We start from the raw sequence: 72,089 nt of genomic DNA, 5'->3' as shown, positions 1-72,089 counted from the left end.
GCAGCGATTAGATACAAAGATGGGAGGAGAAGCAATGTGTGAGGAGGACACCAAAAATCTGCAAAAGGACATAGACAGGCTAAGTGAGTGGGCAAAAATTTGGCAGGTGGAGTATAATGTTGGAAAGTGTGAGGTCATAGAAACATAGAAACATAGAAAATAGGTGCAGGAGTAGGCCATTCGGCCCTTCTAGCCTGCACCGCCATTCAATGAGTTCATGGCTGAACATTCAACTTCAGTATCCCATTCCTGCTTTCTCGCCATACCCCTTGATCCCCCTAGTAGTAAGGACCTCATCTAACTCCTTTTTGAATATATTTAGTGAATTGGCCTCAACAACTTTCTGTGGTAGAGAATTCCACAGGTTCACCACTCTCTGGGTGAAGAAGTTCCTCCGCATCTCGGTCCTAAATGGCTTACCCCTTATCCTTAGGCTGTGACCTCTGGTTCTGGACTTCCCCAACATTGGCAGAAAAAAAATCAAAGAGCAAGTTATTATTTAAATGGAGAAAGATTGCAAAGTGCCGCAGTACAGCGGGACCTGGGGGTACTTGTGCATGAAATACCAAAAATTAGTAAGCAGGTACAGCAAGTGATCAAGAAGGCCAATGGAATCTTGGCCTTTATTCCAAAGGGGATGGAGTCTAAAAGCAGGGAAGTCTTGCTCCAGTTGTACAGGGTTTTGGTGAGGCCACACCTGGAATACTGCGTGCAGTTTTGGTTTCCATATTTACGAAAGGATATACTTGTTTTGGAGGCAGTTCAGAGAAGGTTCACTAGGTTGATTCCGGAGATGAAGGGGGTTGACTTATGAGGAAAGGTTGAGTAGGTTGGGCCTCTACTCAATGGAATTCAGAAGAATGAGAGGTGATCTTATTGAAACGTATAAGATTATGAGGGGGCTTGACAAGGTGGATGCAGAGAGGATGTTTCCGCTGATGGAGGAGACTAGAACTAGGGGGCATAATCTTAGAATAAGGGGCCGTCCATTTAAAACTGAGATGAGGAGAAATTTCTTCTCTCAGAGGTTTGTAAATGTGTGGAATTTGCTGCCACAGAGAGCTATGGAAGCTGGGACATTGAATATATTTAAGACAGAAATAGACAGTTTCTTAACTGATAAGGGATAAGGGGTTATGGGGAGCGGGCAGGGAAGTGGAGCTGAGTCCATGGTCGGATCAGCTATGATTGTATTAAATGGCGGAGCAGGCTCGAGGGGCCATATGGCCTACTCCTGCTCCTATTTCTTATGTTCTTATTAAGGGTCTTGTAAATGTTTTTGGAATGTTTTTTGGACCGGCCCTCCCAAGGCCTCTCTCGCAGCACTCCTGGCCCGGGACTAAAGTTGGTGAGGATATGGTGCATCGGTAAAGAGGAATGTTCCACAAGCATTCGCGGCACAAAACGCTTTGTGCCGCGAATGCTTGTGGAACATTCCTCTTTACCGATGCACCCCTGGCACAGACGTAAAGGCCGAAAGTTTGGCCTAAAAACAGTAGCACAGCGAAAATGGTAAATTTCATGTATCGCTACTATTTTCACCGAAAAGCCCCGAAAGCAGAAAATCTGGTCCAACGCATCCCACATTGTAAAAGCAGAAAGCCACTTTTCAATTTGAACTGCGTGATATATTCTTACTACCTCACGAACAAACACATTCTACCAGACGGCTCCAACAGAGAAAACCTGTCATCATGTAACTTTGGCACATGACCCTTTATTGTATTTACATTAGTAGTTGCATTACATCGGTTGTCCACTAGGTGGAGCAGTAGTCCACTAGGGGGAGCTCCATTACAAACAGTACCATATCTGTCCATCTTATTCCATTCTCCTAACTGAGACTGTGCATCAGACAATGCCCCCACGTTTCGTCCAGTATCACTTTGTTGATGTTCCATGTGACGGGAATTATAATGGGATGTTTCATTTGGCTGTCCGTTTGACGGCCTCCTGATTATGCTGAGTGGAGAAATGAGGTGCCTCCTGCAAGAGATCTCAGTGGGCAGGTTGGTGTGACATGCTGCTTGGTCTGAGACTCATGGCCACAGGGCTGTCCCTCACCTTCCACTTGTGGAGCAGGTGGCCAGATCGTCCATGCCCTGTGTGGATTGGGTTGAGCGCTGCCCATTGTCTGCCAGGAAGGTCGAAGCCAGGGACCTCTGCAACGGTATCACTTATAGCCTGCTACTTGAGCATGCAGGAGAGTGCCCAGGGTGACTTCATCCCTGAGTTTTCCCTTTCTCCTTTTGGTCCGCACAATGCATTTCCCTTTGGTAGTCAAGTCGAGAATGGGCTTCCTTGGAGATGGTCATCGGGGGGCACCCATCAGCAACCAATGTGGCGTAGTCACTGTTGTAACGTAGGAAACTATAATGAATTATAGCAAAGGGATATGGGGACAGTGCAGGAAAGTGGAGTTGAGGTCGATGATCAGCCATGATCTTATTGAATGGCGGAGCAGGCTCGAAGGGCCGAATGGCCGACTCCTGCTCCTATTTCTTATTTTTCTTATGTTATCTAAGTTGCTCCCAGGATTCCTGCAGTTCAGTTTGGGACCAAGCCATGGCCTCCAAATGACGCCGCCCCAAAGGTCAGATCAGTAGTGAGTAAGACTGCAGTCATAAACGGATGTCCCTAAACCTCTCCGCCTCTCTATCTCTCTTTTCTCCTTTTAACACACTCCTTAAAATCTATCTCTTTGACCAAACTTTTGGTTGGTCGTCTGCCCGAACATCTCTTTATGCGGCTCGGTGTCAAATTCTGTTTGATGATGTTATGTATGTATGTAAACCGCACCAAAATGTAAGACTTGCCACCAGGGGGCACACCTGTGGGAGGCCCAAGGGTCACCTGTGCATCATGGGTTCTCCTACTGGTGTGCCCCCCTAGTGGCAAGTCTTACATTTTGGTGAGGTTTACATACATACATAATAGATGACACTCCTGTGAAGCGCCTTGGGACGGTTTACTACGTTAACGGCGCTATATAAATGCAAGTTGTTGTTGTTGATAACAACTGCATCAATGCTTGAATGCGCTTTGCGACTGCATAGATTATTGCAGCTTATCCTACAGGACATCAATAACCAGCAAACTTGTCAAAATTCAAATATAGAATTACCAGAGTGGCAGAAATACAAATTCAGTGGGTCACTTTGCCTAATCTGCTTTAATGGAATCTAGTGTACATTTTGCACCCATCTTTGCACCGCTTCTTATGCAGGGCTACCAAGATATTTTAGTTTACCTTGCTCTGTGGGCAGACTGCTGATTTACAAGCTTCCATTGACAGTGAAATAAAGCTATATAAAGCACCATTATGAATGCAAGCTGCGTACAGTTCCTTTCACGTGACACATCACCTCACCATCTATGATCTGCGTAAGTCACTGACAATAGACCATCTGGGCCTTCAGCAGATATGTTGAAAGTTATTGGGAAAGTGTAGACACACATTGTCAAATCTGTATAGACCACTCTTATCTGACCAAGGCAAGAAGCAGAGGTTAATGGTCGATGGGTGTTTTTGTGACTGGAAGATGTTTCCAGTAGGGTTCCATGGGGCTAGGTCCCTTGCTTTTTGTGGTATACATCAATGATCTAGACTTGAACATAAGGATTATGATTAAGAAGATTGCAGATGATACTAAAATCAGCTGTGTGGTTGATAATGAAGAAGAAAGCTGCGGACTGCAGGAAGATATCAATCAACTGGACAGGTGAGCAGAACAGTGGCAAATGGAATTTATCCAGAGAAGTGTGAGGTAATGTATTTGGGGAGGGCTAACAAGGAAACATAGAAACATAGAAAATAGGTGCAGAAGTAGGCCATTCGGCCCTTCGAGCCTGCACTGCCATTCAATGAGTTCATGGCTGAACATGCAACTTCAGTACCCTATTCCTACTTTCTTGCCATACCCCTTGATCCCCCTAGTAGTAAGGACTACATCTAACTCCTTTTTGAATATATTTAGTGAATTGGCCTCAACAACTTACTGTGGTAGAGAATTCCACAGGTTCACCACTCTCTGGGTGAAGAAGTTTCTCCTCATCTCGGTCCTAAATGGCTTACCCCTTATCCTTAGACTATGACCCCTGGTTCTGGACTTCCCCAACATTCGGAACATTCTTCCTGCATCTAACCTGTCTAAACCCATCAGAATTTTAAACGTTTCTATGAGATCCCCTCTCATTCTTCTGAACTCCAGTGAATACAAACCCAGTTGATACAATCTTTCTTGATATGTCAGTCCCGGCATCCCGGGAATCAGTCTGGTGAACCTTCGCTGCACTCCCTCAATAGCAAGAATGTCCTTCCTCAGGTTAGGAGACCAGAACTGTACACAATACTCCAGGTGTGGCCTCACCAAGGCCCTGTACAACTGTAGTAACACCTCCCTGCCCCTGTACTCAAATCCCCTCACTATGAAGGCCAACATGCCATTTGCTTTCTTAACCGCCTGCTGTACCTGCATGCCAACTTTCAATGACTGATGTACAATGACACCCAGGTCTTGTTGTACCTCCCCTTTTCCTAATCTGTCACCATTCAGATAATAGTCTGTCTCTCTGTTTTTACCACCAAAGTGGATAACCTCACATTTATCCACATTATACTTCATCTGCCATGCATTTGTCCACTCATCTAACCTATCCAAGTCACTCTGCAGCCTCATAGCATCATCCTCGCAGCTCACACAACCACCCAACTTAGTGTCATCCGCAAATTTGGAGATATTACATTTAATCCCCTCGTCTAAATCATTAATGTACATGTAAACAGCTGGGGCCCCAGCACAGAACCTTGCGGTACCCCACTAGTCACTGCCTGCCATTCTGAAAAGTACCCATTTACTCCTACTCTTTGCTTCCTGTCCGCCAACCAGTTCTCAATCCACCTCAGCACACTACCCCCAATCCCATGTGCTTTAACTTTGCACAATAATCTCTTGTGTGGGACCTTGTCGAAAGCCTTCTGAAAGTCCAAATACACCACATCAACTGATTCTCCCTTGTCCACTCTACTGGAAACCCCTCAAAAAATTCCAGAAGATTTGTCAAGCATGATTTCCCTTTCACAAATCCATGCTGACTTGGACCTATCATGTCACCTCTTTCCAAATGCGCTGCTATGACATCCTTGAAGGAAAAGGAATACACATTAATTGGAGGACATTGAGAAGTGTAGAGGATCAAAGGGACCTTGGAGTGCATGTCCACAGATCCCTGAAGGTAGTAGGCCAGGTAGATAAGGTGGTTAAGAAAGCATACAGAAAGCTTGCCTTTATTAGCTGAGGCATAGAATACAAGAGATGGGGAGTTATGCTTGAACTGTGTAAAACACTAGTTAGGCCACAACTAGAGTCCTGCATGCTGTTCTGGTCACCGCAATTACAGGAAGGACGTGATTGCACTGGAGAGGGTACTGAGGAGATTTACGAGGATGTTGCCGGGAGTGGAGAATCTTAGCAATGAGGAAAGATTGGATAGGTTGGGTTTATTTTTCTTGGAACAAAGAATGCTGAGGGGGAGATCTCATTGAGGTGTATAAAATTATAAGAGGCCGAGATATAGTGGATAGAAAGGGCCTATCTCCCTTAGCAAAGGGTTCAACAACCAAGGGGCATAAATTTAAAGTAATTGGAAAAAGGTTTAGATGGTATTTGAAGGGAAATTTCTTTACCAAGAGGGTTGTTGGGGTATATAACTCACTGCCTGAAAGGGTGGTAGAGGCAGAAACCCTCACCATATTTAAAAAGTAGTTGGATGTGCACTTGAAGTGCTGTAACCTGAATATAACAATAGGGAAGTCTTACCTGAAGTGTACAGGGTGTAGGTGAGATCACACCTAGAGTACTGCGTTCAGTTTTGGCCTCCTTATTTAAGGAGGCTGTTCAGAGAAGGTTAACTAGGTTGATTCCTGAGATGAAGGGGTTGTCCTATGAGGAAAGATTGAGCAGATTGGGCCTATACTCATTGGAGTTTAGAAGAATGAGAGGTGATCTTAGTGAAACATATAAGATTCTGAGGGGGCTTGACAGGGTAGCTGCAGAGAGGATGTTTCCCCTCGTGGGGGAATCTAGAACTTGGGGGCATAGTTTCAGAATAAGGGGTCACCCATTTAAGGCGGAGATGAGGAATTTCTTCTCTCCGGGGGTCATGAATCTTTGGAATTCTTTGCCCCAGAGAGCTGTGAAGGCTGGGTCAATGAATATATTTAAGGTGGAGATAGATAGATTCTTGAACTTTAGGGAATTCAAGGGTTGTGGGAAACAGGCAGGGAAATGGAGTTGAGGCCAAGATCAGGTCAGCCATGATCCTATTGAATGGAGGAGCAGGCTCGAGCGGCCAAATGATCTACTCCTGCTCCAATTTCTTATGAAGATGCTATATAAATGCAAGTTGCTGTTAGAAGAATATGGGGCCGAAATTCAGGCCCGCCAGAAATCTGGCGCACTAACGATTTTTTTTTTTTTTTTTTAAGTGTTTCTACTGCTGTCTCGGAAGAGGTCGACTCTTGATCCATATGCAGGACTTTGTCGGGTTTTTTTTTGTTGAGAAGACCGGAAGTTGGTCATAATGGGGGCGGAAGTGCGGCGTTAATTGCTGTGAGGAGCGGAAGTTGCGGCTCTGCCGCTGTCAGTCAGCGGCGGAGCGGTGGTGACATCAGTGCGCGTGTGCATCACCATGTCTCCCCCCCCCCCTCATTTAAAAGGGGAGAGGCAACATTGAATTTTTAGGTTCGCCCACAGGGTCACCAGGGAAGGCTTCGGCCGGGCCCAGCGGCCTGGCACCCAAGAGGGGGTGCCAGGCTGCCTGTTGGCGGCCCGGCCGAATCCGTGGCCATAACTGTCCGGCCGATCGGGAAGTCGGCCGGGGAGAAAAAAAAAGATATGGCGGCTGCGGCAGTGTGCCCTCCCCTTGAAGGGCTGCCATGGCTCACACACAAAAAAAACAAGGGGCATCGAGAGAAAAAGCTGTCGGGGGCACCGCGCGGTGGATCAACGATTTTCTTTTCAGGTAAATTTCGCACGGATTGGGACGGAGATGGGGGATCCCAGCGGTGTGCACTTTGAAGATGCGTTTGGCAGCAGCGCGGCGGAAGTGGAGAGCACCCGAAAAATCCCCGAGTGAAATTTGGATGGCGGCAGCCAATCAACAGTGCGGCGGCCGTTCGATTGCGCCGCATGGCCACTGCACAACGGCGGTAACTGGCCTTATCCGGACCCTGAATTTTGGCCCCTATGTGCTCAGCGTCTGGAGTGGTTAAACTCGCAACCTTCTGACTCAGAAGGAAGAGTGCTACCAGTGAGCGAAGTTGGCACTCAGTACAGGGTGAGGCAAGTTAGGAAGCATTCATTAGCCGACATCATGATTGAAATTTAAATGCACGAGGACTGCATTTAACAAGGTTTTGTGGTCCTGGGAATGAATGAATCAGAGCAGGAATCTGCAGTATTGATTTCAACACGGAAGCTAAAAAAGATCAAAACAGGACGATACTAAATTCTTCCCGAAATCATAGACGGGGGCTTGTAAAGAGGAGAACACTTTAGCCCCTTGAACACAGAATTAAGGCCGTGGAAGTGGAAGTGACATTCCATTTGAATCCAAAAGCGGCATCAGTTCCTCACCTTTAATTTCCCATTGCAACGAGCAAATGCTACAGTCGCCCGCCACCTTTACCCGAGAGGAACGTGTGTCCATAGGATTACATGGGATATACGGCACAGAAACAGGCCATTTGGTCCAACCAGTCCATGCCAGAGTTTATGCTCCAATCAAATCAACTCCCATCCTTTCTCATCTATCAGCATAACCCTCTATTCCCTTGTCCCTCATGTACCTATGTACATATGATGGTGTATTCGGAATTCAGTCGGAACAAGGTGGCCGGGGGTGGGGGGGGGGAGGGGGGAGAAGACTTATAGAAATGAATCTGCCTGTGACACCTGGTTTGCTGATACATATATAATGATACATTTCAGTGAGATGCAAAAAGCTTATTTTTGAATTCATTTTTATTGATTTTGTACACAGCATGATCTGTATTTGGGGGAGGAGCAATGTCTCCCATTTAGCTTATATGACAGGATCAAGAAATAAGAATGAGCCCCCCAGTCAGGGAGAATGAGGCTAATTATAATGTTCCACGACATTTTCAGAACAAACTTCTCCCAAGAAGCTTTTAATACAAACATGCGTAAAATGAAATGAAAAGAAACAAATCCAAAATAAATTAACTAGTCGTTTGTCTGAAATGCCATAACCTGTCTGACTTATCGCAATAATACTGTCTTTCTATATTTGTGCAAAGTGTCCAACAATACTGTCTGTATTACAATTCATAAAATACAACCGGATTGTCAAATCACGACCACTGTAGCATATTTGGTGAAATGATTAGATTATCCTTCCAGTTCTGCAGGACCAGTTATTAAACATGTCTGCTGATTAAAGTCCATCGGGCTCTATACCGGACATTTTACTTTATATTCTTAGGGACAGAGATCAAATTGAAAAATTGAACAATTTTATAATTGGTTCATGGGACACGACGCTGGCCAGGGATTATTTATTGCTGATATCTACTTACCCTAAAGGTACAACGTGCCAATCATGTAGTATGGGACTGGAGTCACGTGGAGCCAGGCTTGAGCAGGGCTAACTGGCTACCTTGCCTGAAGGATAGTACTGAATCATTTGAGCTCGAATAACAATCTGGCAGATTTCGTGGTCATTGTTCAGCCCTATAAATGACCAAGATTTGCTGCGTTCAGTTTCATTTGAATTTGCAGGGCTACGGGGAAAGAGCGGAGGGCAGGGCGGGGAGTGGGAATAATCGGATCGCTCTTTCAAAGAGCCAGCACAGGCATGATGGGCCGAATGGCCCTCCTCCTGTATTGTACGATTCTATGAACTCGACCTTTGGGGTTATTAGGCACTAGTATCATTGTTACTAGGCTACTATACCCAGATATGTAGGTGAATTATTCCCCTCTCATCATACTTTAAGTAATTGGTAAGAGGTTTAGAGGGGATTGGAGGGGAAATGTCTTCACCCAAGGGTAGTAGGGGTCTGGAACTCACTGCCTGAAAGGGTGGTAGAGGCAGAAACCCTCACCATTTTAAAAACGTACTTGCATGTGCACTTGAAGTGCCATAATGTACACGGCTATGGACCAAGAGCTGGAAAGTGGGATTAGGCTGGATAGCTCTTTGTTGGTCGGCACGGACACGATGGGCTGAAATGGCCTCCTTCCGTGCTGTAAATTTCTATGATTCTAATTAACATGTTCATCACTCATCAAACTGCATTATCCACATCTTGCAGAAATTAATAGAAACTCAATGTCACTAGGTATACAAAATAAAATCAACTGGAAGAGATTATACTTCGGCCTATATGGAGCAAAATACAAAATTAACACTAATAAAATGATATATTTATGCAAAGAACAGTTTGTTTGAGCAATGTAGTGGTAAATACTAAGGAGGTATTTAACAATGAACTCCTTTGGGTATAGGCAACATACTATGTAATCAGCGCTGTCTGGAACAAGTTCAGCCTTACTGACGCGTAGATATACTTGTTAAAAAAAAATCAATGTTTCACATTACCCTCCGTCAGGCAGGTAAAGCCCAAGGCCGCAATGCTCCAAAATGATCAGTACTTACAATTACAATGAACCATGGAAACAATTTTAAATCATTCTTTAGCATCCAATTATTTAATCAATGTAATCATTCATCCCAAACTGCAAATATCTGAATTGCATTGAAAAGCGTAAAAAGTAAATTCAGTTCCTCCAACTATTTGTTTACCAAATTGCAGTTTCAGAGCAGATTATACTTCAGCCTATATGGAGCAAAATACTAAATTAACACTAATAAAATGATAAATTTATAATAAATTTATGCAAAGAACAGTTTGAGCAATGTACATTGAGCAATGTAGTGGTAAATACTAAGGAGGTATTTAACAATGAACTCCTTTGGGTTCCATTTCACCATTTGTTAAAGCTCTTAGGTGGCAATGAAAAAGAAAAAGACTTGCATTTATAAAGGTGGCTTTTCACGACCACCGGACGTCCCAAAACGCTTTACAGCCAAATGAAGCACTTTTTTTTGGGAAGGGAAGTTACTATTGTAATGTGGGAAACACGGCAGCCAATTTACCAATAGCAAGCTCCCAAAAACAGCGATATAATAATGACCAGATAATCCTTTTTTTAGGGAATGAGTTTACAACATGTTGAAGTCAGTAACCGTGTCGTGATTAACCAACACGTGGTGGCGGGGGGTGTAGAAAATGGATCTGTAGTTTATTACCACAAGTGAGTAACCCAATCGTGAGGTACGATGTCGTCCCTACAGGTGGACTTCATACACGTTGTGAGAATTGAAGAATAATACATCGTTTTAAAATGGAGGCGGCTGCACTGCTAGAATGGTTCCATTGATGTACGAATTTTTATTTTAAACAGAACCTCTTTCACAATGTTGCCTGTGCACAACAGGAACTATTGCACAGGTGCCACATCAATTACGTGCTATAAATTTGATGCCATGCTCGTGTCAAACTGCGGTACTCTTCAGCGATACATCCTCTATCCATACAGGCGCAAAATTCTTAAATCATCTCAATCTTCTTACTATTCTCTAGCTACCATGGTCATGCTTAGGCCATAAACAGTTTGTTGTCAAACATAGCTAAGAATTAACAACACATCAGATCCAGCTTTTTTTTTTGATTCATGGGGTTAATAAAATCAGACCCCAGCAGTGTGATTCATCTTTCATAGGAACCACATAAAGCTTGGGCAATGGCTGAACACCAGAGATAACTGAGCTACTGGCAGTGTTCAAGTAAAAGCCTTGGTCTCCCTCAGGCATCAATTAACCCTGCTCCAATATAGGTGCTGTCAATCACGGAGAAGTAAACCAGGAACCCTGCAGCGCTGAACCGCCCCCCAGTGGCCAAATGATAAATGAGCGAGCAACCTTGAAAAGACAGAGGAAGCATTTCCAAGTTGGCGCGTAATGAATCTTCAAGAAGATCTACAATGGCGGCTCCCAAGGTACCAGTACAGACGGCATTGCCTCGAGAACATCTCTGCGAACATATTTCTTTTATAGCCTCTCCTTCCTGCTTGTTCCACCTTCCTTCCAGAGAAGAATAATATAAAAAGCCAGATGCATAGTTTTCTCTGGCAAGGGACACCATCAAGCAGCACATTTCAGGACTGGTAACTCTTGAAGTTACACTGTGTGAATATTAACTCCCCAAATGCTTAACATCTGTAATATATGAAAAAATCTTGCGTCTGCATCTACTTCTCGTTAACTTTTCCGCCTACATTACAAATTCCTATGCCCACATTTAAACTGGAAATGTACCAGCGTGACGAGTTTACATAGGTATTCTATTATAAATGCAGAATTTATATTGAAAAATAAAAATAAGGACAGTGTAATGTATGCACCTGTAAGGATGCTCACAGGTTTGTAGAGCTGTTGACAATATCTGAAGGGGCTGCTCCTCAAATTCTGGTTGCACTTCAGTCCCACGCTCCTGATCTTTGGGCACCCTGTGCGGAGGGGAGTGGGCAGGGTCGGAAGGCCTCCTCATAGGACTGCTCCTGGGCATGGCCAAGAGGGCCATCAGCCGGTCCAGGCAGCGGGCGGTCGTTCAGCCCGACTGCCTGCCTCTCTTCCGCGGTTACATCCGAGCCAGGGTGTCCCTGGAGATGGAGCATGCGGTGTCCACCGGTACGCTCGCGGCCTTCTGTGAGGAGGCCACTAGAGGACTGGAGTGCATCACACCCCCCCCCCGCCGGCAACCAAATTTAAATTTAAATTTAATGGTTAAAGCTTAATTTGTTTTAATTTCCCAGTTTTATTGCCCCCCCCACCCCCTTTTAGCCAGGTGGCACTTGTATAATTTATGTTTTGGTGCCCAAAAACAAAAAAAAACAAGGGGGTACCTGAAAAGATTTTTGGAGTGTGTCCCCCCGCTTTAATCAGGGGGCAGTTGAAAGGATTACAACAAAATAGTTGTAGAGCTGTTGAGTTGGGAGTGGCTTAGCCAGTCACGTAATGTTCACAAGATTCAATAAAACCCCAGCCACTTGGGTTCAGGGGATCCACGATGAGGCGGTGGCTGTGAGCCTGGTGGATGAACTGGTAATGTGTAGTGTGCTTGTTAAACCGTTGCTAATAACTAGTTCTTAATAGCAATGTGTTGCTATGAATTCTTAAGCAAAGAACCCATAAAGCAAATACAAATAAATTACAGATAGAAAGCACTGATTTCAAGAGATGACTAAATTACATTTGCACGTGCTGGTCCAAATGACCCCTTCAACCTCTAACCCTGCTTCACCAGAAGACCACACTTGGACTCGACACCCCACATGGCACTGCGATGGCAGATCGGCTTGTGGAACAGAATTCAAAAGAAACGTTGTGTTAAACTTACATAAAACCTTGGCTAGACCACACTCGGAGTACTGTGCTCAGTTTTGGTCTCCGTTTTAGAAAGAAAGGATATAGAAGCACTGGAAAAAGTGCAAAAAAGATTTACAAGGCTGATACCAGAACTGAGAGGGTTCAGCCATCCGGAATGACTAAACAGGCTGGGGCTCTTTTCTCTAGAGGTGACCCGATAAAGGCCTTTGAAATTATGATGGGGTTCAATAGACATAGTGTTTCCACTTGTGGGGGAAGTCCAAAACTAAAAGCCATAAATATAAAAAGAGTCACCAATACATCCAATAAGGAATTCAGGAGAAACTTCTTTACTCAAAGTGGTTAGAATGTGGAACTCGCTAACACGGAGTGGTTGAGGCGAATAGCACAGATGCATTTAAGGAGAAGCTAGTTAAACATATGAGGGAGAAAGTAATAGAATGATATGTTGATAGGGTGGGAGGGTTATGTGGAGTAGATACTTATTGGGCCAAATGGCCTGTTTCTGTGCTGTAGTGTTCATATGAACATAAGAACGTAAGAAATAGGAGCAGTAGGCCATCTGGCCCCTTGAGCCTGTTCCGTCATTCAATAAGATCATGGCTGATCGGATCTGATCTTGGCCTCAAGCTCCACTTCCCTACCCGCTCCCCACAACCCTCGACTCCCTTATCTTTCAAAAATGTGTCTAATTCCATCATAAATATATTCAGTGACCCAGCCTCCACAGCTCTCTGTGGTAGAGAATTCCACAGATTCACGACCCTCAGAGAAGAAATTCCTCCTCATCTCCGTTTTAAATGGACGGCCCCTTATCCCTTATGACATTCCTTTATTGCTTCTTTTTTTTTTAAAAAGCGTTAACCAGACTGAAAGGGAGGTATTGTAATAGTCACAGTGCAATTTAAAGACGTTTATCCCCGCATACAGTGCAGCTGGAGAGAAGCCTGAGGGAAGGACCGGTGCGTGCAGAATCACTAGCCTCCATTCCGCTTGCATTTCATGCTCGGCACATGTTTTACGGATTTTGCGACGGCACTGTTGAACTTTGACCCAAACCAGATGTCCCTCAAAAAAGTCAAAATAAGTTTTAAAGCTGCTAGTTAGCACCATTTAACAAAACGGGCAAAATAGTGTTTTGCAAGACTACTGGATTCCTGCAGCATTTTCAGTTTGCGCATTTCCTTTCTCCCCTGAAATACTGTCTATTTTTGAGGAGGTTTTGGCAAGATGAATTTGGAGAGTTTTTGAAAAGTATAAAGTTGTTAAAAAAAAGTGTTTTCAATAAAAAATATATCTATATATAAAAAGAGTCCATAAAGTTCATGATAATTGAATTCACCAAATAACACACAAGTGGTATGGTTTCTCCAGCAGCAGGCACAGATATCTTTAGTCTCAGTGTCAAAGTCTGCTCCTCTTCATCATCAGCTGATGAACGTAATCCCACAGTTTACTTGGGTCGGTCTCATTTCGGTGAATCATAGCAGTCAGGGCTTCAGCCTGGTCGACACTCTGCCAGTAATCTTGCTGCCACATTTGTTTCCAACTGTGAAAAAAAATTAAATAGTATCAGCCAGTTATGTGGGGGGAGGATCAACAAGAAGTAGTTGGGTCACCAATCCTGCAGAACGATCGCAGGATAGGAAATAGAAGAGAAAGATTGGAGTAGATTGGGGCTTAGAAGAATGAGCGGTGATAACATTGCAACATATTAAATTCTGATATATACCATTTACAGCAGACACCTCAAATCGCTGGAGAAATACCACCAACGATGCCTCTGTAAGATCCTATAAATCCCCTGGGACGACAGACACATCAACGTCAGTATTCTCGATCAGGCCAACATCCCCAGCATGGAAGCACTGACCACACTCAACCAGCTCTGCTGGGCAGGCCACATTGTCCGCATGCCGGACACAAGACTCCCAGAGCAAGCGCTCTACTCGGAACTCCTGCACGGCAAGTGAGCCCCAGGTGGGCAGAGAAATGTTTCAAGGACACCCTCAAAGCCTCCTTGACAAAGTGCAACATCCCCACCGACACCTGGGAGTCCCTGGCCAAAGACCGCCCTAAGTGGAGGAAGAGTATCTGGGAGGGCGCTGAGCACCTCAAGTCTCATCGCCGAGAGCATGCAGAAAACAAGTGCAGGCAGCGGAAAGCGCGAGTGGCAAACCAGACTCCCCACCCACCCTTTCCTCCAATGACTGTTGCAGGTGGGACAGACAGAGACTGTGATTCCCGTATTGGACTGTACAATCACCTGAGAACTCACTTTTAGAGTGGAAGCAAGTCTTCCTCGATTTCGAGGGACTGCCTACGAATGAAATGATGATGATTATATTCTGAGGGAGATTGACAGGGTAGATGTTGAGAGGTTGTTTCCCCTGGCTGAAGAGTCTAGAACTAGGGGGGGGGGCACAGTCTCAGGATAAGGGGTAGGCCATTTAAGACAGAGATGAGGAGGAATTTCTTCAGTCGGAGGGTTATGAATCTTTGGAATTCTCTGCCCCAGAGATCCGTGGATGCTGAGTCTCCGAATATATTCAAGGCTGTGATAGATAGATTTTGGGAGTGTAGGAGAATCAAGGGATCGTGCGGGAAAGTGGAGTTGAGGTCGATGATCAGCCATGATCTTAGTGAATGGCGGAGCAGGCTCGAAGGACTGTATAGCCTACTTCTGCTCCTAATTCTTGTGTTCTTTTCGAAAGGCAAATCTCACTGCATCCAACTGAACCGCAAACAATTCCAGGGTTTCCCGCTCTACTATCCTGCCTGGAGTACATTCCACGTGCTTTGTGTGAAGAACTTCCCAACAGCAGTCCTACATTTGCATTTCCCCAGCTTGAGCCTGTCCTGTCACTGTGGTTTCGATTAAAAAAAGGGACATTCTAGATTGACCTTCTCCATACAATTTATTACCTTAAATACCTCTATTAGAGTGCCTATTTATCAAGACTGAAAAGTTCAAGTTAATAAGTCTTATGACTTAATTAGCGATAACCATTAAAAGAAATGCATGTAATTAGTAGAATTTAAAAGCCTCTTGGCTATTTTCAGATTCTCTTACAGGTTAAGCACTGTATTTGAAAGAAAAGTTGAAAGTAATTGCAGTAGAAGTGGACATTGAGTTTTGGAATCGCATCTCATCAACTAGTTATAACTTAATGAAAATGTAGGGAAGTTTCAAGCTTATAACTTAAACCAGGAAAGATCACATACTATAAACAAGGGTGACTTATAGCGATCAACTGCACTAGATAGTAGAAATAGGTCTTTACTATCCATTCTATCAGAGAACTCAATAACCAGGGAGCCTAGATTTAAAGTAATTGGTGGAAGGATTAGAGGGGAGTTGAGGAGAACCTTTTCCACCCAGAGGGTGGCGTGGGTCTGGAACTCGCTGCCTGAAAGGGAGAGAGAGGCAGAAACCCTCATCACATTTAAAAAGTATTTGGATGTGCACATGAAGTGCCGTAACCTACAGGGCTAAGGACCAAGAGCTAGAACTTGGGATTGGGCTGGATAGCTCTTTCTTGACCAGCACGGACACGATGAGTTCAATGGCCTCCTTCTATGCCATAAATTTCTATGATTAAAACGAGAGTATTACGCAATGACGATCGCCTTTGTAGCAATGAAATATCATATTTTCACAAGGCTATGATTATTTGCAAACTGTACCTCATGCCCCCTCCAGTTCACCCATCTCCCCTCAATCTTCCTGTTCAAGAATTGACACACTCCTCCTCAAACCCCTTGTTCAGCCCCTATCTGAGCAATCTTTTTGAGCCATATAGCCCTGCCTACAACGCATGCTTTCTTCAGACTCCAGATCACCTCTTGCATGCAGCCTATTAGTCATTCGCGATGAATTTTCTTTGGGTTTTTCACCAAACTTAAGGCAACGGAGCAGGCGAAGGCCTGACGAATTTCATCCCCATTATATGCCTGCCCTCTGGAATCCCAGCCCAAAATCCCTACCCCTCGCTCTTCAAAAACCTACTAAAAACTATTTGGCTGCCCCTTCCCCAGATTTACTCCTATTTTTCTCCATTCACAATGCCCACCTTTTCGCTTTATGCGTACTGAAAGAGTTGCCTCATCGCTGGATAAGTACAGACTGGATATGTCACAATCATTATTCACTCAGGATGCACACTTAACATTGCTGTGAGCCCAATACCACAGGACTTGCCCTGATCATCAACCCCCACATGATTATTAGTGAGGATGATAAGCACAGGGATAGACTTCACGATCACAACGGCAATGTCAGATTCCAGTTTACAACAACAACTTATATTTATATAGCACTTTTAACTTAGTAAAACTTCCCAAAGGACCTCACAAGAGTATTATGAGACAAAAAAATTTGACACTGAACCACACAAGGAGAAATTAGGGCAGGTGACCAAAAGCTTGGTCAAAGAGGTAGGTTTTAAGGATGTCTTAAAGGATAAAAGAGAGGTAGAGAGGCAGAGGGGTTTAGGGAGGGAATTCCAGACAGATTAAAAAAAAACAGACTTGCACTTATATAACACCTTCACAACCTCAGGACGTCCCAAAGCAATTTACAGCCAAGGGAAGTCTATAGCTAAAGAGTATACGGTGCATTTACAGGACAATCCACTGTAACAAAGCCCACCATTTTGTCCTTGTACAAGATTGTGTTTGAGTAGATCAATTGAATAGGATAGGGAGGGCCAGGGGCCACTCTTACAAGTGATGTAAAGGCATAACAAAGTTAGATCTTAAAAGGTTCTTCTTTTCCCAACAAATAGACGACTTCTGGAACAGGCTGCCGGCTTGAATGTGGGGTGAATGCTTGAATCGTTGAATTCCTTCAAGCGAGAGCTGGAGCTGTTCATGGCTGGGCAGGGCCCTGTAAGAGGTAGGTACCTTGTAACGTTGGGCCAAAGTAGTCTCCTGGACTAGTTTTGATTGCCCAAGGGGCTCGGAGGGGAATTTTCCAGATCTCCGCCCCCCTCCCCAAATTAATCTGGGTTTTTAATCTGTTTTTTTTGGCCACTCCCAGAAGATTACATAGCTCCGGGTGGGATAGGGAGTTTATGTATTGTGATGCGCGGGGCATCACAACTGCAGGAGACATGCCGGATAGACCAGTAGTTCTTCTCCTGTCCATCAGATTTTGTATGTTTGTATGTCCACTCTCTGTTTTACAGAGGGTGAGAGTTACATTTCAACATTTGGTGTGGCGAATTTACGATTATTCTCGAGCTAAGGGAGGGGAATGCTGATTAATCACACAAGAACACTGAATGAATGTTGGCCTTCGACACATTCCAACACTATCATAGAATCGTGCAGGACAGAAGGAGGCCATTCGGCCCATCGTGCCTGTGCCAGCTCTCTGAAAGAGCGATCCAATTAGTTCCACTTCCTTGCTCTATCCCCAAGGCCCTGCTAATTTTTTTTTCCTTCAAGTTCCAATATCCAATTCTCTTTTGAAAGTTATTGTTTTAATAGTTTTCCACCACCCTTTCAGGCAGCACACTCCAGATCACAACAACTCGCTATGTAAAAGAATTTCTCATCTCCCCTCCAGTTCTTCAGCCAATTATCTTAAATCGGTGTCCTTTGGTTACCGACTCCCACCAGTGGAAACGGTTTCTCCTTATTGACCCTACCAAAACCCCTCATAATTTTTAACACTTCTATTAAATCTCCCCTTAACCTACTCTGTTCGAAAGGAAACCATCCCAGCTTCTCTAGTCTCTCCACATAATTGAAGTCCCTCATCCCTGGTATCATTCTGCACCCTCTCCAAGGCTTTGACATTCTTCCTAAAAAGTGTGGTGCAAAGAATTGGATGCAATTCTCCAGCTAAGGCTGATTTATAAAGGTTTAGCATAACTTCCTTGCTTTTGTACTCTATTTCTCTATTTATAAAATCAAGGACCCCATATGGTTTTTCTAACAGCTCTATGAACATGCCTTGCCACCTTCAAAAATTGGTGTGTTAACTCCCAGGTCTCTCCGTCCGACACATCTTTTAAAATTGTACATTGTGATATAACTCATCATTAGGAAGCTAAACTTATGAACAAAGTACATAATTAGACCACATAATTAATCTAGCAGCATGCTGTGCGTCCAGGCAAAGCACTTTTACAGTAATGTAAATACCTGTAGCAAGATTGTGACATATTGCCAAGAGGACACTGACTCAAAACTGCACAATAAGTTATTTTAATAGATCACACCACCTTACACTGCGACTTGTTCAAAACCTTCAACACCCATTAATCGGCATTCACAAAGTGCCCTTTGCCAGTTATTGTGATCTGTATTCTCCCGATGCTGAGACTTGGGTGAATGTGTTGCATTTGGAGGAAAGCACGAACATAGATTTCAGCCAGTGATTGCCAACTGGACAGAATCAAAACCTGGTACATCTGTAACGTTTTCCACTTCTGACAAAAGGTCACCGACCTGAAACGTTAACTCAGTTTCTCTCTCCACAGAAGCTGCCTGACCCACCGAGTATGTCCAGCATTTTCTGTCTATACAGAATCACAGAATGTAACCCCCAAACTATGATAAGAACTTCAGAAATCCATGCAATAAAGAGAATATGAGTTACTCTGTCACTAAGGTTAACATGTAAAAGTTAATGATACACTGTTTGAAATGTCCTTTTTTTTTTCCCCTCATGAATTTTTAAACCGTTATTCTATTTTACTCCTTTCCCTCCTGCCCATTCTTGATTGCCCCCACGTCTCTTCATCCAGCTGGGAGGGTATTTGAGCAGACTTTGTAAGTTCATCACACAACTTCAAAATTCTCATCCTTATTTTCAAATTCCTCCATGGCCTCACCCCCCTCTATCTCTAACCCCATCACCCCCTGTCCAGAGATGTCTGCGCTCCTCTAATTCTGCCCTCCTGAGCATCCCTGATTATAATCACTCAACCCTTTGGTGGCCGTGCCTTCTGTGGTCTAGGTTCCAAACTCTGGAACTCCCTCCCTAAACCTCTCCGTCTATCTTTCCTCCTTCAAGGCGCTCCTTAAAACCTACCTCTTCGACCAAGCTTTTGGTCACCTACCCTAATTTCTCCTTATGTGGCTCGGTGTCAAATTTTCTGTCTCAATACTCCTGTGAAGCGCCTTGAGACGTTGCACTATGTTAAAGGCGCTATATAAATACAAGTTGTTGTTGTTGATTCTGGTTCCAAATAAGCTCCATGACCCAAGTACTGAAGTTTCCATTTCTTCTCCCCACTCCCCTCCCCACTGCATTGACTACCAACTGATAAAATGCTCATACCATGCGTTCAGCAAGTTTGAGATTTAATCTGCTTCTGAATTCAACTCACAATCCACAAGGAAACTGCCTCACGTTTCCTGTTCTGACCCATTTCACCAAGTTTAGGTTGGAATTGGACCCTGGACAATTCACCTGTAAACTGCTGGCACTCTCGAGGTAGCAGCCATTTTATATAAAACGCTTTATTTTTAAATGTCACAGTAGCTATTGGCAAAGCTGCAAACAATACCACACTTCCCAGGGGAAGCCTGTCTCAGCGATGCACTCAGTATTATTAGTGTACACTAACAAGTTCACCTTGACCAGAGCATGCAGTTACGAGATAAAGACTGTACTTTTACAGCTGTCCCTGAAAGGGCCAATGAAAGATTTGTGCATCGTGCATGCTTAGCAATTTGTCATTGATTTCAGCAATCTGAGAAAATGTGGCCGTTGTCAACCAATTTTTGTGATGGGGCTGGGAGACGGAAAAAATTACTCCCCCGTCAAAGTGGCAAGAAGTGTTTAGTCATGATGGTCCGTCCACATGAGTCTGAGACAGGTTTGATGGCAGGCCTGATGTCAATTTTGTATCTTCAACATTATCCTCTTGCGTTTTATATTCTATGGCTTTAATACAAGACCAAAGTTTGTTTACTTAAAAAAAAGACGTATCTACTTATAATTCATGACCTATGTATTTGCACACCAAGGCCCCCTTGCTCCTTTTAAAATCCTACAGGCAAGGTGCATTCTGCCCTCTTGAGCATCCCTGATTTTAATCGCTCCACCATTGGCGGCTGTGCCTTCAGCTGCCGATGCCCCGAGCTCTGGAATTTCCTCCTTAAATCTCTCCGCCTCGCTCTTCTCCTTAAAACCTACCTATTGACCATGCCTTTGGTCGCCTGCCCTAATATCTCCTTATGCGGCTCGGTGTCAAATTTTGCTTGGTAACGCCAGTGAAGCGCCTTGGGGCGTTTCACTATGTTAAAGGCCCTGTACAAGAGTGATCTATGTTCCTCTAATTCTGCCCTCTTGAGCATCCCTCATTATAAATCGCTCAACCATTGGTGGCCGTGCCTTCTGTTGCCTGGGCCCCAAGCTCTGGAACTCCCTCCCTAAACCTCTCTGCCTCTTTCCTCCTTTAAGACGCTCTTTAAAACATCCCTCTTTGACCAAGCTTTTGATCATCTGCCTTAATTTTCTCTTTTGTCAAATGTATCTGTTTTGTTTTGTAACACTGCTGTGAAGCACCTTGGGATGTTTTACTACGTTAAAGGCGCTATATAAATAAAAGATGTTGTTGTGGTACAAATGCAAGCTGTTGTAATTTTGAATCAAAGACTCGATGGGTCGAATGGCCACCTCCTGTGCTGCACTATTCTACGATTGAACTGAATCTCCATTTACCTGCCTACCCTAGTGATGTAGGGAGTCACCCCTCTATTTTTTTTAAAATATAAAAGAGATATTTTGCCCCACAAAATACATGACACCTGCTCTTTCTACATAGTAAATGATCTGAAGAGAGACCAACTGGAGTAACAGATTCATATTTTGAGACTGGAATGTTAAGCAGAGGGAATTATTTTGCTGTGGTAAAGATGACTGCGAAGGCAGTCCACTATGAAGAATGGAAACCTCGATCATGCTCAATTTAAAGTTCTGCCTCCAAATGCTATTATAATATTTGAAATGCACCTTCCGTAGATGGGGTGACTCATCCACCCTGTTGTGCACTGTAGCTCAAATCTATCTCCTTTTAAAAATTGCTTTTCAGAGTCTTCAAATAAACTAATACTGACAATATGATTCAATTAAAGTGCAGCACTACAATACATTTAAAATCAGTTAATTGGCTTCTAAACTGGATTAAGTACTTTAGCTTTCTATGAGTAGTGCAATAACTAATTGCGTTATAGACTGGGAAAAGCTTGAGCAAAGAATGACATCGAGTTTACAGCACAGAAACAGTCCAATGGTCTGTGCCAGTGTTTATGCTCCTCGTGAGTCTCATCCCACCACTCTGCATCTCATCCCATCAACATATCCCTCTATTCCTTCCTCCCTCATGTGTTTATCTAGCGTCCCTTAAATGCATCTATGCTATTCGTCTCAACCACTCCCTGTGGTAGTGAGTTCCACATTCTCACCACTCTCTCGGTAAATAAATTTCTCCTGAATTCCTTATTGGACTTATTAGTAACTATCTTGTATTTATGGCTTCTAGTTTTGATTTTCCCAACAACCCTATTAAACCCTTTCATAATTTAAAAAAACCTCTATCAGCTCACCCCTCACCCTAAGGACAAGGGGTAAGCCATTTAGGACTGAGATGAGGAGAAACTTCTTCACTCAGAGTTGTTAACCTCTGGAATTCTCTACCGCAGAGAGTTGTTGATGCCATTTCATTGGATATATTCAAGAGCGAGTTAGGTATGGCCCTGACGGCTAAAGGGATCAAGGGGTATGGAGAGAAAGCAGGCAAGGGGTACTGAGGTGAATGATTAGCCATGATCTTATTGAATGGTGGTGCAGGCTCGAAGGGCCGAATGGCCTACTCCTGCACCTATTTTCTATGTTTCTATGTTTCTCTTTTCTAGAGCAAAGAGCCCCAGCCTGTCCAATCATTTTGATAGGTATAACTTCTGAGAACTCATTGCTAGTGTGGAAGCAAGACATCCTAGACTCCGAGGGACTGCCCAAGAAGATGAATGCTGTCAGCAACTGGTGACAAAGATATCACCATTTGATTGACTGGCACTGAAATCCACACACAGGCAGCAAGTGGAAAGTTGGGAACATTGTGTGACAATACTACTTAATTTCTGTCGAGCCTGCTTCTCGCTCTCTTGACATGTCTGTTCAACCTTCATTATTTTTTTTAAAACTGGAGATAAAAATCGCTAAAATTTACGTTTCCGTGAACCACGATAACAGGGTGACTTTACGGCGAGGATTGAAACTGGGCCGAGGAAAGCAGACATTAAGTGGAAGGATTCCAATCGACTTTATTATGCAGGAGAGGCAATTTCTTTAATGGACGTTTTAATGAAATGACATCTGGCTGCACTAAATGATGGGTTGATTCACAAGAGTCTGAACATAGTGCTGACTTTCTAAAATTAACAGCCCTACTTTTATAAATACAGACAGGCCAGGTTTAATAGTACGTTGTAGTGGAAAGAGCTCAAATATTTCATCTAGAGAAAAAGCTCTTGCGACAAAAGCAGGTCCCATAAGTATTCATATATTTTGGCAGCCAGTGCACTGCTATTTTGATACAGTACTAAAAAAAAAGCTCCTTGCATTTAATCCGCTCACTTACATCTACATTTTCTATCGGATTAAAGCCCCATGCTCCTATATTTCCGGCCACCAAAGAAGAAAAGACTTGCATTTATATAGCGCCATTCAGGGACTCAGGGCACCCCAAAGCACTTCACGGATAAGGGGTCAGCCATTTAAGACTGAGGTGAGGAGGAATTTCTTCACTCAGTGGGTTGTGAATTCGCTACCCCAGAGAGCTGTGGATGCTGAATCGTTGAGCATACATTACAACAGTGACTACACTTCAAAAAGAACTTCGTTGGCTGTAAAGCGCTTTGAGACGTCAAGTGGTCGTGAAAGGAGCTATATAAATGCTCATCTTTCTTTCACATTCAAGACGGAGATGGATAGTTTTTTGAACTCTAGGGGAATCAAGTGCTATGGGGATCAGGCGGGAAAGTACAGTTGAGGGCAAACATCAGCGCCATGATATTGAATGGCGGAGCACATTCGAGGGGCCGTATGGCCTATTCCTGCTCCTATGTCTTATGTTCACAACCAATGACGTTGTTTTAAAAATAATAACTGCTATTAGTACAGTATTTCAACGGCTAAGAAGAAACATAAAAGTTAGGTAAATTGAACAGCAAACTATCACAGCCACATGGGGAAACCAATCACACACAAGGTGGAGTATGCTAGTCAGTCCCGAGCCCTGGAGGAAACTACAGATGAATCTGCTCAAGCCCTACTTGTGCTTCCTTCTTCCTGCATCATTCATGGTGTTGCAATCAGATTTGACTGCACCATCTATTACCGTAAGTTACCATCCACAGGACCTCACAGAACTCTTCACCCCCTCATTCATCCCTTATGACAAAAGTGGGAGGATTTTCAAGCTTAAATCTCGCATCACCTAATCACGCCTCTTGATTTAGCACGTCTCGGCTACGCTTTGCGGGCTGGATTTTCGGACTTCTGCCGCTCCTGGAGGGCCGGCAACAGCGGCGGTAAGCACTTCTGGGCGGCTAGCTTCCAGCGCCCCACCGGTTTCGAGGGGGCGCGGAGCATTATCTCCCGGAAGTGGCGAGCCGGCATGCAATGCCCCTCGTTGCAACATCGGCTCGGTTTTTGGCTGCCGCCCGACCCGTGGCTGGGATCGCCAGTGGAAGCTGGCGTTCCGAGCTGTAGCGGCCGCACTGAGGTAAGCAATGGCCACCTCGGGTAAGTGCGATTTATGTTGTGGTGGCATGAGTTATGTATTGGGAATGTTTTTGGTGGGTGGTTTTTTTCAGATTCTCTCTCGCCCTCACCCCCACCCCATTTAGCTCGGGATTTACACTTGCTCAGCCGGCCTAGCGCCCCAAAAGAGGTGTGCAACGCCTCCCTTAGCGCTCCGCCCCAAACTCCGGGCCCAGCTGCTGAATTTTGTGGTGGAAGAGGCAGTCCATTTGCCGCCGCAAAATTTACCGCCCTGCTCGGGACAAAGCTACAACAGAGGCGTGACCGAATTTCACCCCTGGGCCAAACTTTGATAGTTTCCTGTAACTATAAAAACAGTAACGTACACTAGATCCTGAGGACTCTACACAGAGATCCTTTACCCTGAACCTCTAACTACTCCCACCAACCTGCCATACCAATGGATCAATGGATGGCTCAATGGCACAAAGCCATTGCCAAATCAATCTTTGACCATTACTCAACACAACAGTTCTACATTTAGCAACTACTCAGCTTTGGGCTCGTCTCCAATTGAATAAACTTGAGCTACAACCCTGAAGTGCAGTCCACCATGATCCTGATGCATAAAATTGATCAACTTCCCCATCCCGTCTAGGTTTTAATATTTAAGGTAACAACTGTTAATGCAGAAGTAAACTGCAGTTTTTGTCGCCCCCCCCCCCCCCCCCCCACTTTATTCAGCTTTCAACAAGCCATTCTGCAAACTCTGGTACGGTTTTATTTAATCTGGTATGTGAAAACTGTAATCAGTGGCTTTATGGCTATCTTTGCATTGCTAAACATTTGCACATTCTATACTTCAGCTTTTAAAAAAAATTTGTTCACGAGATGTGGGCGTCGCTGGCAAGGCTGGCATTTATTGCCCATCCCTAACTGCCCTTGAGAAGGAGGTGGTGAGCCACCTTCTTGAACCGTTGCAGTCCGTGTGGTGAAGGTGCTCCCACGGTGCTGTTGGGGAGGGAGTTCCGGGATTTTGACCCAGCGACGATGAAGGAACGACCGATATATTTCCAAGTCAGGACGGTGTGTGACTGGGAGGGGAACGTGGAGGTGGTGATGTTCCCATGAGCCTGCTGCCCTTGTCCTTCTAGGTGGTAGAGGTCGCGGGTTTGGGAGGTGCTGTCGGAAACTTCAGTAGTGAACAGTGGTCAAAGTGATTAAGTCACCAGTGAATTACTCTTGGGCCAATTACCTTACTGTGAGCAAGTACCACCTTGCACAACACTCCATCTAAATTTGTCGTTTTAATAAATTTGACTTTGCTGTGTACGATATTCCCAATAATTCACATACATAAGAACATAAGAAATAGGAGGAGTAAGCCATACGGCCCCTCGAGCCTGCTCCGCCATTCAATACAATCATGGCTGATCTGATCATGGACTCAGGTCCCCTTCCCTGCCCGCTCCCCATAACCCCTTATCGGTTAAGAAACTGTCTATGACTGTCTTAAATTTGTTCAATGTCCCAGCTTCCACAGCTCTCTGGGGCAGTGAATTCCACAGATTTACAACCCTCTGGAGAGAAGAAATTCCTCCTCATCTCAGAATAAGGGGCCACCCATTTGAAACAAAGATCATGCCCCCTAGTTCTAGTCTCCCCCCTCAGTGGAAACATCCTCTCTGCATCCACCTTGTCAAGCCCCCCTCATAATCTTATACATTTCGATAAGATAACCTCTCATTCTTCTGAATTCCAATGAGTAGAGGCTCGTTCAACAATGAAATAGCTAAAGTAAAAAATCTTAAAACTGCTAGGAACCCCCTTTTATAACCAGGACTCTCGGGCAGAAGCTTTTCACATCTGAAGCTCCAATGGCAAGCTGCCATTACCAAAACACTAAAAGGAGCCATTGATTATCAATTGTAGCACTTAGCTTCAATTCCTGAAAGGCAATATTCGGCTTGGGTTGTAGTTTACTATGCAGCTAATCAAAGCTCACCGTGCTACAAGATGTGTATCAGCAGCGCAATTATTTTAACAGTGGAAAATAGTTAACCAAAAATACTGCTTTGCAAGCCGGCCGTGCTTTGTTTTCCTTCTGTCAAAATGTTGCCGTAGTTACCGCACTTCATTTTTTCCCCCTCGCTAACGTGCCAACATTGCCACCCATTCTGGGCATCATCACAGAACATTCGTCGTGAACAAGCAGCAACACGTACAAATATGTTTGAACAAAATGAAAAAAAGAAAGTGCTTCGTAGGATCGCATTCTCTTTCCTCATCACCGCTATGTGCTACTCTGCACCTGCCTAAATCGACCCGCATAATCTTCTTTTGATACGAGCTGGCAATTCGAACGCCTCCTTTATTTTAAAAGGGAGACAGCAGCTCACTCCGACCCCATCGTCTTCTCCCTTCCTCTGTAATCTAGCTGCTTTCTAAGGTACAAGATGGCATGGCAGGAGAGCGCGGACATGTGTTATGCTCCTCCTGTACTGTGTGGGAAGTCAGGAACACTTCCGGTGTCCCGGACGACTACGTGTGTGGGAAGTGTGTCCGCCTCCAGCTTCTGACGGACGGCGTTGCAGAGCTGGAGCTGCGGGTGGATTCACTCTGGAGCATGCACGATGCTGAGAATGACATGAATAGCACGTTTAGTGAGTTGGTCTTACCATAGGTAAATGGTCCACAGCCAGATAGGGAATGGAAGACCAACAGGAAGAGCAGTGCAGGGAAGGTAGTGCAGGGGTCCCCTGCAGTCATCCCCCTGCAAAACAGATTCACCACATTGTTGAGGGGGATGACTCATCAGGGGAGGGCAACAGCAGCCAAGTTCATGGCACCGTGGCTGGCCCTGCTGCACAGGAGGGCAGGAAAAAGAGTGGGAGCGCGAGTGATAGGGGATTCAATTGTAAGGGGAATAGATAGGCGTTTCTGCGGCCGCAACCGAGAGTCCAGGATGGTATGTTGCCTCCTTGGTGCAAGAGTCAAGGATGTCTTGGAGCGGGTGCAGGACATTCTGAAAAGGGAGGGTGAACAGCCAGTTGTCGTGATGCATATAGGTACCAACGATATAGGTAAAAAACTGGATGAGGTCCTACGAGACGAATTTAGGGAGCTAGGAGTTAAATTAAAAAGTAGGACCTCAAAATTAATAATCTCAGGATTGCCACCAGTGCCACGTGCTAGTCAGAGTAGGAATCGCAGGATAGCTCAGATGAATACGTGGCTTGAGAAATGGTGCAGAAGGGAAGGATTCAAATTCCTGGGACATTGGAACTGGTTCTGGAGGAGGTGGGACCAGTACAAACCGGACGGTCTGCACCTGGGCAGGATCGGAACCAATGTCCTAGGGGGAGTGTTTGCTAGTGCTGTTGGGGGGGAGTTAAATTAATATGGAAGGGGGATGGGAACCTATGCAGGTAGACACAGGGAAATAGAAGGTGGGCAGAAGCAAAAGATAGAAAGGAGAATAGTAAAAGTGGAGGGCAGAGAAACCCAAGGCAAAAAGCAAAAATGGCCACATTACAGCAAGATTAAAAAGACAAGCGTGAAGGCTCTGTGCCTCAATGCGCGGAGTATTCGGCATTAGGTGGATGAATTAACTGCGCAGATAGCAGTTGATGGATATGATGTGATTGGCATCATGGAGACATGGCTCCAGGGTGACCAAGGCTGGGAACTCAACATCCAAGGGTATTCAGCATTTAGGAAGGATAGACAGAAAGGAAAAGGAGGCGGGGTGGCGTTGCTGGTTAAAGACGAAATCAATGCAATTGTAAGGAAGGACATTAGCCTGGATGATGTGGATTCGATATGGGTGGAGCTGTGGAATTCCAAAGGGCCGAAAACGCTAGTGGGAGTTGTGTATAGACCACCAAATAGTAGTAGTGAGGTTGGGGACAGCATCAAACAAGAAATAAGGGATGTGTGCAATAAAGGTACAGCAGTAATCATGGGCGACTTTAATCTACATATTGATTGGGCTAACCTAACTGGTAGCAATGCGGTGGAGGAGGATTTCCTGGAGTGTATTATGGATGGTTTTCTAGACCAATATGTTGAGGAACCAACCAGGGAGCTGGCCATCCTAGACTGGGTGATGTGTAATGAGAAGGGATTAATTAGTAATCTTGTTGTGCGAGGCCCTTTGGGGAAAAGTGACCATAATATGATAGAATTCCCTATCAAGATGGAGAGTGACAAAGTTAATTCGGAAACTAGGGTCCTGAACTTAAGGAAAGGTAACTTCGACGGTATGATGTGTGAATTGGCTAGAATAGACTGGCAGAGGATACTTAAAGGGTTGATGGTGGATAAGCAATGGCAAACATTTAAAGATCACATGGATGAACTTCAGCAATTGTACATCCCTGCCTGGAGTAAAAATAAAACTGGGAAGGTGGCTCAACCATGGCTAACAACGGAAATTAATAGTGTTAAAACCAAGGAAGAGGCATATAAATTGGCTAGAAAAAGCAACAAACCTGAGGACTTGGAGAAATTTAGAATTCAACAGAGGAGGACTAAGGGTTCAATTAAGAAGGGGAAAAGAGAGTACGAGAGGAAGCTTGCAGGGAACATAAAAACTGACTGCAAAAGCTTCTATAAATATGTGAAGAGAAAAAGATTAGTAAAGACAAATGTAGGTCCCTTGCAGTCGGATTCAGGTGAATTTATAATGGGAACAAAGAAATGGCAGACCAATTGAACCAATACTTCGGTTCTGTCTTCACAAAGGAAGATAATAACCTTCCGAATGTACTAGGGGACAGTGGGTCTAGTGAGAACGAGGAACTGAAAGATATCCTTATTAGGCGGGAAATTGTGTTCGGAAAATTGATGGGATTAAAGGTCGATAAATCCCCGGGTCTTGATAGTCTGCATCCCAGAGTACTTAAGGAAGTGGCCCTAGAAATAGTGGATGCATTGGTGATCATTTTCCAACAATCTATCGACTCTGGATCAGTTCCTATGACTGGAGGGTAGCTAATGTAACGCCACTTTTTTAAAAAAGGAGGGAGAGAGAAAGCGGGTAATTATAGACCGGTTAGCCTGACATCAGTAGTGGGGAAAATGTTGGAATCAATTATTAAAGATGAAATAGCAGCACATTTGGAAAGCAGTGACGGGATCGGTCCAAGTCAGCATGGATTTATGAAGGGAAATCATGCTTGACAAATCTTCCATAATTTTTTTGAGGATGTAACTAGCAGAGTGGACAAGGGAGAACCAGTGGATGTGGTGTAGTTGGACTTTCAAAAGGCTTTTGATAAGGTCCCGCACAAGAGATTGGTGCACAAAATCAAAGCGCATGGTATTCGGGGTAATGTACTGGCGTGGATAGAGAACTGGTTGGCAGATAGGAAGCAGAGAGTCGGGATAAACGGGTCCTTTTCAGAATGGCAGGCAGTTACTAGTGGGGTGCCGTAGGGCTCAGTGCTGGGACCCCAGCTCTTTACAATGTACATTTAGATAGGAATAGTGCAATCAAGCAGACGCAACATAGATTCATGAAGGGGAAATCATGTTTAACTAATTTACTGGAATTCTTTGAGGATATAACGAGCATGGTGGATAGAGGTGTAACGATGGATGTGGTGTATTTAGATTTCCAAAAGGCATTCGATAAGGTGCCACACAAAAGGTTACTGCAGAAGATAAAGGTACGCGGAGACAGAGGAAATGTATTAGCATGGATAGAGAATTGGCTGGCTAACAGAAAGCCGAGAGTCGGGATAAATGGGTCCTTTTCGGGTTGGAAATCGGTGGTTAGTGGTGTTGGGACCACCACTGTTTACAATATACAGAGATGACCTGGAAGAGGGGAGAGAGTGTAGTGTAACAAAATTTGCAGATGACACAAGATTAGTCGGAAAGCGGGTTGTGTAGAGGACACAGAGAGGCTGCAAAAAGATTTCGATAGGTTAAGCGAATGGGCCAAGGTTTGGCAGATGGAATACAATGTCGGAATATGTGAGGTCATCCACCTTGGGAAAAAAAAAAAACAGTAAAAGAGAATATTATTTGAATGGGGAGAAATTACAACATGCTGTGGTGCAGAGGGACCTGGGGGTCCTTGTGCATGAATCCCAAAAGTTAGTTTGCAGGTGCAGCAGGTAATCAGGAAGGCGAATGGAATGTTGGTCTTCATTGCGAGAGGGATGGAGTACAAAAGCAGGGAGGTCCTGCTGCAACTGTACAGGGTATTGGTGAGGCTGCACCTGGAGTACTGCGTGCAGTTTTGGTCACCTTACTTAAGCAAGGATATACTTGCTTTGGAGGGAGTACAGAGACGATTCACTAGGCTGATTCCGGAGATGAGGGGGTTACCTTATGATAGATTGAGTAGACTGGGTCTTTACTCGTTGGAGTTCAGAAGGATGAGGGGTGATCTTATAGAAACATTTAAAAATAATGAAAGGGATAGACAAGATAGAGGCAGAGAGGTTGTTTCCACTGGTCGGGGAGACTAGAACTAGGGGGCACAGCCTCAAAATAAGGGGGAGCAAATTTAAAACCGAGTTGTGAAGGAATTTCTTCTCCCAGAGGATTGTGAATCTGTGGAATTTTCTGCCCAGGGAAGCAGTTGAGGCTAGCTCATTGAATGTATTCAAATCACAGATAGATAGATTTTTAACCAATAAGGGAATTAAGGGTTATGGGGAGAGGGCGGGTAAGTGGAGCTGAGTCCACGGCCAGATTTTCCAATCACCTTGAACCCACGTCCTCTGGTTATCAATTTCACTGGAAACAGTTTCTCCTTATTTGCTCTATCAAAATCATTGAACACCTCGATCAAATCTCTTAACCTTCTCTGCTCTAAGGAAAACAATGATCTTGTTGAGTGGCGGAGCAGGCTCGAGGGGCTAGATGACCTACTCCTGTTCCTAATTCTTATGTTCTTATTAACGATTTGGATGAAGGAATAGAGTGTAATATCTCCAAGTTTGCGAATGACACTAAACTGGGTGGTGGTGTGAGCCGTGAGGAGGATGCTAAGAGGCTGCAGGGTGACTTGGACAGATTAGGTGAGTGGGCAAATACATGGCAGATGCAGTATAATGTGAATAAATGTGAGGTTATCCATTTTGGGGGCAAAAATACGAAGGCAGAATATTATCTGAATGGCGGCAGACTAGAAAAAGGAGAGGTGCAACGAGACCTGGGTGTCATGGTTCATCAGTCACTGAAAGTGGGCACGCAGGTACAGCAGGCGGTAAAGAAGGCAAATGGTATGTTGGCCTTCATAGCTAGGGGATTTGACTATAGGAGCAGAGAGGTCTTACTGCAGTTGTACAGGGCCTTAGTGAGGCCTCATCTGGAATATTGTGTTCGGTTTTGATCTCCTAATCTGAGGAAGGACGTTCTTGCTATTGAGGGAGTGCAGTGAAGGTTCACCAGACTGATTCCAGGGATGGCTGGGCTGTCATATGAGGAGAGACTGGATCAACTGGGCCTTTATTCATTGGCGTTTAGAAGGATGAGAGGGGATCTCATATAAACATATAAGATTCTAAAGGGACTGGACAGGTTAGATGCGGGAAGAATGTTCCCGATGTTGGGGAAGTCCAGAACCAGGGGACATAGTCTTAGGATAAGAGGTAAGCCATTTAGGACTGAGATGAGGAGAAATTTCTTCACTCAGAGTTGTTGACCTGTAGAATTGTCTGCCGCAGAGAGTTGTTGATGCCAGTTCATTGGATATATTCAAGAGGGAGTTAGATATGGCCCTTACAGTTAAGGGGATCAAGGGGTATGGAGAAAGCAGGAAAGGGGTACTGAAGGAATGATCAGCCATGATCTTATTGAATGGCGGTGCAGGCTCGAAGGGCCAAATGGCCTACTCCTACACTTATTTTCTATGTTTCTATGAGTCGTGACCTTATTGAATGGCGGAGCAGGTTTGAGGGAAGAATAGCCTACTCCGGCTCCTAATTATTATGTTCTTGTTAGAGAAAGCACCAAGATTAAATGAAACAGGGAACAGAGAGTCAAAACTGGGGTATTTAGTCAAAGTTTCAGTATAATTTCCAATCGGAAATTTTAGTAGAAATCACAGCACGGACATGAGTAAATATGTACAGCAATGGCTTGCCAATATTTTCATATATAGGCTGCCTGCCAAACACAGTTCATCACTGCGATCTTAACGTGCTTATTCACACCTACATCACCAATTATAATTTACTTTGAGAACTTCCCTGCAGTCCCCTCAGTTGCCATGAAACCATTGTGCAGTACCACAGCCAGAATTTGTGTCCTGCAGGAACTGCACAACACATCAGGCAAGATTTAAAGTCTTGGCGAACACACAAGGTCAACATTTGCATTATCGGCCTCATTTTGTTTTTAAGCGGATTCAACTTTGAGTAAGGAAGGTAACCGTATTCGTCATCAGCAACTCCCAATCCACGCTTTACAGCACGGCAAAGCTCCTGAGCAAACATCTCGTTCAAACTCTTCTAATCTCAACTCATTTCCCCGTTAAAAAAAAGAATGGGAGCAAGATTTAAACTTAAAGGATCTGAAACATCGATAGAATTTGCTCTCAATTCAAAATAACGCAACAGCTGGCTTAATAGCTCACGTTATTGTTATCATTGGGGTTGTTCTCCCATAAGCTTCCACTACTTGCTTGGCCTGCTCGATACAGATCACTGCACAGCACCTGGATACGTCAGTATGTGGAGTGTGCGGCAGCTCATCCAGAAGCTGTGAAGTGCATCACATTACTCACTTCAAGCAGAGATCTGCTAGTGTGAGGGAGAGCAGTTAGTAGAGGGCTGAAATGACAAATCATTGAAGTAGCTTAGGTTACTGCATCTAGAAAGGACTTGGAATCATAGAATGCCACGGCACACAAGGCCATTCGGCCCATCACGCCTGTGCTGGCGCTTTGGCGGAGCTATCCAATTAATCCCACTCCCCTTCTCTTTCCCCACAGCCCTGGAGTCATTTTCCCTTCAAATCTATATCCAATTCTCTTTTGAAAGTTACTATTGAATCTGCTTCCACCAGGCAGCACATTCCAGATCACAACAACTCGCTATGTATAAAAAAAAAGTTTCCTCATGTAGCATCTGGTTCTTTTTCCAATCACCTTAAACCCACGTCCTCTGGTTATCAATCCCACTGGAAACAGTTTCTCCTTATTTGCTCTATCAAAATCATTGAACACCTCGATCAAATCTCTTAACCTTCTCTGCTCTAAGGAAAACAATCCCAGCTTCTCCAGTCTCTCCACATAACTGAAGTCTCTCATCCCTGGCACCATCCTAGTAAATCTCCTCTGCACCCTCTCCAAGGTCCCGACATCCTTATATAGCACCAACTTACATTTATATAGTGCCTTTCACAGCTTCAGGACGTCCCAAAGCGCTTTACAGCCAATGAAGTCATTTTAAAGTCTAGTCACGGTCGTAATGTAGGAACCGTGGCAGCCAATTTGCGCACAGCTATTTAAAGTTATGTTGCTTGAGGGAATTAATGGTGGCCAAGGCACCAGGAGAACTCCTACGCTGTTCTTTGAAACAGTGCCATGGAATCTTTCATGGGCACCTAAGGGGGGGTGGGGCATCAGTTTAACGTCTCGTCCTAGCTCCCAAGTGCTGAAATAAATTCCAACCGGTGGGGAACCACTGAAAATCTCTACAGCGGAGCTGCTTCCAAGGAGTTGATGAGCGGCAGCAGCAAGGGCTAAAATAAAACCATAAAAACACAAACAGAATGTCAGCGTTTGTGGAGAGAATGGACAGGTTAACTTCAAGTGTAACGATTCATCAGAAATAATTACATATGAACAGCATTTAAAGAGGAACTGAATTGAATAGAGCTGGCGCGGACTACCTCAGGGCAAGCCAATCTTTGAGAGGGGGCTTCAAAGCAGGTAACAGGCCTCTTATTTGGGTTTGTCCTTACCCAATATGGCGGCCGGCGCATTTCCGGCTGGAAGTGTGTGAGTGGTTCCTGTCTGCCATTTTGGGGCCTTTGTAGGCCATGTAATGCCTGAAAAGCAGGTGCTACTCAGCGCAATTTCTAGGCCGATGCACACAATTCTATTTGTCCTAATGGTCACACCAAGACCCGCTCACCCATCACCACTGTGCTCGCTGATCTACATTGGCTTCCAGTTAAGCAACGCCTCGATTTCAAAATTCTCATCCTTATTTTCAAATCCCTCCAGGGCATCACCCCTCCCTGCCTCTGTAATCCCCCACCCAGAGATGTCTGCACTCCTCTAATTCTGCCCTCTTGAGCATCCCTGATTATAATCGCTCAACCATTAGTGGCCGTGCCATCTGTTGCCTGGGCCCCGAGCTCTGGAACTCCCTCTGCCTAAACCTCTCCACCTCTCTACCTCCTTCAAGACGCTCCTTAAAACCTACCTCTTTCCTGCACTAATTTCTACTTATGCGGCTCGGTGTCAAATTGTTTTATCTCATAACACTCCTGTGAAGTGCATTGGGACGTTTCACTATGTTAAAGGCGCTATATAAATACAAGTTGTTGTTGTTGATGAATCGAATCAATAAAGAAAGGTGAATCAATTGTTGAGTATATTCAAGACAGAGATTCTTGGATATTAAGAGAAGCAAGGGATATGGGGATTGGGCGGGAAGGTGGAGTTGAGGTAGAAGATCAGCCATGATCTTACTGAATGGCGGAGCAGGCTTGAGGAGCCGAATGGCCGACTCCTGCTCCTATTTCTTATGTTAGCTGCCATGCACCCAGTATGCTATCAGCTTTATCTTACCACCAAGGATGTAGCGGTGTGCTTAAACTCCACAATATCTTGGTTACTGCCCAAGCGAGTGCAGATGCAAAAATGCCACCATTATACACAGGACACACGGTGTGGAGAGAAATATCAAATGCTACAGGAGCAGCATGGTTAAGTGATGAACAAGTTGCAGGGAACGTCAAGCCGTGGGAATGGTTGCAATACTCCTATGTTCTGTGCACCTGTAATTGTTGGCAACGTACCTGTCGTCTTCAGGAATGTCTTCAAAGTTTCCGTAGCCAGGCACAGGCATCGGGCAGCCCATGTGATTGTAAGCCGCGATGCTGGGGGCCGGAGGCGGAAACTTAGCTGGTTGCTTTCGGTGAGCCTCCTCCGCTCGCAAGCGCTCGTTCTCCCGGTCGCAAACGAAGCATTCAAATCCATTCAAATAGTTGGGCTTGCTGACGTCGTTCACGCCCCATTCTCTCTTGTCCAAGCTCTCCAGCAGTAGCGTGTTGGTGATGCCGCCCGGCTGCTTGTACTCGAGGTACTTCAAGTACTCCTCGTCATTCTGGTCAAGGTAATTGATGAAGTCCGCCAAGTCCTTTGGGGTCTCAAAGTCGTCGATCAGAATGATGGAGTGGTTGTTGGGCATCCAGTCCTGCACCACCGGGGAACCGCGGTAGATCGGCACGGCGCCCAAGTGCATGGGGCGCCAGAGTTTCTCGGTCATATAATCGTCGCAGATTGCGTTCTCCATGGCAAGGTGGAACTTGTACGTGCTAATGAAATCCATGAACTCTGGGTCTTCCGTTGTGGCTGTTAGTGTGTCCACGAGCCGGTCATTAGGCAACTCTTTGTTGTTCAGGCACTGGCCGTAAGAGTCAATCTACACCGCAGAAAGGGAAGAAAACAAAATTAAATTAAATTAACGAACAGCAGCTCATCTTTCAATGCGGCACTTTTATAGCCTTCTGGATTCAACATAAAGTTCAACAATTTCAGATCATAACCTCTGCTCCCACTTTTCAGATGGCAGCTGTTGACGATTCTGCTATTCCCATTTACACTTGCTCTAGACCCATCTTTTCTTTCTTTACTTGGCCCATTGCCATCTCCTTTCACTAGGTTGATTCGGGAGATGAGGGGGTTGACTGATGAGGAAAGGTCGAGTCGGTTGAACCTCTACTCATTGGAATTCAGAAGAATGAGAGGTGAACTTATTGAAACGTATAAGATTATGAGGGGGCTTGTCAAGGTGGATGCAGAGAGGATGTTTCCATTGATGGGGGAGACTAGAACTAGGGGGCATAATCTTAGAATAAGGGGCCGCCCATTTAAAACTGAGAGGAGGAATTTCTTCTCTCGGAGGGTTGTAAATCTGTGGAATTCGCTGCCTCAGAGAGCTGTGGAGGCTGGGTCATTGAATAAATTTAAGACAGAGATAGACAGTTTCTTAACCGTTAAGGGAATAAGGGGTTATAGGGGGCGGGCAGGGAAGTGGACCGGAGTCCATGATCGGATCAGCCATGATCTTATTGAATGGTGGAGCAGGCTCGAGGGGCCGTATGGCCTACTCCTGCTCCTATTTCTTATGTTCTCCTTTTGCTTTGTAATATCATAACTTGTGTCATTTAATCTCTCCTGCCTGCCACTTTATCAGAGCTTCCCTTTCATTCTTTCCTCCCTTACCCCCTTTCCCTGCCCCTGCATATGTTTAAAACCTGCTACATCACTAACTCTTTCCAGTTCTGACAAAGTGTCGTCGACCTGAAACATCGCTCTCCACAGGTGCTGCCTGACCTGCTGAGTGTTTCCAACATTTTTTGTTTTTATTTTAAAATAAACCTCAGTCGACGTGTATCTTAAGAGCTCTTTTAAATTAAAGCGGATGTAGAAAAAATTGCTCGGCGGAGGCTGAGGAGCAGCAATCTGCTTTTCTGGCAGCAGATGCAGAAACCTCGGCAGTTTTAAAAATATATGTGGATAGTTCAGACAAAAAAAGGCAATGTTTTAAATTTTTGGGTGGGTGGGGGTAATTGCAGGATAAGCGGTAAATAAAGAGAAGACATTTATTTATAACACACCTTTCATGATCACCGGACATCTCAAAGCGCTTTACAGCCAATGAAGTACTTTTGGAGCGTAGTCACTGTAGTAATGTGGGAAATGCGGCAGCCAATTTGCGCACAGCAAGCTCCCACAAACAGATTATCTGGTCATTATCATGTTGTTGTTTTAGTGATGTTGATTGAGGGATAAATATTGGCCCCAGGACACCGGTGATAACTCCCCTGTCTTCTTCGAAATAGTGGGATCTTTTACGTCCACCTGAGAGAACAGACGGGGCCTCGGTTTAACGTCTCATTCAAAAGACGACACCTCCAATAGTGCAGCACTCCCTCAGCACTGCACTGGGAGTGGCAGCCAAGATGTTTGTGCTGAAGTCTCTGGAATGGGACTTGAACCCACAACCTTCTGACTCCGAGGCGAGGGTGCTGCCCACTGAGCCACAGCTGACACCAACTCAAATGATGTAACTCAGATGATGTCACAAAGCTTTCCCCCCACTTAGCAGTGTGAACGTGATAACCAGTTCAACCACATTACAGAACTCAATTAGCAAAGACATCCCGACAATATATCTGGTTTAAAACAGGTCATTTTGATCATTGCCAACACCACAAACAAAATTATTGTAATCATAAAGAAGTATAATTTGGACACCGAATCACCAATGCTCCCTTTAAACTGTGCGGCTATGCGGCGATCTGCAGCTCCCGCACAGCCTGCTCACCGGCTTTTAAATAGGAAAAACTGCGCATGCACGGTGTTGAGTGGGCCTCGCCCCCCCAAAAAAAAAACAATTAACGGAAACTTTGCTAACCACAGATTCCTATCCTAGTGATTAGGAAAAGAACGTCAAAACATAATGCAGTAGAATCTCTTTGTACTGTGTTAGCTACTCTAATTTTTTTTTAAGTTTACAATATGATCATACAGTCCATATACAGTCCACTCAGTTACTTGACTATTGCACCTTGTATGCCACCAGAACCCACACACAGACAAAGGACTGTTCTAGTCACCTCAATCACTTTTGACTTGTTCAATTGTAGTCGAAGAATGTACTTCATTGGCTGTAAAGCACTTTGGGACATCCTGAGTCGAGAAAGGCACTCTAGAAATGCAAGTCTTCCTTTCATAATAACTCAAGGCAGCAGATTCATAAATTATGGAAAGGTTAAGATTTTATTTTGCTTTTTTTTGAAAAATAAGGCAAGTGCAGATTTTCCATTCAGGATAAAATTAAAGTCTGTTAAAACTAGTTTGCATATTTAAGTATTAAAACTGTAAAGCTGAGTCAAAAAGGAGTGCCTCTTTAAACTTCATGGCGTTTATATGAGGTGTTAATACAAGGTGTTGTGCTACTGAACAAAACCATTTAACAAAAAAATGCGCAATGCTATTTATTGCTGTTCAATTTGAAAACATGGCATTTATGAAAAAATGCACAGGATATTAGGTTAAATAAAGTATCAACATATTGCAAGATTCAATATTTAAATATAAATGAAATTTGAATTTCAAATAAAACTCTCTTATGTTGTTAACAGCTTCTATAGCAACAGTTAATGCAGAACAGTTTTCTTTTGGTTAGCTAGCATTGGAGCCAATACCATGATACCTTCTTCCGATCTCACCCTACTGGTAGATTGACACTGCCCCCTGCTGTAAAGTGCAAGCTACATTTTGCACAAATCTGAAGGCAATCACTTGAATTCAATCGGTTCTCTTCCTCTCTCTCCTCTTCCCCCACCTCTTAAACATACTGGATTATATTTCAACATTTAGAGTAAACTAGCTCTCATTGCGATAGGATACATTCACAACAGTTTATTTCAATTAAATAGGTTAGGCAGGACCAGGGGTCACAAATTTAAGTTCCATGAGGCTGGATCTAGGTCAGGAGGTGGTTCTTTTCCCAGGGAATAGTAGACCTCTGGAACAAGCTGTTGTTTCATGTGGTGGATGCAGACGCGCTGAATTCCTTCAAGCGAAAGCTAGACTAGTTTCCAGCTGGGGCGGAGATCACCCCTTACTGCAGGGAGGTACTGCGGGGAATTTAATGGCCAGAATGATCTCCTGGACTAGTTTCGATCACCTAGATGAGGCGGAGAGTAATTTCCCAGATTTCCCCCCCCCCCAAATTGGTCTGGGTTTTTTTTTTAATCTGTTTTTTTGCTGCGCCCAAGAGATCACGTGGTTTCAGGTGGGGGTGGAGTCCATGGGGCCGAAATTTAGGGGTGCCAGAAAACTAGGGCACCTTGAGTGGTACTTACTGCTGGGATCTCAGACGAGGTCAAAAGAGCCATTTTCAGGACTTTGAAAAAATCAAAGTATCACAGGAAATAACTCGTAATGGGGGGGGGGGGGGGGCATAGACTTAAAGCCAGGCTGACTGGCTGAAAATCGGTCGGTCAGGAACTCTGCCGCTGTCAATCAGCAGCGGGGTGATGTCACAGCGCGTGTGCGTCACCACGCTCTCTCCCCTCCATTAAAGGGGAGAGATTCTCTTATTTTAAATATTCGGCCACCAGAGAGGGTTTCGGCCGGGCCAGCGGCCTGGCGCCCAAGAGGGGGTGTCAGGCTGCCGGGCCCGCCGCACTCACTCTGCAGAGGGTGCACAGACAGAGAAACCTGTCGGGGGGCCCCGTGCGGCGGGGGATCGACGGATGGAGCTGAATATTTTTGGTAAGTATTTTTGTTTAATAAAATTAGCGGCGCAACCACTGATGTCTCGCTTTTGGCGGTCATCTGAATCGGACAAGATCCGGTCTGGGCCCGAAAAATCGCCGCCGTGAATTTAGGGCGGGTCGGCCAGTTGACCCCAAAGCGGCGGCCATTCGATTTGTAAGAATGGCCGTCGCAATCGGGTATTAACAGTTCTCTTTGAGACCCTGAATTTCAGCTCCTATATATGTTGTGATACGCAAGGTATCGCAATTGTGTGGGACAGGCTCGATGTGCCAGATGGTCTTTACCAGTCCGTCATTGTTCGTATGTTCGATATTAATACTGGGAAATTAAATTAACATCGAGAGCACTCCCAGGCCAGGTACGGGCCAGCTGCAGAGCAAAGATTTTTTTCCACCCTTCCCTTAAATTTGGAAGGCAAAAATTAATTTTCCATTTTAATCTTGGATTGGACTCATCTTTTCCCTTCAATCCATTATGCATCAAGCTCAAAATTCTACTCAAACCTACATGGAATTTCCTCATTTGTAATGCATGGGGAGAGAATGGAGCAGAAAATTAATGTCTACAGAATTTTTAAAAATCCATTAACCTCACAGTGTAAATCTACGATGCCAGCTGTGGCAGCACATAAGGATAGCTCTCTCGCTTCACAGTCCGCAGGTTGTGGGCTCAAGTCCCACTCCAGAGACTTGAGCACAAAAATCCCAGTGCCGTGCTGAGGGAGCGCTGCACTGTTAGAGGTGCCGTCTTTCAGATGAGACATTAAACCGAGGCCCCGTCTGCCCTCGCATGTGGGCGTAAAAGATCTCATGGCACTATTTCGAAGAAGAGCAGGGGAGTTATCCCCGGTGTCCTGGCCAATATTTATCCCTCAATCAACATCTAAAACAGATTAACTGGGTCATTATCACATTGCTGTTTGTGGGAGCTTGCCGTTTGCAAATTGGCTGCCGCATTTCCCACATTACAACAGTGACTACAATTCAAAAGTACTTCATTAGCTGTAAAGGGCTTTGAGACGTCCGGTGGCTGTGAAAGATGCTATATAAATGCAAGTCTTTCTTTCACTCCACTATTCATAAAACCTCAACTACAAAGTCCTCGTCAGCGACACAAGTCCTGCCTGAAGTAAGCTCTGTGCTCACTGTGGATTCAGTAGTGGATAGACCATTCCATCCCATTTACCTGCTCCTTCTTGGGAAACAGTGAGATATGGATTGGGTCAGTAAACTGTCCAGCACAACTCTATTTGGAGTAGACAAAATTAAACATTAAATCAAGTGCCCCCCAATCTGGGGGACACTCCAGACTCTTTCCAACTGCCCTTTTATTTTGTGGTTTTTTTTTTGGGGGGGGGGCTTTAAAATCATAAATTTTACAAGTGCCCCCTATAAAAGGGGAGGGGGACACTAAAACCCGGCAATTAAAATAAATTAAACTTTAAAACATATAAAATCAAATTAAAATTTGGTTGCCGGGAGTGACGATGCACTCCAGTCCCTCCGGCGCCTACCTCTCGCGGAAGGCCGCGAGCGTACCGGTGGACACCGCGTGCTCCATCTCCAAGGACACCCTGGCCCGGATGTAGGCGCGGAAGAGAGGCAGGCAGTCGGGCTGAACGACCCCCTCGACCGCACTGTCTACCACATCCCCAACAGCCAAATTACAGCTGGGACCATTTGAGGGAAATTTGAAATTGACGAAAGTCTCGTACCTTTCTTGTAAAGTTATGCTTCTCTTCACTTGCATCTGCTGCACAGCCGTACAGAAACATAGAAACATAGAAAATAGGTGCAGGAGTAGGCCATTCGGCCCTTCTAGCCTGCACCGCCATTCAATGAGTTCATGGCTGAACATGTAACTTCAGTACCCCATTCCTGCTTTCTCACCATACCCCTTGATTCCCCTAGTAGTAAGGACTTCATCTAACTCCTTTTTGAATATATTTAGTGAATTGGCCTCAACAACTTTCTGTGGTAGAGAATTCCACAGGTTCACCACTCTCTGGGTGAAGAAATTCCTCCTCATCTCGGTCCTAAATGGCTTCCCCCTTATCCTTAGACTGTGTCCCCTGGTTCTGGACTTCCCCAACATTGGGAACATTCTTCCTGCATCTAACCTGTCTAACCCCGTCAGAATTTTAAACGTTTCTATGAGGTCCCCTCTCATTCTTCTGAACTCCAGTGAATACAAGCCCAGTTGATCCAGTCTTTCTTGATAAGTCAGTCCCGCCATCCCGGGAATCAGTCTGGTGAACCTTCGCTGCACTCCCTCAATAGCAAGAATGTCCTTCCTCAGGTTAGGAGACCAAAACTGTACACAATACTCCAGGTGTGCCTCACCAAGGCCCTGTACAATTGTAGCAACACCTCCCTGCCCCTGTACTCAAATCCCCTCGCTATGAAGGCCAACATGCCATTTGCTTTCTTAACCGCCTGCTGTACCTGCATGCCAACCTTCAATGACTGATGTACCATGGCACCCAGGTCTCTTTGCACCTCCCCTTTTCCTAATCTGTCACCATTCAGATAATAGTCTGTCTCTCTGTTTTTACCACCAAAGTGGATAAACTCACATTTATCCACATTACACTTCATCTGCCATGCATTTGCCCACTAACCTAACCTATCCAAGTCGCTCTGCAGCCTCATAGCATCCTCCTCGCAGCTCACACTGCCACCCAACTTAGTGTCATCCGCAAATTTGGAGATACTACATTTAATCCCCTCGTCTAAATCATTAATGTACAGTGTAAACAGCTGGGGCCCCAGCACAGAACCTTGCGGTACCCCACTAGTCACTGCCTGCCATTCTGAAAAGTCCCCATTTACTCCTACTCTTTGCTTCCTGTCTGACAACCAGTTCTCAATCCATGTCAGCACACTACCCCCAATCCCATGTGCTTTAACTTTGCACATTAATCTCTTGTGTGGGACCTTGTCGAAAGCCTTCTGAAAGTCCAAATATACCACATCAACTGGTTCTCCCTTGTCCACTCTACTGGAAACATCCTCAAAAAATTCCAGAAGATTTGTCAAGCATGATTTCCCTTTCACAAATCCATGCTGACTTGGACCTATCATATTACCTCTTTCCAAATGCACTGCTATGACATCCTTAATAATTGATTCCATCATTTTACCCACTACCGATGTCAGGCTGACCGGTCTATAATTCCCTGTTTTCTCTCTCCCTCCTTTTTTAAAAAGTGGGGATACATTGGCTACCCTCCACTCCATAGGAACTGATCCAGAGTCAATGGAATGTTGGAAAATGACTGTCAATGCATCCACTATTTCCAAGGCCACCTCCTTAAGTACTCTGGGATGCAGTCCATCAGGCCCTGGGGATTTATCGGCCTTCAATCCCATCAATTTCCCCAACACAATTTCCCGACTAATAAGGATTTCCCTCAGTTCCTCCTCCTTACTAGATCCTCCGACCCCTTTTATATCCGGAAGGTTGTTTGTGTCTTCCTCAGTAAATACCGAACCAAAGTACTTGTTCAATTGGTCCGCCATTTCTTTGTTCCCCGTTATGACTTCCCCTGATTCTGACTGCAGGGGACCTACGTTTGTCTTTACTAACCTTTTTCTCTTTACATATCTATAGAAACTTTTGCAATCCGTCTTAATGTTCCCTGCAAGCTTCTTCTCGTACTCCATTTTCCCTGCCCTAATCAAACCCTTTGTCCTCCTCTGCTGAGTTCTAAATTTCTCCCAGTCCCCGGGCTCGCTGCTATTTCTGGCCAATTTGTATGCCACTTCCTTGGCTTTAATGCTATCCCTGATTTCCCTTGATAGCCACGGTTGAGCCACCTTCCCTTTTTTATTTTTACGCCAGACAGGAATGTACAATTGTTGTAGTTCATCCATGCAGTCTCTAAATGTCTGCCATTGCCCATCCACAATCAACCCCTTCACATTCTTTTCGCTTTCCTTCAATCACAATAAGCTACTGCCAGAAATATGCAGATGTTGTTCATTTCCCACCACCTGGCCACAGCCTGGGGTCTGATTTCAATTACATCACTTTCCTGTTCCTGGTGCCAGATTATTTGGTCGTTGTGACTGAGCAATCCACATGAGTTGCTGAAGTCCTTTTGGGTCTGATTGATGAGTGTACATTTGTTGAGTGACGTAATTTAGATGTACTGTTTCTGACCAAATCTGCGAGGTAATTACACCACAGTCGCTGGCTGAGCATGACATACTGGCGTAGAATTGTGCCAGTCTTGTCTACCTTCAGTGCTGAATCCTAACAGCAACACTGGACAGTTAGGCAAGCTGGGAAGAGAGTTAACTCGGCTCTCCAAATGATTGATGGTTGAGTCAGTGAGTCGTTGCGGCCATAGACTAGTTGTAGCGTGGGGGGTAAATGCCAACATTGTGATCGTGGCAGAGGTGCGGTGAATGTTCCAAAACACTTTACAGCCAATGAAGTACATTTGAATTGTAGTCACTGTCATAATGTTGGAAATTTGAAAGGAACTATATAAATGTAAGTCTCTCTTTTTAAAAAAATGGACAAATAGTCAAAGAAGTAAATTTACCCGTCATTAACCCCACCCCGGGACACATCCCTTTAACTATTACCCCAGGCCACGGCACTATACCGGTCATTAACCCGCTGCCCCTTTACCTGTTACTACCTCCTCATTATCCGTCATTAACACATGTTCACGCCCCATTTTCATGCATTACACCAGGCCCTGCCCCATCACCTGTCAATAACACTGGGGCCCCGCCTACACCTACCAATCACTCGTCCCTCCCCTTTACCTGCCAATCACACTGGCCCCACCCAATTGCTATCAACCACATATTGGCCCTGCCCATCACCTGCCAGTCACTGACCCCATCCCTCCCAATGACACTGACTCCACCTCTTTACCTGTCCAGACCCCGCCCACCCAATTACACCATGGTCCCACCCACCACACAGGGCCTGCCCTCCCCTGCCAATCACCCACTGGCCCCACCCCACTCTTGCCAATCACACCGAGCTCGCCCATCACAGCCCACCCTCCCCTGCCAATCAACCACTGACCCTACACATGCCAATCTCTCGCAGGCCCTGCCCCTCCCAAGCACATAGGCTCCACTCTCCCAATTACCCACTGCCCCTCCCCCTGCCCATCGCTCCGACCCCTCCCCCTGCCCATCCCTCCGACCACTCCCCGTGCCAATCACCCCGGCCCCACTTCTCATTCCCCTGCCAATCACACAGGCCCCACCCCTTATTCCCTGCCAATCACACTGGCCCCTCTCCTGCCAATCACCCTGGCCCCACCCCCTGCCCATCACAGAGGCCCCTCTCCTGTCCATCACATGCCCATCACCCTGACCCCTGCCCTTATTCGCCACCCATCACAGGCCCCTCCCCCTTCCAATCACACATGCCCCTCCCGCTGCCAATCCCTCCGACCCCTCTCACTGCCAATCACCCCGGCCCCACTTCTCATTCCCCTGCCAATCACCCCGGCCCCTTACTACTAGGGGGATCAAGGGGTATGGCGAGAAAGCAGGAATGGGGTACTGAAGTTTCATGTTCAGCCATGAACTCATTGAATGGCGGTGCAGGCTAGAAGGGCCGAATGGCCTGCTCCTGCACCTATTTTCTATGTTTCTCATTCCCCTGCCAATCACCCCCGACCCCTCCCCCTGACAGGCCCCTCCCCCTTCCAATCACACATGCCCCTCCCACCACAGGCCCCTCCCCCCCCCCACCGGTACCTGGATGTACTCCATGAGGCGGCGGACGTATCTGTCGCGGTCGGCGGCCACGGGGCAGTGGGACTGCAGGTAGAGGACGGCGGCGCGGCCGCGGCGGCGCAGGCGGTTGGCGCGCGGCAGCGGCGGGGCGGCGCGGCGCAGGTAGGCGGCGCCGGGCAGCCACTGCAGCGCCAGCGGGTAGTGCGAGTGGCGGCGGAAAGTGGCGGTGAGGTTGAAGAGGCGGACGCCGGCGGCGTGCGACAGGAGGTAGTTGTTCATGGGCGACTCCTCGTGGAACAGGGCCCAGGTCTGGTGCGGCGGCCGCGGCAGCGGCGCCCGGTCGGCGCGGAAATCGGTGCCGTAAAAGAGCAGGGCGCGGGTGCGGCGCCGGCCGCGGGCCCGCTTGTCGCGGGTCACCAGGCAGCTGCTGCCCAGGCCGCACTCGATGCGCTCCGCCTTCCCGCCGCCCGGCCCGTGAGGGAACAGCCGCTCGCTCCACCACAGCAACACCGGCAGCTCGCCGTCCGCCGCCCGCCGCGTCGCGTTCGCCGCCCGCCACTCAAACGACGGCGCCGACGCCGCCTCGAACGCCCCGGCCTCCCGCCCGCCCCGCGCCGACGCCGACGCCACCAGCGCGGCGAGCGGCCACAGCCCGAGCAGCGAGCCCGCCATGTCAGCTTCGCGACAGTTTTACATTTCCCCCTCCTCTCCCCGGTGGGGGGCGCCACCGCGCCGCTCTACGGCAGTAGGTCAGGCGGCGTCCCGACGTCAATCTGTTTTACGGCAGGAGGTCAAGGCATCTGGAAAAAGTTCCAATTGGTTCTTTAGCTGTGATATTTGCACCAATCAGGAAGCACAGTGTTGAATACAGAGTACTGATTGGTTGATTTTATATTGTCCAAATATTGGTTTACTAATTCTACCAATCAAGTGCTACAATCATTAAAAATCAACCAATCAAATCCTACCAGTGTAAAATCAACCAATTCAATTCTTTCTAAAATCAACCAATTGAATCCTACCAATCACTAGACAATATAAAATCAACCAATAGAATTCTACCGATCATTAGACAATATAAAATCATCCAATTGAATCCTACCTATCATTAGACTCTTAAACAACCAATTAAATTGTTGAACCTTTCCAATGTTGGTTATACAAGCTCTCTCTGTACAGAGCTAAAAATACTTGTTTTAACACAAAGTTGGGAACATAATAACATAAGAATTAGGAACAGGAGTAGGCCATCTAGCCCCTCGAGCCTGCTCCGCCATTCAACAAGATCATGGCTGATCTGGCCGTGGACTCAGCTCCACTTACCTGCCCGCTCCCCATAACCCTTAATTCCCTTATTGGTTAAAAATCTATCTGTGATTTGAATACATTCAATGAGCTAGCCTTAACTGCTTCCTTGGGCAGAGAATTCCACAGATTCACAACCCTCTGGGAGAAGAAATTCCTTCTCCACTCGGTTTTAAATTGGCTCCCCTGTATTTTGAGGCTCTGCCCCCTAGTTCTAGTCTCCCCGACCAGTGGAAACAACCTCTCCGCCTCTATCTTGTCTATCCCTTTCATTATTTTAAATGTTTCTATAAGATCACCCCTCATCCTTCTGAGCTCCAACGAGTAAATTCCCAGTCTACTCAATCTATCATCATAAGGTAACCCCCTCATCTCCGGAATCAGCCTAGTGAATCGTCTCTGTACCCCCTCCAAAGCAAGTATATCCTTCCTTAAGTAAGGTGATCAAAACTGCACGCAGTACTCCAGGTGCGGCCTCACCAATAGCCTGTACAGTTGCAGCAGGACCTCCCTGCTTTTGTACTCCATCCCTCTCACAATGAAGGCCAACATTCTATTCGCCTTCCTGATTACCTGCTGCACCTGCAAACTAACTTTTTTTTGGGATTCATGCACAAGGAGTGGATCACGACTATCTGATCGGAACTCTGCGCGCTTTCGGGTTCGGGACGCATTTCGTCGCCCGGATCCGACTTTTGTACGCCGCCGCGGAGTGTCTGATTAAGGTTAACGGGTCCTTGACGGCGCCCCTTCGCTTTAGGAGAGGGGTGCGCCAGGGATGCCCCATGTCCGGCCAGTTATACGCCGTCTGCGTGGAGCCTTTCCTGTGCTTCCTGCGGACGAGGTTGACGGGACTGGCTCTGCAAGGGCCGGGCGTGGAGGTCGTCCTCTCGGCTTACGCCGATGACGTGCTCCTCGCGGTAGAGGATCCCGCTGACCTGCGGAGGATGCGTGAGTGCCAGGAGATTTACTCGGCCGCGTCCTCCGCCAGAATCAACTGGGAAAAATTTCCGGACTCCTGGTGGGTCAGTGGCGGGTGGACTCCCTGCCGGAGGAGCTCAGGCCTTTTGCCTGGAGCACGACCCATCTCCTCTATCTGGGAGTCTACCTTAGCCCCGACGAGGAAGCCTGGCCGGCGAACTGGCAGGAGCTGGAGGCCAAGGTCGCCGCTCGCCTAGGGCGCTGGACAGGACTGCTCCGAGTGCTGTCCTACAGGGGTCGAGCGCTAGTCATAAACCAGCTGGTGGCCGCAATGTTGTGGTACCGGCTGGTCACTTTGACCCCTCCCCCTGCGTTTGTTGCCAAGATACAGAAGAAGCTGGTGGACTTCTTCTGGAACAACAGGAAGCACTGGGTCTCTGCGGCGGTCTTGAGACTCCCGCTTGGGGAGGGCAGTCAGTCGTTGGTGTGCGTCAGCACCCAGCTCGCGACTTTCCGTCTTCAGACCCTGCAGAGATACCTTTACGTCGAGCCCCCTCCTAGGTGGCGTGCTCTGGCGACGTATTTCTTCCGCCAGCAGCACGGCCTCAATTACGACACGCAGCTCCTGTTTGTGAGTGTGGGGGGCGTCAGGACCGCCCTCCGGGAGCTGCCTGTCTTTTACAAGGAACTCATCAGGGTCTGGAACAAAGTCTCCACCAAGCGCAGCTCTCCACCGGCTGGAGTGGCGGCCGTCCTGCAGGAGCCGCTGCTCGGGAATCCGTACCTCCACGACCGAGGTTTTATGTGGCGGTCGGAAGAGAGGGCTGTGGCTGGTGAGGTGACCAGGGTCAGGGACCTGCCCGATGGCGGAGGAGTGGGCTGGATGGCGCCAGACACGCTGGCGCGGCGCCTAAATTCTGCCAATGTCCGCCACGCGGCCAATGCCATCGAGTCGCTAAAAAGAGCTCTGGGCCCCGACTCTGTTAGGTGCATCGAGGAGGCTCAAGCGCGTGGGGAGATCCCGTCCGAACTGACCACCGTCCGGACGGAATTCCTCATCGGCGCCAAACCCCGGAACCTCCCTCGGGGGCCGGCGCCTCACAACTTGAGCCGCCTCGAGGAAATCCCCTCCGTGCCTTTCAGTTCTGCGCGGAGGGGTTTCCTTTACGGGCTGCTCCTGCACACTCTCAACTTTGCCATCCTCGCCGGCCGTCCGGACACGCCATGGCGTACCATCTTGCCGTCCGGAGGAGGCGGGGGTCCCCGATGGAGGGCACTCTACGCAGGGGTCCTCCCACTATTTGTCGGGGACTTGGCCTGGAGGGTGGTGCACGGAGCAGTGCCGTGCAATAAATTTTTAAGCCGGTTCACGGGCTCCCAGGCCGCCTGCAATTTCTGCGGTCTGGAAGAGTCCGTGTTCCATGTTTTTATTGAGTGCACGAGGTTGCAGCCCCTGTTTTGTTATCTAAAGGGGCTGCTCCTGAAATTCTGGCTGCACTTCAGTCCCACACTCCTGATCTTCGGGCACCCTGTGCGGAGGGGAGCGGGTAGGTCCGAGGGCCTCCTCGTAGGACTTCTCCTGGGCAAGGCCAAGGGTGCCATCAGCCGGTCCAGGCAGCGGGCGGTCGAGGGGGTCGTTCAGCCAGACTGCCTGCCTCTCTTCCGCGCATACATCCGGTCCAGGGTGTCCCTGGAGATGGAGCACGCGGTGTCCACCGGTACGCTCGCGGCGGTACGCTCGCGGCCTTCCGCGAGAGGTGGGCACCGGAGGGACTGGAGTGCATCATCACGCCCGGCAACCAAATTTTAATTTGATTTTATGTTTTTTAAGTTAATTTGTTTTAATTGCCGGTGCTTTTAGTGTTCCCCTCCCCTCTATAGGGGGCACTTGGAGAAAAAAAAAATGTTTTTGTGCCCAAAAAAAAAAAAAAATAAAAGGGCCTGTAAATGTTTGGTGTTTCCCCCAGATCGGGGGGGCACGGTTTAATGTTTTTTGTTTACTCCCAAAAAGTGTTTCATGCACAAGGACCCCCAGGTCCCTCTGCACCTCAGCATGTTGTAATTTCTCCCCATTCAAATAATATTCCCTTTTGCTGTTTTTTTTTTCCAAGGTGGATGACCTCACATTTTCCGACATTGTATTCCAATCTGCCAAACCTTAGCCCATTCGCTTAACCTATCTAAATCTCTTTGCAGCCTCTCTATGTCCTCGACACAGCCCGCTTTCCCACTAATCTTTGTGCCATCTGCAAATTTGGTTACACTACACTCTGTCCCCTCTTCCAGGTCATCTATGTATATTGTAAACTGTTGTGGTCCCAGCACCGATCTCTGTGGCACACCACTAACCACCGATTTCCAACCCGAAAAGGACCCATTTATCCCAACTCTCTGCTTTCTGTTAGCCAGCCAATTCTCGATCCATGCTAATACATTTCCTCTGACTCTCCTTACCATTATCTTCTGCAGTAACCTTTACACCACATCCCTCGGTACACCTCTATCCACTATGCTCGTTATATCCTCAAAGAATTCCAGTAAATTAGTTAAATATGATTTCCCCTTCATGAATCCATGTTGCGTCTGCTTGATTGCACTATTCCTATCTAGATGTCCCGCTATTTCTTCCTTAATGATCGCTTCAAGCATTTTCCCCACTACAGATGTTAAACTAACCGGCCTATAGTTACCTGCCTTTTGTCTGCCCCCTTTTTTAAACAGAGGCGTTACATTAGCTGCTTTCCAATCCGCTGGTACCTCCCCAGAGTCCAGAAAATTTTGGTAGATTATACCGAATGCATCTGCTATAACTTCCGCCATCTCTTTTAATACCCTGGGATGCATTTCATCAGGACCAGGGGACTTGTCTACCTTGAGTCCCATTAGCCTGTCCAGCACTACCCCCCTAGTGATAGTGATTGTCTCAAGGTCTTCCCTTCCCACATTCCCGTGACCAGCAATTTTTGGCATGGTTTTTGTGTGAAGACCGAAGCAAAATAATTGTTTACGGTCTCAGCCATTTCCACATTTCCCATTATTAAATCCCCCCTCTCATCTTCTAAGGGACCAACATTTACTTTAGTCACTCTTTTCTGTTTTATATATTGGTAAAAGCTTTTACTATCTGTTTTTATTTTTTGCGCAAGTTTACTTTCGTAATCTATCTTTCCTTTCTTTATTGCTTTCTTAGTCATTCTTTGCTGTCATTTAAAATTTTCCCAATCTTCTAGTTTCCCGCTAACCTTGGCCACCTTATACGCATTGGTCTTTAATTTGATCTAACCAATTGCAAAACTAGCTAAAATTATCCATAAACTCACCTGTGGACTGTTGCAGATTTCTCCTCACAGGCTTTCTCTCTTTCCCAAGCCTTGAGTTTGAGTTGGTTCCTTTCCTGAAATTTGGTTTGCCCACCTCGATAGTTTAATTTTGGTCAGATCTCTGCGTGTGTACAGGTTCTTCTCCAGGCTTCTATTGGGCCTTTGCACATACAGCTTATCAGTGCCACTTTGCACATGCATGATTTAGGCCAGGCCTTTTTGTATTCCTCTCTGCTTTCCTTCCTAAACTGAGACTCGCTGTCAGGATTCTCCAAGCCCTGCTCCCAGGCCTCGGGACTTTCCTGGTCACACGGCAAGCCTTGGGCTGCACCAGGCTGTGCTCTTTGCTGGTCTGCATTAGATTTGCTCGGCAATGACGGCTGACTGCCGGCCTTGCTTCCTGCCATTGGGTTGCACTAGGCGACGCTCTCTGGTCACCTCAGGCACTGCTTTCTCGTGTTGCGATGCTTCTGATTCACACTGCTCTCTGACCTCTAGCTAGACTGTTCAGCTGTTGTTCTTGGATCTGTTCTCTAGCCTTGGGACGCTCCATGCTCTGTCCCCTGGCTTTGGGCGGCTCCAGTATCAAGCTGCTGTAGGCATGATTGTTAATTAAAGATCTCTGGCTGTTTGGTACGAGAGAGATCTGAGTTCAGCCTAGATTTGGCCATCAACAGGTTCAGGTGGTCGAGCGTCGTTCGGCCCCACTGCCTGCCTCTCTTCCACAGTTACTTTCACGTCCGGGTGTCCCTGCACATGGAGCTCGCAGTGTCCAGCGGTATGCTCGAGGCCTTCCGTAACAAGTGGGCACCGGAGGGACTGGAGTGCATTATTTAATTTGAGGTTCCTTTAGTTTGGTTAATTTACAGGCTTTGACAAGGTGGGGGGTGCATGGTTGACATTTTAAGTAATGAAAGAGTCAGCCTAGATTTGATGGGCTGTAAGGGCCGGGCCCTGCGTGAATGAGCTTGAGCAAGTAAAATCCAGTCCCTAAACGGGGCTACAGCGCAAAACTGTCCCTGATGTGGTACTAATCACTAATCCTACTCATACAGACCACAGAATGGGTGGTGTGGGAACTGGAAAGGAAAAGCCACACTGGTTCAGTAGGACATGCAGAGGTTGCTACTTTAAAAGAAAGCTGCAATTGTAGACCCATGACACCACTAATGTAGTGAAGTCCTGGTTAACTGTTATGTTGGAAGCACCTCAATCACAGCCGAAATGACGGCGGCACATTACCGAGGAGTTCACGCGGGAAGAAACAATTCTCTTTTGCTTTATAATTCTCTGTATAATATGACTGATAACTCGCCAACCGAGCACAGCATTTTACTGTGATTAACTATTGGGTTCGAATCTACCCCGCAGTTGAAATGAGTCACAGCGATCATCCTACACAGCCGTAAAATTAAAATCAATGGAGTATGGAGCAGATAGTAAAACACATTTACTGACTTGCCAATCAGTAACTTACATAAATTCCTGCTTTGCATCACAGAAATAGCAAATTATTGCTGTCAGAAAACAAGACTTGTTTTAACGTTGAGAAAATTTTGCTTCAGGCATGATTCCTGCCACTGCAGGAACAGAGGAACTGCCAGATGAAAGAGGACCAAGATGCATTTAGCTCGCCTTCTCGAACCCTGGTAGTCACATGATACAACGATACGAAGGGTTCATAGCAATCAATCTTGGTCAATTATCAATCTCCATCACTCCCTCCTTTGATGCCTAATGACCAGTTTAGCTAGGGTTCCTTGATTGAATGCTGCCATAATGTCAAATGGGGGTTACACTCACCCCTCCTGACATTTGGCTCAAGCCCATATTGGAGATGGAAATTGGACCTCCTTGTGTCTGCTTTATGCCCTTAAAACGGGCATAACAAGGGCCAATTTTGGGGAGCATGGTGGGCACCTGTAACAGGCATTGGGCAGCCACCGTACGAGGCTCCAAACAGCAGATTGAGGGAATCGTGGGACATGTGCAACATAAATAACCAGCACCTCATCACTGACCCAACAGCAGAGGTCGCTGGCTTCGCCCTCCCTCGAGGGCCCTGGGCAGCGCTCGGGTCACAGACGGTGCAGCCACCTGCTCCACAAGTGCAAGGTGAGGGACAACCCGAAATGAGACTCACGAGTCCCAGACCACGCAGCACATCGCATCAACCTGCCCTCAGTTCTCCACTCGCATCTCAGGTGGCCGTCGAATGGAGAGCCAAATGAAACATCCCATTATAAGCTTTTCCCGCCATACAAGACAACAAAAGGACCCCTGTACTAAATTGCTTGTCTCCGAACCTGCTCCGCTTGATTTATCTGGAGTGAAAGCAGTGGCTTAAAAACGCTCGTGGAGTCAGGGGGAACAAGGATACATTGTTCAGAGCAAATAACCTTGGTTACTTCCACCCTCTGAATGTACTGACAGTTTCTGTTGTTGCACTTAAGTGCCTCCCGTGAGCTTGAGCAGCAATTATTGGCCAGATCGGTGTTGTCCCATAGATATCGCTGTCTAGCCACAGGTATGGCTACCGTGACACCGTTTCAGCCACATATACTCAGCTTTGTAGAAAACGCCTTACAGGCACTCAATGCAGGTAAATGTAGTTCACGTGTATATTTAGAGAGAGAGAAAGAAAGACTTGTATTTCTATAGCGCCTTTCACAACCACTGGACTTCGCCAAAGCACTTTACAGCCAGTGAAGTACTTTTGCAGTGTAGTTACTGTTGTAATGTGGGAAATGCAGCAGCCAATCTGCATGCAACAAGCTCCCACAAACGGCAATGTGATGGTGACCAGATAATCTGTTTTGTGATGTTGATTGAGGGATAAATATTGGGAAAGGCGCCGGGGATAACTCCTCTGTTCTTCTTCGAAATAGTGCCATGGGATATTTTATGTCCACCTGAGCGAGCTGACGGGGCCTCGGTTTAGCGTCTCATCCGAAAGACTTAATAAACTTCTATCACCATTCAGTAACCAAGGAAGGGAAGCACTCACAATGATCAATAAATCACTCTGCTCTGCTTTTTGTCTTGTAATTTTACCAGTAAATGCACAAAAAGGTTAAAGTACACGTGGACGTGCTGTGTGGAAATGAGGATTGGGGTCACAGTGCCCAAGGTTGGTGTCTTAATCATTTTTTATTTACGCATCAGAGTTCCCAATTAGCCACATGTGGCTAGTGACTAATGTATTGAACGGCCTGGAGCTTGACCCGGCCCTTGACATTCGAGTGGATTTCTTCCCACATGTCTTCTCCCCTCTCCCACCCTCACTTCCTGACTGCAGAGCAGCTGCACTGACATGGAACACAGGAAGATGGAAAACCCCAACTGTTGCCGGAGCGGTGATCGGATGACGGGTACCAGAGCAGACCCAAGACTTTGTTTTGAGTGGCTTAGTTTGACACTAGGTGGTGCCACAGACCTACTTCCCATTATTAAAATCTACTGCAAGGTATTTGTTTTCATGTCCACGTTAGTCTTGCCACATGGGAGCATATTTATCGATCACCCTGATACATTCTGTAGAAAACAATAAGGTCAAAGGAAGGGATTCATGCAAAATTAGAATATTTTACATTATAGGAACACAGCTATATGCTTTGTGGAATCAGATTTGGCATTAAAGGAGTTGTCCATAATTGTGCACAAGATAACACCTATATCTCCAGTTCTGACGAAGAGTCACAGACCTGAAACGATAACTCTGTTTCTCTCCACAGATGCTGCCTGACCTGCTGAGATTTCCAGCATTTTCTGTTTTTATAACTATATCTCCCTACGTGCTCGGGTTTAATTAAAGAGATATGCAGTGAAACCTGTAAATTATGGACACTTCAGGGACTTGGCATCAGCTGCCTTATTTTGCAGGTGTCCTCATTTTCAAAATGGTCACTACATGTACTGTAGAAAGGAAATGTCAGTAGAATGGGGATTTCCATAGGGTCAGAAAACCAGTGCTCTCTCTGGGATGGAATCGTGGAAGCATTCAATCCCAGAGATGGAGCGTTTTCTCTGCCGCTATGGATGCTGGTAAAGAGCGCTCCATTCCACAAAGGCCATTTCTTTGCCAAAACACGCTGACCGACATACACTGACCTCATGAGGGTTTGAGGGCAGAAAGGAAGCAAGCTGCAAAGGACATGCTAGTGTCTATGAAAGTTCCAGATACAGCAGCTTTGCAATAGGCCGTGTCCTGTGTTTTAAGTTGTAAACGGTTTTGGTGCGTTGAAGGCTGTCCCTACTTCATAATTTGCGAGTATCCGTGGTTTCATAGTGCCACTTGTATACTTTACTATTAAGTTATTTGGGTCTCTCAATAAATGTTTTTCACAAGTGTCTATTTTTTGGGAGTGTCCATTTATACAGGTTTCATCATAGTTATTTTGTTACTTAAAAGTGGTTAGCGACCTATACCTGTATTTTATTATTGCATTCCTTTGAGATCCATTCCCTCTCTTACATTTAGAATTTTCTCTTCTCCTTGATATCCCGCCAGAAGAGCAAATTAATGAAACAGGAAGCTCCTCTACTCGTTCGACACGGGGAGAATTGCTGAGGGTTTGGGGGTAGATAAGCTATTGCCTGATCAAAGATCACAAGACAAGGAAGATGATTCAATCCATTCAAGCTCATCCATCTAGCAACAACCTACATCACAACATCCAACTGCTTCTTAAATAATTTCAGGGTTTTTAAACTTAGATTCCACTACCCAATTCCACCTAGTAGTCCATTCCATAGATGGTGGCGAGACTGGGTTTATCTTAAGTCTCTTGATTCTTCCAAGAAGATTAAGAGATTGACCCAGCAGCAGACGTCTTCATGAGGTTTGCAATAGGGGAGCTGTTGCCAGGACTTGACCCCTTCAGATTCATGAGCTTAGCACCTTACAGTACAGAACACTGGGTCACTGCATCTAGACACAAGTCATAGATTAGAGGTTAGCCATTAGTCCAAAGGTCATGGGGCAGAGATCCCGTGTGGATCCCACTTCACGTTGTTCCCTCCAGCGAGATGTCAGTGAGGCGCGTCATCCTCCAGATCACCACAACAGTAGAAGGTAGCATGATCAGGGAGCTCATGATAACGATGGTGGCCAGGATCACCAGGATGATAACCCAGACTTCCAGCACATAGGGCGACATCATCGACCTTTGTCTTTCACAGTATGGGGACAATGTCAAGCCAGCAGCACCTGCAAAGCATAAGATGTATTTGGATTAAGAAAGGCATTTGATTGCAACCTGATTACACCCCACTTCCAGCTTGCTGTTTCTAGATTGATTATCAAATTATATGATTATTTTTTAACTATTTGAAACATGGTATCTTGCTATCATATTTCTTATTAATCATAGAATGGTTACAGCACAAAGAGGCCATTCGGCCTGTGCCGGTTCTCTGCAAGACCACTTCAGCTAGTCCCACGCTCTACCTTTTCCCCGTAGCCCTGCAATTTTTTTCCCTTCAGGTAACTCCCTTTTGAAAGCCGTGATTGAATCTGCCTCCACCACCCGCATTCCAGATCCTAACCACTCGCTGCGTAAAAAAGTTTCTCCTCATGTCGCCTTTGGTTTCTTTGCCAGTCACCTTAAATCTGTGTCCTCTGGTTCATTAAATTGAAATATTTTTTGCAAAAGTCATGTTTTGTATATATTTGCCCATTTCTGTTGAAATGTTCACAACCTTGGTGTCCTATTTGAGCCCGATATTGCTTTCGACCACAAATGCGCAGCGCAGCTAAGACCTCTGATGCTGAAGCCCTCATCCATGCCTGTTACCTCTAAACGTGACTAATTCAATGCACTCCTGGCTGGCCTCCCACATTTTACCCTACGTAAACTAGAGGTAATCCAAAACTCGGCTGCCCGTGTCCTAACTCGCACCAAGTCCCGCTCACCAATCACCCCTGTGCTCGCTGACCTACATTGGCTTCTGGTTAATCAATGCCTCGGTTTCAAAATTCTCATCTTTATTTTCAAATCCCTCCATCTCCATAACCCCCCCCCCCCCCCCCCCCCGAGATGTCTGCGCTCCTCTAATTCTGCCCTCTTGAGCATCCCTGATTATAATCACTCAACCATTGCTGGATGTGCCTTCTGATGCCTGGGCCCCAAGCTCTGGAACTCCCTGCCTAAACCTCTCCATCTCTACCTCTCTTTCCTCCTTCAAGACACTCCTTAAAACTGACCTCTTTGACCAAGGGTCACCTGTCCTAATCTCTACTTTGGTGGCTCAATGTCAAATTTTTATTTCATAATACTCCTGTGAAGCGCCTTGGGACATTTCACTACATTAAAAGCACTATATAAATACAAGTTATTGTTGGTTTCAATATATTTCTGTTTCATTGGCGAGTTCCAATGGCACTATTGAGATGCGGACGGTGTTAGTTATTGGCCCAACAGTGTGATGGAGCTGAATTAAGGCAATCTTGATGATGTGTCCTCGCTCAATGAGTTGTATATTCACTGATGATAATTCTGTTCTGTTAAACTGCCATCTTCTAAACCAATTCTTCCAGTGATGTAACAAGCACTCACTGTTTAAACAAAAATGATCAAAAATAAACTAAAACCATGGTAACATTTGGGAAAGAAAGGTATTGCATTTATAGCGTTCCTTATCACATCTCGGAAGCATCTCAACGTGCTTCACACCCAGTTACTTAGAAGGATAGTCACTATTTTTGTGTAGAAAGCAGTAGCCAATTGACGTATATCAAGATCCCACAAACAGCAATTGGATGACTGAACAATTAATCTCTTTTTCCAGTTGAGGAGGAACGTTGGCCATGACCCTGAGAGAACTCTCTGTTCTTATTTGAATCACGCACCACCTTACTTTCAGTTGGGCTCACATCGGTCAGTGAATCTAAGCTTCATTTTGGATTAAGCCTATTGGCTTAGAGGTACGGTAGTGTATTGGTTATGTTACTGGACTAATGATCTGGGGATGTGAGTTCAAATCCCACCACGGCAGCTGGGGTATTTAAATTCAGTTCATTAAATAAATCTGGAATTTAAAAAAAACTAGTATGGTGACCATGTTGTAAAAACCCAGCTTAAAGGGAACATTGATCCTCACACACATACTGTTATATCCCCTACATAGAGTACAGAATCATAGAAAATTACGACACAGAAGAAGGCCATTTGGCCGATCGTGTCCGTGTTGGTACTTACCAACTCCTCCCCCTCAAACCCCAGGAATCATCTATTACTATAAATGATGCTTTGTCAAAAATGTTTAATATTATGGTAAGGTGTCGCCCTGTAACATTGTCACTGGTGAGTGATGGTCTTGTGTTGTCGAGACACGGGCTGCATAGTGTTAATTTTTGGAAATACTATTGCTAACGTATAGTGCCAGGGGTGGGGAGAGGAAGATAAACTAACCATGTTTCCCTACTCCAAATTATTCAGCATGAATTTATCCCCTTTTTCCCAATCCTGGAATTTCTTCTGCCTGCTAGATGCTATTGCATGTTTGTGCCTCTGAGTAAGCACACTACAGACAGTATCACTGCATTGCAGATTGATGACTCCAATTCTACAGCAATAGAGGAAAGGATTGAATTCCTGCCTGCGAGAGAAAGTATATTCAAATAAATTAAGTGTCACTAAGTCAGCAGCCAATACAGATTTGGTTGTACACAAGACATTAAAGGAATGCAGTAGACTCTGTCTCTCCCAAACACAGATATACAGGTATTCACATATTTAACTGCCTTGGATTTTGTTCTTAAATGTATTGGATGTATACCCTTGAGTGCTCGGACTCGCGCTCCTCTTGGATTAATATGCAATAAATAACATTGACAGGAAATTCTTTTTAAACAATGGAAATACTTGTATCAGGGTCTGCTTGGGTTAGTCCCCTCGATTTCAAAATTCTCATCCTTGTTTTTAAATCCCTCCATGGCTTCACACCTCCCTATCTCTGTATTCTCCAGCAGTACAACCAGTGTTCCCCTAAGCTGTACACGTGCGCAGCCGCGCAGCAATCTACAAGGTATCACGCAGGCTTCTCACAAGCTTTTCTATTCGAAACACCGCACATGCGCAGAAATTTAAAGGGACCATGCATTGAAATAAACGGGCCGTGCACAGCAAAGATTATTTAGAGGGACCATTGCTTACAACCCACTGCGCTCCTCCAATTTTGACCTTTTACGTATCCCCCATTTTCATCACTCCCACCATTGGTGGGCGTGCCTTCGGCTGCCTCAGTCCTCTGGAATTCCCTCCCTAAACCTCTCTACCTTTCTTTCCTCCTTTAAGATGCTCCTTAAATCCTACCTCTTTGACTAAGTTTTTGGTCACCTGTCCCAATACCACCATATGTAGTTCAGTGTCAAATCTTTGATTACGCTTCTGTCAAGTGCCTGGGGGCATTTTATTACATTAAAGGCTCTATATAAATGCAAATTGTTGTGCCACAATGCCATCATGAAGGTACACTGAAGTGAGATTGTTAGATTTAAACAGAGCAATGATGACATGAACTTCTGAGTCATTACCGAGTGTGACCAGAGGTTAGGTGTGTTTCCAATGCATTGTATGTGTTGCATTTGGTAGGTGACCGGAACTTAGAAATTACTGATGGCAATGCGCTGGCTGATACCACGACTGGTTTTCAGACCATTTCAATAACTGAGCAAATGATTACTGAGCAAATACCATGAGTTCACCTTAACTGAAGTCAAATGTTTAGTCGGCAAATGTATCTCTACCTCAATAAACCCACTCATAAAGTAACTGATTTTTTTTAACACTTAGTACGAACACATTATTTTCCATTTCAACTTCTTGTGAACTTTCAACAGCCTGTGCAATGCGATGGGTTACGAACAATGGGAAGCTCAATGCACACGTGATCCTCACCATAGGGTTGCATCCTGCCAGATTCTGGCCCGCTAACATCACATTGGAAGATTTCTGGCCAGGAGATCTGCTTTATGCACATGTGAAGAGCAATGGAGAGGAGCATGAGGCAAAAGGGACGTTGTCATTCCTGTGAGAGGAGGGAGAGAGGCTGAGCAAAGCAACAAGGAAGATGGGATGAACATAGTGAATGACTGGATAATGGATCATCTCAGCTGAGGAAAGGAAGCATTTTTGAAGCTCAGATGCAGAAAGTGAAATCATTGGAGCAGATACATTGGAAACATAGAAAATAGGTGCAGGAGTAGGCCATTCGGCCCTTCGAGCCTGCACCATCATTCAATAAGATCATGGCTGATCATTCACCTCAGTACCCCTTTCCTGCTTTCTCTCCATACCCCTTCATCCCTTTAGCCGTAGGGGCCATATCTAACTCCCTCTTGAATATATCCAATGAACTGGCATCAACAATTCTCTGCGGCAGGGAATTCCACAGGTTAACAACTCTCTAAGTGAAGAAGTTTCTCCTTATCTCAATCCTAAATGGCCTACCCCTTATCCTAAGATTGTGTCCCCTGGTTCTGGACTTCCCCAACATCGGGAACATTATTCCCGCATCTAACCTGTCCCGTCCCGTCAGAATCTTATACGTTTCTACGAGATCCCCTCTCATCCTTTTAAACTCCAGTGTATAAAGGCCCAGTTGATCCAGTCTCTCCTCATACGTCAGTCCAGCCATCCCTGGAATCAGTCTGGTGAACCTTCGCTGCACTCCCTCAATAGCAAGAACGGCCTTAGATTAGGAGACCAAAACTGAACACAATATTCCAGGTGAGGCCTCACTAAGGCCCTGTACAATTTCAGTAAGACCTCCCTGCTCCTATACTCAAATCCCCTAGCTATAAAGGCCAACATGCCATTTGCCTTCTTCACCGCCTGCTGTAACTGCATGTCAACTTTCAATGACTGATGAACCATGACACCCAGGTCTCATTGCACCTCCCCTTTTCCTAATCTGCCGCCATTCAGATAATATTCTGCCTTCGTGTTATTGCCTCCAAAGTGGATAACCTCACATTTATCCACATTATACTGCATCTGCCATGTATTTGCCCACTCACCTAGTCTGTCCAAATCACTCTGCAGCCTCTTAGCATCCTCCTCACAGCTCACACCGCCACCCAGTTTAGTGTCATCTGCAAACGTGGAGATACTCCATTCAATTCCTTCATCCAAATCATTAATGTATATTGTAAAGAGCTGGGGTCCCAGCACTGAGCCCTGCGGCACTTCACTAGTCACTGCCTTACATTTTGAAAAGGACCCCTTCATCTCTGCTTCCTGTCTGCCAACCATTCTCTATCCACGCCAGTACATTACCCCCAATACAATGTGCTTTGATTTTGCACACCCATCTCTTATGTGGGACCTTGTCAAACGCCTTTTGAAAGTCCAAATACACCACATCCACTGGTTCTTCCTTGTCCACTCTACTAGTTACATCCTCAAAAAATTCCAGAAGATATGTCAAGCAGGATTTCCCCTTCATAAATCCATGCTGACTTGGACCGATCCTGTCACTGCTTTCCAAATGCACTGCTATTTCATCCTTAATAATTGATTCCAACATTTTCCCCATTACTGATGTCAGGCTAACCGGTCTATAATTACCCATTTTCTCCCTCCTTTTTTAAAACGTGGTGTTATATTAGCTGCCCTCCAGTCCATAGGAACTGATCCAGAGTCGATAAGACTGTTGGAAAATGATCACCAATGCATCCAATATTTCTAGGGCCACTTCCTTAATACTCTGGGATGCAGACAATCAGGCCCTGGGGATTTATCGGCCTTCAATCCCATCAATTTCCCTAACACAATCCTGACTAATAAGTATTTCCTCAGTTCCTCTTTCTCGCTAGAGCCTCGGTCCCCAAGTATTTCCAGAAGGTTAGTTATGTCTCCCTTAGTGAAGACAGAACCAAAGTATTCGTTCAGTTGGTCTGCCATTTCTTTGTTCCCCATTATAAATTCACCTGAATCTGACTGCAAGGGACCTACATTTGTCTTCACTAATTTTTTCTCTTCACATATCTATAGAAGCTTTTGCAGTCAGTTTTTATGTTCCCGGCAAGCTTCCTCACGTACTCCTATTTTCCCCCTCCTAATCAAACCCTTTGTCCTTCCCGCTGAATTCTAAATTTCTCCCAGTCCTCAGGTTTGCTGCTTTTTTTGGCCAATTTATATGCCTCTTCCTTGGATCTAACACTATCCTTAATTTCCCTTGTTAGCCACGGTTGAGCCACCTTCCTTGTTTTATTTTTACTCCAGACAGGAATGTACAATTGTTGAAGTTCATCCATGTGATCTATAAATGTTTGCCATTGCCTATCCACCGTCAACCCTTTAAGTATCATTTGCCAGTCTATTCTAGCCAATTCATGCCTCATGCCATCGAAGTTAGCTTTCCTTAAGTTCAGGACTCTAGTTTCTGAATTAACTATGTCACTCTCCATCTTAATAAAGAATTCTACCATATTATGGTCACTCTTCCCCAAGGGGCCTCGCTCAACAAGATTGCTAATTAGTCCCTTCTCATTACACATCACTCAGTCTAGGATGGCCAGCTCTCTAGTTGGTTCCTCGACATATTGGTCAAGAAAACCATCCCTAATACATTCCAGGAAATCCTCCTCCACCGCATTGCTACCAGTTTGGTTAGCCCAATGTTTATGTAAATTAAAGTCGCCATGATAACTGCTGTACCTTTATTGCACACATCCCTCATTTCTTGTTTGATGCTGTCCCCAACCTCACTACTACTGTTTGGTGGTCTGTACACAATTCCCACCAGCGTTTTCTGCCCCTTGGTATTCCGTAGCTCCACCCATATCGATTCCACATCATCCAAGCCAATGTTCTTCCTTACTATTACATTAATTTCCTCTTTAACCAGTAATGCCACCCCGCCTCCTTTTCCTTTCTGTCTATCCTTCCTAAATGTTGAATACCCCTGGATGTTGAGTTCCCAGCCTTGGTCATCCTGAAGCCATGTCTCTGTGATGCCAATTAATCATATCCATTAACTGCTATCTGTGCAGTTAATTCATCCAGCTTATTCCGAATACTCCTCGCTTTGAGGCACAGAGCCTTCAGGCTTGTCTTTTTAAACACACTTTGCCCCTTTAGAATTTTACTGTAATGTGATCCTTTTTATTTTTTGCCTTGGGTTTCTCTGCCCTCCACTTTTACTATTCTCCTTTCTATCTTTTGCCTCTGTCTCCCTTTTATTTCCCTCTGCCTCCCTGCATAGGTTCCCATCCCATCCTCAACAGCACTAGCAAACACTCCCCCTAGGACATTGGTTCCGGTCCTGCCCAGGTGCAGACTGTCCGATTTGTACTGGTCCCACCTACCCCAGGAATTTGAATCCCTCCCTTCTGCACCACTCTTCAAGCCACGCATTCATCTGAGCTATCCTGTGATTCCTACTCTGACTAGCATGTGGCACTGGTAGCAATCCTGAGATTACTACTTTTTAGGTCCTACTTTTTAATTTGGCTCCAAGCTCCCTAAATTCTTCTCGTAGGACCTCATCCCGTTTTTTACCTATATGCACCACGACAACTGGCTGTTCACCCTCCCTTTTCAGAATGTCCTGCACCCGCTCCGAGACATCCTTGACCCTTGCACCAGGGAGGCAACATACCATCCTGGAGTCTCAGTTGCGGCCGCAGAAACGCCTATCTATTCCCCTTACAATTGAATCCCCTATCACTAACACTCTCCCATTCTTTTTCCTGCCCTCCTGTGCAGCAGAGCCACCCATCGTGCCATGAACTTGGCTGCTGCTGTCTTCCCCTGAAGAGTCATCCCCCCCAACAGTACCCAAAGCGGTGTATCTGTTTTGCAGGGGGATGACCACAGGGGACTCCTGCACTACCTTCCTTGCACTGCTCTTCCTGTTGGTCACCCGTTTACTATCTGGCTGTGTACCGTTTACCTGCAATGAGACCAACTCGATAAATGTGCTATTCACGTCATTCTCAGCATCATGCATGCTCCAGAGTGAATCACCCGCAGCTCCATTGCCGCAATGCGGTCCGTCAGGATCTGCAAGCGGATGCACTTCACGCACACATAGTCATCAGGGACACCGGAAGCGTCCCCGAGTTCCCACATAGTACAGGAGGAGCATAACACATGTCCGAGCCCTCCTACCATGACTTAACCCTTGTATTAACTTAATTGGGAAGTAGAGAAAGGGGTGAAGTCTTTTAAGGAAGAGGAATGGGAAGAAATTTAATTCCAGCAGCTGTTGGAATAGTGGCTAGAGATGGAGAGAAAAGCCAAAGAAGGGAAGGGAAGAGTTATGGGTGGAGCATAAAGTGGAAAGGGCAATGGGAAATGTAATCAATAAATGTCTGCAGATCAGAGCAAGAGCAGGAAGTAACATCAACACAATCATCAATAATGGGGGGAGATGTTAAGGAAAGGGCCCGAGTAGAATTGGGAAAAGCAATAGATATGGATTTGTCTTGGAGGTGTTGCATAGTTTCTTTTAAAGGGGCAGTGTCACATTGGCAATTAAATTGGTATAGTGCACAATAGTCGATAGCAAATTAGCAGTCTGATAATTGGGCGGAGTTTATATGGGTGGCTGATTTGCTATTGCCCATTTTGTGCTGTAGAGCCAAGTCCAATTTTACCCCCTAGAGCTCTTAATCAGGCTCTGTTACTGGAACAACATGGGTCTTCTAAGACAGCATCAGTTCTGTGTCTGCTATCTTGGCTGCCAGAACACATTTCATCATCATCATAGGCAGTCGCTTGGGGTCGAGGATGACTTGCTTCCACACTAAAAATTAGTTCTCAGATGACTGAAGAGTCCGATGCGGGACCTACAGTCTGCCACAGGTGGGGCAGACGGTGGTTGAAGGAACGGGTAGGTGGAGTGCCTCGGTTGCTGCTCCTTTCGCTGTCGACGCTTGGCTTCAGCTTGCTCTCGGCGAAGAGACGCGAGGTGTTCAGTGCCTTCCCGGATGTTTTTCCTCCACTTTGGGCGATCTTGGGCCAGGGATTCCCAGGTGTCGGTGGGGATGTTGCACTTTATCAAGGAGGCTTTGAGGGTGTCCCTGAAACGTTTCCTCTGCCCACATGGGGCTCGCTTGCTGTGTAGGAGTTCAGAGTAGAGCGCTTGCTCTACCAAAGTGCTGGCACAGATACGATGGCCTGAATGGTAGCCTCCTGTGCTGTATCATTCTATGATTCTAATAATATTTCATTTTATGTTGTTTTGTGGTTTAGTTCCTTATTAGTTGGGTTCCTCTTAAAACAACAACTTGTATTTATATAGCACCTTTAACATAGTGAAACGTCCCAAAGGCGCTTCACAGGAATATTATGAGATAAAAATTTGACACCGAGCCGCAAAAGTAGAAATTCGCGCAGCTTGGTCAAAGAGGTAGGTTTTAAGGAGCGTCTTGAAGGAGGAAAGAGGCGGAGAAGTTTAGGCAGGGAGTTCCAGAGCTTGGGGCCTAGGCAACAAGACATGGCCACCAATGGTTGAGCGATTATTATCAGGGATGCTTAGGAGGGCAGAATTAGAGGAGCGCAGACATCTCGGAGGTTGGGGGAGGGAGGGGGGGGGTGGAGTTGTGGGGCTGGAGGAGATTACAAAGATAGGGAGGGGCGAGGCCATGGAGAGATTTGAAAATAAGGATGAGAAATTTGAAATTGAGGCACTGCTTAACGGGGAGCAATTATTGTAGGTCAACAAGCGCAGGGGTGATGGGTGAGCGGGACTTGGTGTGAGTTAGGACACGGACAGCCGAGTTTTGCATCACATCTAGTTTACATAAGGTAGAACGTGGGAGGCCAGACAGGAGTGTGTTGGAATAGTCAAGCCTAGAGTTTACAAAGGCATGGTGAAACTTTTGTTTGTTTTTGTATTGGAATGACACTGGGGCAACTGAAGGTGTCTTTATCGGTTTATTTAGAAAATGCAAAATGAACTTCCAAACTACACACCATTAAATCATTGGGATCTGGCTGCATCACTGTTAGGAGGCAAGGCTGGTGATTTGCTGGTTTGCAGGCATGTAACAGGAGTCTGACAAAGTCACATGCAAGAACTGTCTGAAAACTATTTTTACCATTATCAGCCCATCATTCGGAGAGGAAGCAAGAGTGTGCTGTGATAAAATCAACTGCTTGCACCAGATAGCTATCTAATACATTTATCAAGCAAAGGCAGAAAAGTGGCTGAGATTATATTCCCGAATGAAAGGTTTGATAGGAGGAATTACTGGGACATAAATTCGTGGGACTTTCTATGGGGTGATATTTTATTTTTAAATTAAGTCACAGCCGCAGCTGTGAAACAAGAAACTTAAAACTGACGCACAATGAATTAAAAACCAAAAAATAAAAACAGTGATAAAGGAATTGAGTGTAATATCTCCAAGTTTGCAGATGACACTAAGCTGGGTGGCAGTGTGAGCTGTGAGGAGGATGCTAAGAGGCTGCAGGGTGACTTGGACAGGTTAGGTGAGTGGGCAAATGCATAGCAGATGCAGTATAATGTAGATAAATGTGAGGTTATCCACTTTGGTGGCAAAAACAAGGCGGCAGAATATTATCTGAATGGAGACAGATTAGAAAAAGGGGAGGTGCAACGAGACCTGGGTGTCATGGTACATCAGTCATTGAAAGTTGGCATGCAGGAACAGCAGGCGGTGAAGAAGGCAAATGGCATGTTGGCATTCATAGTGAGGGGATTTGAGTATAGGAGCAGGAAGGTCTTAATGCAGTTGTACAGGGCCTTGGTGAGGCCTCACCTGGTATATTGTGTTCAGTTTTGGTCTAATCTGAGGAAGGAGGTTCTTGCTATTGAGGGAGTGCAGCGAAGGTTCACCAGACTGATTCCCAGGATGGCGGGACTGACATGAGGAGAGACTGGATCGACTGGGCCTGTATTCACTAGAGTTTAGAAGAATGAGAGGGGATCTCATAGAAACATAAAATTCTGCCGGGACTGGACAGGTTAGATGCAGGAAAAATGTTCCCAGGGAAGTCCAGAACCAGGGGTCACAGTCTAAGGATAAGGAGTAAGCCATTTAGGACCGAGATGAGAAATTTCTTCACTCAGAGAGTTGTTAACCTCTGGAATTCCCTACCACAGAGAGTTGTTGATGCCAGTTCGTTAGATATATTCAAGAGGGATTTAAATAGGGCCCTGACGGCTAAAGGGATCAAGGGGTACTGAGGTTGCATGATCAGCTATGATCTTATTGAATGGTGATGCAGGTTCGAAGGGCCGAATGGCCTACTCATGCACCTATTTTCTGTGTTTCTATGTAACAACAACAACTTGTATTTATATAGTGCCTGTAACATCCCAAAGCGCTTCACAGGAGTGCTATCAAAATTTGACAAAATGCGAAAGCAGTTCACAATCGACAAATTAGTTTGCTCTGCAGGGAAACACAGCAGTCATTCTGTTCACAGCAGGATACCACAAACAGTATTTTTTTTGTTGTAGACCGTGTTAGTTCAGTAACTAATATTGGCCAGAGCACCATTAAAACACCGCTGCTCCTCTTATCCAAAAGGTGCACCACTCCTTCGGTACAGCGCCGGAGAACCAGCCTGCAAGGCGAGAGGCAGAGGCACTAAAGAGAGAACAGAGACAGTGAACAACAGCCCTTCGCATATTCCCAAGAGCTGCCGATAGAGAGGCCGAGAAGGAAATTTAAATCAACACTAACCTTGCCGTTATCAGCAACTACAAGTGTACTGATCTTCGGTTGCAGGTTAGTCCCTGTTGAAATAATAGATGTACAGATGTACAGCCAACACCACCTCAGACTGGAGATAAAACAGTCAATTCCGCAGCGGCTTCATTCCCTCTGACTAGTCTGTGTTCTTTCCCCTACTCTGCCTCTGTATAGTTTCTGCGTCAGCTGGTGCTGGACAACATCAGAGTCTTTACCCTGACTTAATACCCTGCCTGTGAGCAACTTAAGGCAGGGCTGTCAGGTGATGTGGGCAGTGTGGAAGAGTGTGCATGCATATTTACTGCAATTAGACACGGGTCGTCAGCTTGTCCGCCCACATAACCGCGACTTTAACTTTTATGCTGATGTACTTTTAGCAGAAGCCACGTGTACAGGACCAAATCTAACAACAGCACTTCCTGTTACCAGCATTAATCAGGCTATTGATCACTGGTTGTGTTTCTTGCTTGAAGAGATTATAAAATACTTGCTGCAGATGAAAAGTTGGCTTGTGTTTAAACACAAGAGGTGATTGGTGCTGAGGGTAAAAAATTACATATCACCGTCAGAGGGTCACATTCAGTTTGAGTCAGTCATTTAAACTAAACTGATTTCATGTGCAAGACTCCAGGCTTGTTCTGGAGTCTCAAGGAGTTGGAAGATTAATCTCCAGTACACTACTGGAAGAAAATACAGACTTGCATTTATATAGCGGCCTTTCACGACCACCGGATGTCTCAAAGTGCTTTACAGCCAATGAAGTACTTTTTGGCGTGCAGTCACTGTTGTAATGTAGGAAACGCGGCAGTCAATTTGCACACAGCAAGCTCCCACAAATAGCAATGCCTGGATAATCTGTTTTAGTGATGTTGATTGAGGGATAAATATTGGCCAGATCACCGGGGATAACTCCACAGCACTTCTTTGAAATAGTGCCGTGGGATCCTTTACGTCCATCTGAGAGAGCAGACGGGGCCTTGGCTTAACATCGCATTCGAAAGACTGCACTTCTGACAGTGCAGCACTCCCTCAGCACTGCACTGGGAATGTCAGCCTAGATATTTGTGCTCAAGTCTCTGGAGTGGGACTTGAACCCACAACCTTCTGACTCAGAGGCAGGGGTGCTGCCCACTGAGCCACAGCTGCAAGCAAAAACCCAGAAGAAAAATCATAGGGGGTATTAAACAAAACTTTGTTTTTTCTTTTTTTAACACTTCCATTTATTAGTTATAAAAATATTAGAGATTGGGAAAATGCAGTTTCAAACAGTTGGGTAACAATTTGGCCGCGATTTTAACTCCAAGTAGATTCCTCGCTCAGGCCCGAGTTAAAATCAGGGTTGGGTCTCAAAGATGTCATCGGGCCGCAACATGATTATGTAAAGAAGGATCCTGTTGGCTCCGGGCGTGTGTCCTTGCTGTCTGCTCAGGAGAGCAGGTTAAAATTGCAGATGTTGCGATCTCAGCGGCTTTCTGATTGGTAAGAGCCAGGGGACAATTTTAACTGCCCACCTGCCAGGTTTCTGCTGAGCGAGTTGGGTTAAAATCGCTCCCTTAAGAGTCTGCTCCCTTTCCGATTGGCCACGGGAAGGCGCTGGGACCTGGATGGCAGACCAATGGCGGGAATGTGGTTGGAGGTGTGAGGTCATGTGATAAAACCTCCAGGAATATGTCCAACCAGAGTTGGAAACCCTACTTAAGTCTGATCATATAATGGGAACAATGAGATTGGAACCAACTTTATTGCAGAGAACAGTAAGATGCTTACCATCATATGTTTATTGCTGCCTGATTCAGGCAAAAATTAACTCTATAATTGGGTTAATTAACTCTGTGTTATTTATACTTGGCCACCTAGAGGTACAGGAACTAGAAATGTTACAGCTGGAAATATAAGCAGTTTTTGTGGAGGCTGTTTAATCAATCCACATTTATGTTACAGGGTTACTGCTGGGTGCAGATGGCCAGCTCTTCCACTGCTATTCTACAGGGTCTGCTAGGAATAAGTGGCTGTGTAGACACAGGTAAAATTGGGTCTGAGAGTTTGCTGCTGGGATGAGATCTCTGCGCTCCTCCAATTCTGGCCTCTTGTGCATCCCCGATTTCATCGTTCCACCATTGGTGGCTGTGCTTTCAGCTGCCCGGGCCCTGAGCTCTGGAATCCCCTCCCTAAACCTCTTTCCTCCTTCAAGACATTGCTGAAAATCTACCTCCTTGAGCAAGCTTTTGGTCACCTGTCCTAATATCTCCTTATGTGTCTTGGTGTTAAATTTTGTTTGATAATCACTCCTATGATGCACCTAGGGACGATTTATTACATTAAATGTGCTATGTCATTGCAAGTCATTGTGTTCAGACTCGGTTTTCCAACTAAGCATAGCTGATCCTGCACATTTACACTTTGAATGATTGGCCTGTGATGCTGCAGAATCAATCCACCATTAGTTTTGCTAATCTCTGCATCAAGGCGAGTTTCTAAACCACATTCTACGCTGCTTATTTTGACCTCCGCCTTCTTAATTGAAATAGATTTTGCTCTGTCCACCAATGAGAAAAATGGATGCAGTCTCAGGGCTGAAGGTTCACCGAGCAACAACTTGTATTTATTTTGGGTCTTTAATGTAGAAAAAGATCAGAGGAGCGATAACAGTAGAAGGATATGGGGATCGAGCGGGAAGGTGGAGTTGAGGTAAAAGATCTGATCATGATCTCATTGAATGGTGGAGCAGGCTCAAAGGGCCAAATGGCCTAGTCCTGCTCCTATTTCTTATGTCTTACTTAGGAAAGGCCAGAGAGATACGTTAATTTGAGACATTTGAAGGGAGGCAGAAAGTTATCAAGGTGGAGGAAGGATTTATGGAAGGAGTTCCAGAGAGTAGGGCCGAAATGGCTGAAGGCTCTCCCATCGATAGTGGAGCAGAGGGAGAGGAGAGATCCACAGGAGGCCAGAGTCTGATGGACAACAAGCATGGCTGGGCTATAGAGATTGGAAGAGAGCAAATTGAGTTGGGCAAGGTCATGGAGGAATTTTTGAATGAGGAGGATTCTCAATGCAATATATTGGGGAGACAGGGAACCAGCAGAGATTACTGAGGTGCAGGGTGAGTGGGACTTGATATGAGGCAGGTCTTGGATGGTTGATGTAGATTGGAGCTTGGGAGGCTGGAGAAGGGAGCATTGGAGAGGTTGGGTTTGTAATTGCCGAAGCTCACAATGCCTATGGAGACATGGCCCAGCCACCAGAGTCTCCCCAAACAGGAACCAAATCCCTTGTTAATGGAAAAGTAGCTTCTGTGCATTCAGGGTACCTGGTTACAACACAATTCAATGAGTGTTTCATCAGTCTCAAAGTCAGCGCACTTGAATTATTCAATGTTTTGTCAGAAATGAAATAGAAGACTTGACTTGACATTTTTTTCTATTTGCAAATCCCTGTGTACATTCTGTTGCATTAGGAGCTCATTTAGGTTTCAGCAATGTCTCTGAGGCTTTCTTGGGCTGAATTGGTAATGTTCAATGTATCCAGAATCACTCAGAATTTGCTCTCGGATACCACAGTTCAAATTTAAAGGTGTTCTGTCTTCCGAAGTGTTTACTGGTTTAGGAACACAGAACACGATGGTGTGAATCACCTTGGAGTGCATCACCATGTCACCTGTGAAAATGCTGCAGGACCCTGTCTATAACCTGGCTACAGTGCAGCTTGGAGAGATCCATGGCACAGTAATTGGGCCAGACTGAACCAGAGATGGTCCCCTGTCCAAATTATTATTCGTCAAGACCCGTGCTGGTGCCAGAATTCAAAAGCAAAAGGAAGAAATGCTAAACCTTTATAGATCGCTGGTTAGGCATCAGCTGGAGTGTGGTGTCTAATTCTGGGCTAATTAAGTACTTTTGAAGTGTAGTCGCTTTTGTAATGTAGGAAACGTGTGTGCACAGCACGCTCCTAAAAAACAGTAATGAAATAAATAGAAACATAGAAACAGAAATTAGGTGCAGGAGCAGGCCATTTGGCCCTTCGAGCCTGCACCGCTATTCAATAAGATCATGCCTGATCATTCAACCTCAGTACCCCTTTCCTGCTTTCTCTCCATACCCCTTGATCCCTTTGGCCGTAAGGGCCACATCTAACTCCCTTTTGAATATATCTAACGAATTGGCCTCAACAACTTTCTGCGGTAGAGAATTCCACAGGTTAACCACTCTCTGAGTGAAGAAGTTTCTCCTCATCTCGGTCCTAAATGCCTTACCCCTTATTCTTAGACTGTGACCCCTGGTTCTGGAACTCCCCAGCAACGGGAACATTCTCCCTGCCTCTAACCTGTCCAATCCCATCAGAATTTTATATGTTTCTATGAGATCCCCTCTCATTCTTCTAAACTCCAGTGGATACAAGCTCAGTTGATCCAGTCTCTCCTCACATGTCAGTCCTGCCATCCCGGGAATCAGTCTGGTGAACCTTTGCT

The 72,089-nt window shown here is 45.7% G+C and overlaps 1 protein-coding gene and 1 long non-coding RNA gene across 2 annotated transcripts; one reads left to right on the top strand and one right to left on the bottom strand.

Annotated features, from left to right (window-relative positions):
• Nucleotides 1-11,926: 11,926 nt before the first annotated feature.
• On the bottom strand, nt 11,927-46,075 carry fut11 (fucosyltransferase 11 (alpha (1,3) fucosyltransferase)). Its single transcript, XM_070865603.1, has 3 exons — nt 45,425-46,075; nt 35,192-35,817; nt 11,927-14,023 (listed from the first exon to the last, which is right to left on the bottom strand). Exons 1-3 carry the CDS (start codon nt 46,073-46,075, stop codon nt 13,879-13,881), a joined length of 1,422 nt encoding a protein of 473 aa, XP_070721704.1. The 3' UTR covers nt 11,927-13,878.
• Nucleotides 45,413-69,701, top strand: LOC139234851 (uncharacterized). Its single transcript, XR_011588352.1, has 3 exons — nt 45,413-45,493; nt 67,460-67,660; nt 69,566-69,701. It is a non-coding gene; the product is annotated as an uncharacterized lncRNA (long non-coding RNA).
• Nucleotides 69,702-72,089: the final 2,388 nt, after the last annotated feature.

Source organism: Pristiophorus japonicus, chromosome 22 (genome assembly GCF_044704955.1).
Source record: "Pristiophorus japonicus isolate sPriJap1 chromosome 22, sPriJap1.hap1, whole genome shotgun sequence".
NCBI classification, from domain to species: domain Eukaryota; kingdom Metazoa; phylum Chordata; class Chondrichthyes; family Pristiophoridae; genus Pristiophorus; species Pristiophorus japonicus.
This window is presented reverse-complemented; position numbering and strand designations above follow the sequence as displayed.

What these genes read in the sequence shown, in the direction of transcription:
- fut11 (XM_070865603.1), bottom strand. Translation starts at nt 46,075, where the DNA reads ATGGCGGGCTCGCTGCTCGGGCTGTGGCCGCTCGCCGCGCTGGTGGCG. An exon ending in GCCTCATGGAGTACATCCAG is followed by an intron (nt 35,818 to 45,424) that starts GTACCGGTGGGG and finishes TCTGCGGTGTAG; the next exon opens with ATTGACTCTTACGGCCAGTG. An exon ending in GACATTCCTGAAGACGACAG is followed by an intron (nt 14,024 to 35,191) that starts GTACGTTGCCAA and finishes TTTTTTTCACAG; the next exon opens with TTGGAAACAAATGTGGCAGC.